The sequence below is a fragment of the Pseudorasbora parva genome, chromosome 15 (genome assembly GCF_024679245.1).
Source record: "Pseudorasbora parva isolate DD20220531a chromosome 15, ASM2467924v1, whole genome shotgun sequence".
Classification (NCBI taxonomy): Eukaryota; Metazoa; Chordata; class Actinopteri; order Cypriniformes; family Gobionidae; genus Pseudorasbora; species Pseudorasbora parva.
The window spans coordinates 33,774,059-33,846,147 of record NC_090186.1 but is presented as its reverse complement, the minus strand read 5'-3'; the positions used below and the strand labels follow the sequence as shown (position 1 = coordinate 33,846,147).

General features: G+C 40.2%; 1 protein-coding gene across 1 annotated transcript; it reads left to right on the top strand.

Moving 5' to 3' along the window:
- Window positions 1-22,548: 22,548 nt before the first annotated feature.
- Window positions 22,549-71,094, top strand: ptchd4 (patched domain containing 4). The gene is made up of 3 exons (XM_067417851.1): window positions 22,549-23,434; window positions 26,712-27,192; window positions 64,687-71,094. The coding sequence occupies exons 1-3, from the start codon at window positions 22,829-22,831 to the stop codon at window positions 66,348-66,350; spliced, it is 2,751 nt and encodes a 916-aa protein (XP_067273952.1). The 5' UTR covers window positions 22,549-22,828; the 3' UTR covers window positions 66,351-71,094.
- Window positions 71,095-72,089: the final 995 nt, after the last annotated feature.

The following is a 72,089-nucleotide window of genomic DNA, read 5'->3' as shown; positions in this document are numbered from 1 at the left end:
TCAAAGCATTTGCACAGGGAGTCAATGGGGCTGTAGTCATTAGGAGTGGGAGTGGTGCAAGGAGTGGTGCAGGAGTGGTGCAAGAATTGACCCTTGTGGGACTCCGCATGTCATGGATGTCCACTCAGACTGATGGTCTCCTATACTCACATAATAACCTCTCCCTTCTAAGTATGATCTGAACCATTTGAGGACCATCCCAGAAAGCCCAACCCAGTTCCCTTATCGAGGGAACTTCCCACTGCGTCGAAACGCTTTGGGGATGCTCCCTAAGCATCAGCGAATCTGAAGCCTGAATAAACACTAGTCCAATCCGATTGGTCGTGCGTGATGACGTCATTGTGACGGCGTACCCGGAAGTATAAAAGGGGAGCCGGCGCATAATGGCGGAAGTTATTGCTCTTCAGCATAGCGCTCTCTGTTTGGTCTGTCTATTTACTGTTGTCTGTCCAGTTGCGAGTGTGTGTGTGAGTGATATTTATAGTAAAAGTATGGAAGGAAAGAGTGGATTTAGACAGTGTGTGCATCCGTGTCCCCGCTTCATCTCGGGATCGGATACACACCTGTTATGTGTGCAGTGTCTGGGTGTGCAGCACGCTCGGGCGGCTCTCGAGGGAGCCGCCTGTGAGCACTGTGAGCGGCTGACACTCAGGCTGCTCCGCTCTAGGCTGGCCGTGTTCGATGAGACCGGCCAGCCTCGTGAGCCCCATGGTTCTGGACCCGCGGTCGCTGAGGCGTCACGGCGTCGCAGATCATGGGGCTCACAGCGGGATCTGTCCGAGGGCTTTGGGACTGCTGCGGCACTTTCCCAATCCTCCTCGGACAGTTCCGATGATCTTCCTCCCCGTGTGGAAGCCCGCTTTGCGGCTTCTTCCCCCGGGGCGGAGGGTCCGATGCTCGTTCTCTCCGGTTCCGAGGAGCCGGAGGGCGCGGGCATCGGGGCGGGGGATGAGGTTTTTCCATCGCCTCATCCGCCCGCCCAGGAGGAATTGGTCGAGGTGTTGACCCGGGCTGTGGCTAAACTCAATATTGAGTGGCCACAGGAGGAACAGGAAGTTCGGCCACCCAGTAGGCTGGATGACCGGTTCCTCGCACACCGGGTCCAAACACCGCGCCGGGGTTTGCCTTTTTTCCCCGATCTGCACACCGAGGTGTGTAGATCGTGGAGGAAGCCCTATTCCTCGCGTGTCTCTAATCCCCCACTGTTGGACTATTCCAACGTCCTGGGGGCACGCGAGGCGGGCTATGGGGCGATGCCGCGGGTGGAGGATGCTCTCGCGAGCTATCTTTCGCCCGAATCGGCATCGTCCCTTAAAACCCCGGTGCTGCCCACCAAGCCCTGTAGGGACACCTCAGGGCTGGTGGGCAAGGCTTATATGGCGGCTGGGCGGGCTGGTAGTGCGCTGCACACTTTGTCGATCTTGCAGGCCTACCAGGCTGACCTTCTAAAAGAGCTGGATGAGGGCGAGGGTCCCTCTCCGGAGGATGTACTGGAACTTAGGAAGGTCGCAGATTTGTCTCTCCGTGTTACCAAGGAGACGGCCCGTGCCATCGGCCGCTCCATGGCAGCTATGGTGACAACGGAGAGACATCTCTGGCTGAATCTGTCGGGGATAAAGGAGAAGGACAGATCCTTCCTCCTGGACTCCCCGATCTCGCCTTCTGGTCTGTTTGGGGACGCGGTTAACTCCGTCGTCTCCAGACACCAGGAGGCGAAGAGACAGTCAGCGGCCTTCCAGCAGGACCTCCCTCGCCGCTCTAAGCCCAGGAAGGCTGGCCCTAGCGGGCAGCCTCAGCCGCCTACCAGCTCCTCCTCGCATCGTCAGATGCAAAAGGAGAGCGTCGCCTCTAGAGCCCCTCCTCCGGGAGCTTGGCAACAGAGGCGGCGCGCTCACCAGCAGCCTTCCGCTCCGAAGGGCGATCTGAGGAACGTCCTTCAGGCGCGAAAGGCTGCCGCAAAGAAGTCCTAGCCTCGGCAGGACTTCTCAGGGCGGTCCCTCCCGCGAGGGGGCAACCGAGGTTGCTTCCTTCGCGGCGCCCTGGGGAAATCGATGTGGTAATCCCGCCGTCTATGACGCTTCGGGCCACATCGATTTCCCGCGAACGCACGCTGCTCCAGCCGCCTCTGGAAAGACCTGCGGCTGGGCAGCTGGCGCGTCCGCACACAGAGACTCGTTCCCAACCACTTCCTGCCGGGCAACCGCTTCAGGGGGTCGGGGGCGAGGCTCGTGTAACACCCGACGCCAGCCTCGAGAGGCTGGTTCCCTTAGTAGATTATCTCGGCGCATGGAAATGCCTTCCGAGTGTATCCACATGGGTCCTGCGCATTGTAGAAAATGGGTACAGACTGCAGTTCGGTCGGCCTCCCCCTGGGTTCAGGGGGGTGACCTGGACTACAGTGGTACCAGAGCGGGGTCGGGTAATGGAACTAGAAGTAAAAACCTTACTGGCAAAGGGGGCCATAGAACATGTTCCTCCGCCAGACAGGGAGTCCGGCTTCTACAGCCGGTACTTTATAGTTCCCAAAAAGGATGGAGGGTTGCGTCCGATTATAGATCTAAGGGATTTGAACCGGTCTCTAAGGAGGTTCAGATTCAAAATGCTCACTATCCCCATGATCGTGAGTCAGATCCAGTCCCAGGACTGGTTCGTCACGATAGATCTGAAGGACGCATACTTTCATATCTCCATCCTTCCATGTCACAGGAAGTTCCTGAGGTTCGCTTTCGGGGGCGAAGCGTACCAATATCGGGTACTTCCCTTCGGCCTAGCCCTCTCCCCACGCACATTCACAAAGTGCATGGATGCAGCCCTGGCTCCTATGAGGCTTCAGGGCATCCGTGTACTGAATTATATCGACGACTGGCTCATACTGGCCCAGTCGTACGAGATGGCGGTTCGGCATCGAGATGTCGTTCTAGCCCACATAAAGTGCTTGGGGCTGAGACTCAACACGAACAAGAGTGTGTTGACGCCGTCCCAGAGGACTACGTTCCTAGGGGTGGTATGGGATTCGACGACGATGCGGGCACAATTGTCTCCCGCGCGCGTCGAGACCATACTGGCGATGGTCTCAGGAATAAGGCTAGGCCACACCATCACTGTGAAGCACTTTCAGAGAGTGCTGGGGCACATGGCAGCAGCGTCCAACGTGATACCGTTCGGCCTGCTACACATGAGACCCCTCCAGTGGTGGTTGAAAACCAAGGGGTTTTCCCCCAGAGGGAATCCTTTTCGTATGATCAGGGTAACGCGCAGATGCCTTCGTTCCCTAGTCATATGGAAGAAACCTTGGTTTCTGTCCCAGGGACCAGTGTTGGGAGCGTCCTGTTGCCGGAAATCCGTTTCAACAGACGCCTCCCTCACTGGTTGGGGCGCGGTCATGGACGGCCGCTTTGCGAGGGGCCCATGGGAGGGCCGTCATTCCTCCTGGCACATAAATTGCCTGGAGATGATGGCGGTCTACAAAGCTCTCAGGAGCTTTCTCCCGGACCTCCGCGGCCAACATGTCCTGGTGCGGACAGACAATACGGCTGTCGTAGCGTACCTCAATCGCCAGGGAGGGGTAAGATCGCGCCCTCTGTGCAGATTGGCGCATCTAATCCTCCTGTGGTCCCAGGGGAAACTGTTGTCCATCAGGGCAATGTATGTCCCGGGGGTTCAAAATCAGGGAGCAGACATCCTGTCGAGGCAGGGGCTGAGGCCCGGGGAGTGGCGGCTCCACCCCGAAGTGGTGGAGGCCATATGCGAGAGGTTCGGCCCAGTGGAAGTGGATCTGTTTGCGTCTCGAGAGACGTCCCACTGTCCACTGTGGTTCTCCCTCACGCATCCAGCCCCGTTGGGGTTGGATGCCATGGTGCAGACGTGGCCGAGGCTGCGTCTGTACGCATTTCCCCCGATTGCTCTGCTCCCGGGAGTCCTGGAGAGGGTCCGTCGGCAGGGGGTCAGTCTACTTCTGGTAGCACCCCGTTGGCCGACGCGAGTTTGGTTCTCGGATATCATAGCCCTGCTGGCAGGTCATCCATGGCAGATTCCTCTGAGGAGGGATCTCCTGTCTCAGGCGGCGGGGACGATATTCCACCCCCGGCCGGAGATTTGGAACCTTTGGGTCTGGCCCCTGAGGGGGCCAGGTACCTAGAGGCTGGCCTGTCGGCAGAGGTGGTAGAGACCTTACTCAGCTCCAGGGCTCCGTCCACAAGGAGACTGTACAGCCTCAAGTGGAATGTATTTTCCACTTGGTGCAGGAGGCGTGAGGAGGACCCAGTTAACTGCCCAGTGGCTTCAGTGCTGGAGTTCCTCCAAGATCGCTTCTCTGCGGGCCTAACCCCGTCCACACTCAAGGTGTACGTGGCTGCCATTGCGGCTTTCCACACTCCTCTGGGTGATGGGCCTTTGGGTAGGCACCAGCTGGTTGTACAGTTCCTCCGTGGGGCTCGGAGGATGAGGCCTGTGGCTCAGTCCAGAGTTCCAACCTGGGACCTGGCAGTGGTTCTCGAGGGGTTGGCTGAGGCCCCCTTCGAGCCACTGGAGTCAGCAGAACCTAAGAATCTGACCCTTAAGGTGGCCTTTCTACTCGCCATTACCTCTCTAAGGAGAGTGGGGGATCTCCAGGCCTTGGCAGTAACGCCGACTTGCCTGGAGTTTGCCCCGGGTGGAGTAAAGGCCATCTTACACCCTAGGGCGGGCTATGTGCCCAAGGTCCCATCGAGGGTGGTCAGGTCCTTGGTTCTGCAGGCATTTCATCCTCCGCCTCACGTGACGGCGGAAGAGGGGAGGCTTCACCTACTCTGCCCGGTCAGGGCACTCAGGGTGTATCTGGCGAAGTCCGCACAGTGGAGGAGATCTCAACAATTGTTGGTGTGTTTTGGCTCACCCAAGAAGGGGTTGCCTGCGTCTACCCAGACAATCAGTAACTGGATTGTCCAGGCAATAACCATGGCTTACCAGGTGCGCAGTTTGCCTTCACCTGTAGCCGTGAGGGCACATTCCACCAGAGGCATGGCCTCTTCGGTGGCCCTCCTTTCTGGGGTCCCCTTGCAGGATATCTGCGAGGCGGCGGGGTGGGCTACTCCACACACTTTTATCAGGTTTTATAGCCTGGATCTCCCTGCGACGCCTGGCGCGAGGGTGCTCCAACCCTAGTTGTGCCCGGGTTCCGGCTTCACACTAGGACAGGCGCTACCCTCGGTGTGGCCTAGTGGGTACTCGTTCCCCAAAGCGTTTCGACGCAGTGGGAAGTTCCCTCGATAAGGGAACGGCTCGGGTTATGTATATAACCCTTGTTCCCTGAGAGGGAACGAGCACTGCGTCGTACCGCCACACCTCGGCACGCCTGGAGCGCATGCTTCAGAGCAAAGAACTGCCGCCATTATGCGCCGGCTCCCCTTTTATACTTCCGGGTACGCCGTCACAATGACGTCATCACGCACGACCAATCGGATTGGACTAGTGTTTATTCAGGCTTCAGATTCGCTGATGCTTAGGGAGCATCCCCAAAGCGTTTCGACGCAGTGCTCGTTCCCTCTCAGGGAACAAGGGTTATATACATAACCCGAGCCGTTTTCCAGCCTGTCTAGAAGTATGATGTGGTCAACAGTATCGAATGCAGCACTGAGGTCGAGTAGAACCAGAATTTTCAGTTTTTCCTGTATCAGTATTTAAGCAAATATCATTTATAAACTTTATGAGCGCTGTCTCTGTGCTGTGATGCGGTCAGAAACCAGATTGAAAATTGTCAAAGAATCCGTTTGAGTTTAAGAATTTGTTCAGTTGATTGAAAACAACTTTTTCAATGATCTTGCCAATGAAGGGGAGATTTGAGATTGATCTGTAGTTGCTCAATATGGAGTTATCCAGATTTCTCTTTTTCAGAAGAGGCTTAACTTTTGCAGTTTTAAGGGCGGTTGGAAAAGTCCCATAGAGAAGTGAGGAGTTCACCACTTCTAGGAGAGAGAAGGCGATTCAACTAGTTATTTCACTTAATAACATTTCATATGGATATTTTTCTTTTGGTTCAGAAGGCCTTTATTAACCCCCTGGATCCATGTGGAGTACGTTTTTGATGGATGGATGGATATTTTTTTTTGAGCTTTCAACTCGTGGGCCCCATTCATTGCCATTATAAAGCTTGGAAGCGTCAGGATATGTGTTAATATAACTTGTGTTCATCAGAAAGAAGAAAGTATTATACACCTAGGATGGCTTCAGGGTGAGTAAAACCTGGGGTAATTTTCATTTTAAAGTGAACTAATTCTTTAGTATCCTCAATATTCAATTGAGCATATACTTTTTGAAGCATTTAAAGTTTTTGGATGTTTCCTCAGTGCTGTTGTTCATCAGAAAGAAGAAATTATTATACACCTAGGATGGCTTGAGGGTGAGTAAAACCTGGGGTAATTTTCATTTTAAAGTGAACTAATTCTTTAGTATGCTCAATATTCATTTGAGCATATACTTTTTGAAGCATTTAAAGTTTTCGGATGTTTCCTCAGTGCTGGTGTATGACAGGAAAATGGCAGCTACAAACAAATGTAGTCATCTTTGTTCTCCTCCTAATTAGATTTGGTCTGCTTGTTTCTAATTCTTTAATTGAGCAGTGAAATGTTAGTCTTCTCTTTTTAAGTCTGCCTCATGGATTTGTCTTGACCTAAGAGCCCCTATCCCCAGCACAGAGGAAGACAATTGGATTTATGACCCCAAAAAAGACTAAAATAATTGGTGCTAACTGCTAATCCTACATTTTTTATTGTTACTACAGTTTTTGTTGGGCATATTAAGCAGAGTTTTATCTTATTCCAGTCTGGTGTTAATCCTCAGACAGACATTGTGTGATATAAAAGCAGAGAGCAATCAAACTAACAATGAAACATTTACCATTTTTAATAATTTCTGACCATTTTTGGTTAAACTGTATATGGCTATTTTGATACAATGTGCCTGTATATTCCAAATATTTTAGGTTGTGTGTGAAATGTACAGAGAAGTTTATGAAGTAAGAAAAAGCATAGAGCTGTGAGCATTGTGCTGGTTTTAACTAGTCTCCCACTCTGTTTAGGCGAGTTTGTTGGATGATTTTAAATTTTAGACCAAGTCACCTTTATTTATATAAATACATATTTATATAATATATTTTACATTATATTTATACAATACATATTGTTTCAAAGCAGCTTTACAGGTATAAACAGGAAAATAATGATTGAATGATGCAAACAGTTTCTGCTGTTCAATTCTGCTGGAAAGCAGCACTAAAAAGACATATCCAGCAAGCAATTTTGCATTTAAAAGACGTTTAACCTGTCCAAACACAGCCCTGCTGTCTAGGCTAAAACGAGGCAAAATTTGGGCTATCAGTGACAATTTAACAATAGCTCAAGAATAGACTAGTCATCTAGAACATGAACATGAAACAATCACCTTGTAAACACTGTTGACCTTGCTTACATGATGGAATATCATACATCTCACAAGTTATTTTGGCAAAAACAACGTAACCAAATTCAAGGATATTTTGGCTAGAAGTGGGTTACTCTAGCCGGACTATATCGGGTCTATAGTAAATGGCTATTGCTTGCTCATTGTTCAGCTGAGATCAGTTCAGTGTTGATTCAGTTTCATTCATAACTGTGTAAAGATCATAAAATATGAAATTAGTTTAATTCAATATAGCAGCTCTGTAGAAAACAGTGTTTTCATCATCCAGTCCAGTTCATTAGTTCAGTTCTCATCCAATAGTGTCACTAACAGTCAGATCAATAATATTGCTGAATATAACGTGTCTCCAAGGAACCCAGTGGCAAGGAACCCAAACTCTTTTGGTGACAGAAAGAAGGGAAAAAAACTTGGGGAAACCAGGCTCAGTCGGAAATGAATCAATAAAAAACTGGAAAATGACTTTCTTCTGATCTGACAGAGCTGATGGTGAACAGAAACAGAGCTGATGGTGAACAGAAACAGAGCTGATGGTGAACAGAAACAGAGCTGATGGTGAAGAGAAACAGAGCTGATGGTGAACAGAAAAAAGAGCTGATGGTGAACAGAAAACAGAGCTGATGGTGAACAGAAAACAGAGCTGATGGTGAACAGAAAGAGAGCTGATGGTGAACAGAAAAAAGAGCTGATGGTGAACAGAAAACAGAGCTGATGGTGAACAGAAAACAGAGCTGATGGTGAACAGAAAACAGAGCTGATGGTGAACAGAAAGAGAGCTGATGGTGAACAGAAAGAGAGCTGATGGTGAACAGAAACAGAACTGATGGTGAACAGAAACAGAGCTGATGGTGAACAGAAACAGAGCTGATGGTGAACAGAAACAGAGCTGATGGTGAACAGAAAACAGAGCTGATGGTGAACAGAAAACAGAGCTGATGGTGAACAGAAAACAGAGCTGATGGTGAATAGAAAACAGAGCTGATAGTGAACAGAAAACAGAGCTGATCGTGAACAGAAAACAGAGCTGATGGTGAACAGAAAACAGAGCTGATGGTGAACAGAAAACAGAGCTGATGGTGAACAGAAAACAGAGCTGATGGTGAACAGAAAACAGAGCTGATGTGAACAGAAAACAGAGCTGATCGTGAATAGAAAACAGAGCTGATGGTGAACAGAAAACAGAGCTGATGGTGAACAGAAAACAGAGCTGATCGTGAACAGAAAACAGAGCTGATAGTGAACAGAATACAGAGCTGATGGTGAACAGAAAACAGAGCTGATGGTGAACAGAAAACAGAGCTGATGGTGAACAGAAAACAGAGCTGATGGTGAACAGAAAACAGAGCTGATGGTGAACAGAAAACAGAGCTGATGGTGAACAGAAAACAGAGCTGATGGTGAATAGAAAACAGAGCTGATGGTGAACAGAAAACAGAGCTGATCGTGAACAGAAAACAGAGCTGATGGTGAACAGAAAACAGAGCTGATGGTGAATAGAAATCAGAGTTGATGGTGAATAGAAAACAGAGCTGATAGTGAACAGAATACAGAGCTGATGGTGAACAGAAAACAGAGCTGATGGTGAACAGAAAACAGAGCTGATGGTGAACAGAAAACAGAGCTGATGGTGAACAGAAAACAGAGCTGATGGTGAACAGAAAACAGAGCTGATGGTGAACAGAAAACAGAGCTGATGTGAACAGAAAACAGGGCTGATGGTGAATAGAAAACAGAGCTGATGGTGAACAGAAAACAGAGCTGATGGTGAACAGAAAACAGAGCTGATTGTGAACAGAAAACAGAGCTGATAGTGAACAGAAAACAGAGCTGATAGTGAACAGAATACAGAGCTGATGGTGAACAGAAAACAGAGCTGATGGTGAATGGAAAACAGAGCTGATGGTGAAGTCTCTGTAAGCTCCGCAGCACACTGTGGTCCACTCCATGTTTTACATTTCTCACAGCGGCAGTGTCCTGATGACGTTGTCGAGGCATGACAGCTGAAGACCATGATGGGTCTTCATGATGATTCAGATGATGGGGATCCCCGCAGCACTATGCAGGAGGCAGATAAAGTTTTCCGGGCACTTCTGTGGACACACCGGGGTCGAAGCAGAAGTCCAAGCCGCTCCACGGCCGCAATGCAAGACGGAACAGCGGCGCAGCTGAGAAGCGGAACATCCCAACATCATGCCGGACACTGATGACGCTGGCCCGGTGCAAACTTCAGCCACCATGCAGCTCAAGCCCGAAGGGAGACCACCAGTGAGCAGCAGACACCCAGAAGAAGAGAGCGGCTGCAGCAAGCAACATGTCCTTCAAACCAAAATCAATAACCGCAGCAATTCAAACATAAACATCAGGAAAACGGCGAAACGATGAACAACGTCCTCTCAGTGGCTGCCAGCAATCAGCAACAGTCCCAATTGTAGCTCTGACTTTTAGACTAGTCACAAACATAATAAAATAAAATAAAATCTAAATCTAATAGTACAGTAACATGATTTGTGGGTGGAGAAGCGGCGAACGAACAACGCCAGCTTCCTCTCCCCCACGTTGCCAAGCAACTCCAAAATATAAAGCTGCTTTGAAACAATATTGTAAAAACTGCTATATACTGTAAATTAAGGTTACTTGCCTTGACTTTTGTATGAAACAAGCTGTTTATAAAAAATTAGAACAAGCCAGTAGCCTCTTAGTTTAGGAAAATCTATTGGAGGTTTTAGTAAAGTTTTAAGCTGGTCAGGCAGGTATACAATCTTAAACAAGCTAAAACTAGGCAAGTTTAAGTATTTTTTTGCTGAATTTCCAGGCATATAGTTTTATGAAAGCCAACCACATTTAAATATGAGAGTGAATCTTCTAAATTATCATTATAATTAACCAAATGCAGAAGTCACTTCTTAATTTGCTATGGTTGACATATAGCGATAATAACATTGACTTCTTGTTGCTGTAAACAAGACGTTTCTTATTTTACTTTGTTTTTTTGTTTTTGTTTTTTTAACTACTCTAGGAAAACTGTAAGCACTGATTTAAGCACCACTTACAGTTGATTCAACTACTCTCCATTACATTTTCTCTAACACAGCCTATTTTACCACAAGAGTAACACGTTCACATTTTCACACACATTTATCACCACCAGATTTCCCCCTTGAGTTCAAAAGCCAGTCTGTCACACTGATGTGCGAAGATCTTTAGCTCTAAAGTTCTCTGGATTGTTAAAGGCTGGAACACATGCCCTTAAGGCTACGTTTGACCTTCATCTAAAATTATTGTTTCAGCAGTATTACAAAACTGGGCCAGTGCAGATGAGTCACCATTGTACAGGAGAACTCACTTATGGGGATAGGCCAAGAGAGCCAACCTTTAACTGGTGCCGCTCGCTATAACGTTAGTTACTGGGCAATAAAATAAGAAACCTCTGCCAATGAATTTCACTCTCACATGAGGCAGTGCAGAGCGGCGGGAGGCACTGTGGGTGAAGTCCCTTGGCTGAAGGTAATGTATTCCCAGAAAAGCAATGTCAGCATGGTGGCAAATACACTACGACAAGTGAAATGATTAATGAGCTTTGAAGGACTGCTGCAGACATTTAACAAGAGGTAATATTTTTGACGAGGGTGCTTTGGAGTGCATTTACTGAATGGTAACAATTATTAAGACATTGTATTTTCATATTTACACTTGCATGCACTGAAAGTTGTATTGATCTGTGCACAGTGACTTCCATTTAATTACCAAAATTTTATAATATACAGTAAAAATATAATAATAAAGGCTCCAAAAGGGGGATTTCAAAGCAATTTTTGGTCCCCCAAAAATTATTTTCCACTATAATAAATTGTTTGGAAAGGTTCTTCATGCAACCATGTTGATACCAATAAATAACCTTTATTTTTTTAAATGTACTTTAGGATTGGATAGGATAGTGTCCACCTTATTTCTGCAACATGTCCTCCAACCAACCAAAAAAGTAGCCACCATTTGTGCAAGTTCTCCCACTTGAGGAATGAGGCCTATCATTTCCATCATAGGTACACTTCTATAAGAGAGTCTATATAAACTATAAGAGATGGAATGAGAAAAAAAAACATCAGAAAATCAAATTTTTAAATAATTTATTTGGAAATGATGGTGGAAAATTATTTGTCACAAATAATTTTGGAAAAAAGTATTTGGTCAATAAAGAAAGTTAATCTCAATACTTTGTTATACCTTTTGTTGGCAATGACAGAGGTCAATCTTTTTCTGTAAATCTCCACAAGGTTTTTACACACTGTTGTTGGTAGTCTGGCCCATTCCTCCATGCAGATCTCCTCTAGAGCAGTGATGTTTTGGGGCTGTCGCTGGGCAACACAGATTTTCAACTCCCTCCAAAGATTTTCTATGTGGTTGAAATCTGGAGACTGGCTAGGCCACTCCAGGACCTTGAAATGCTGCTTACAAAGCCACTCCTTCGTTGCCCGGGCTGTGTTTGGGATCATTGTCATGCTGAAAGACCCAGCCAGGTTTTATCTTCAATGCCCTTGCTGATGGAAGGAGATTTTTACTCAAAATCTCATGATACATGGCCCCATTCATTATTTCCTTTACACGGATCAGTCGTCCTCGTCCCTTTGCAGAAAAACAGCCCTGAGGCATGATGTTTTCACCCCCATGCTTCACAGTAGCTATGGTGCAACTCAGCATTCTTTCTCCTCCAAACACGACAAGTTGAGTTTTTACCAAAAAGTTCTATTTTGGTTTCATCTGACCATATGACATTCTCCCAATCCTCTTCTGGATCATCCAAATGCTCTCTAACAAACTTCAGACTGGCCCAGACATGTACTGGCATAAGCAGGGGGACACATTTTACACTGCAGGGTTTGCTCCTGCAGTTGATTTCTTTTAGCTATTGCAGATTCAGTCTTCCCGGCCTGGTGCAGGTCTACAATTTTGTTTCTGGTGTCCTTTGACAGCACTTTGGTCTTGGCCATAGTGGACTTTGGAGTCTGACTGTTTAATGCTGGGTGTAAAACTTTGTATTTATTTTTTGCTAAATGTAAATATGACAAATGGTGGTAAAAATCCACACATTGTATTAAAATGAACACTCATTTTGAAAATAGTTTTACAGTTTACTGCACTTTGTCTTCTAGTTATGTAGCCTACTTGTAATGGCTAATAAATCAGAAATCTCACTCATTCACAGAAAATAGCTTACTTCTGCGTTGTAAGGTGTAAATAAATTTGGGTCACGACCCACTGTAAAATATACTAAATGTCTCATAAAATATGTTCTGTTCTTCCCAATGTCTTTTCACACTACTGGAACTCTAAGAGTCCTGCTTTGTTAAACAGTGTCTGCGAGTTTGTTGCGGTAGTAATCGTGCATATAAAACAGAGCAGCAGTGACAGAGAGGACGTCCATGCTGTCTTTCACTATTACAGCCAGTTACCACCTATCCTCTTCAATGAAGTCTTACTCAGGGAAATTAACATCAGATTTGAACAGCAGGTGGGGCTTCCTGTTTTCCTGAGTGGGAGCCAAAGCAATTCATGACTCAAGGTTGCACGGACTCACTGGGCATGAGGCACATTCTGCAGCAGGACCATATGAGGGCCATTCATAATACTGACAACAATAGCAAAGCACACTGTCACCTCTGAGAAAAGCCCTGTTTCTTTCAGCAATCGGTCACAATTTGATTAATTTATCACAGCGCGACTTGAACAGCGGTGCCAGAAACTGACTTCACTGTCAGCTGCATTATGTTACTGGTTTTATCGAAGTCTTCGTTGTCTAGTGTTCAACAGATATGTTTTTTTAGAGGATATGAAAGAAATAATTAACTAAGGAAATGATCTAGACTCTTTTAGCTACTGATGTTGTAGATATCATGGCGACAAGACTCAGTTGTGACTCATTTTGTTAGGTTATGTTTTATCTCAATATGGAAACTAATAAGTAACTTTGCAACATGTCAACTAACTCTCATCAGAGTATTAGTAGACTGTTATAGGGTTAGAAGAATAAGCTGACGACGTGCAAAGTTACTTTATAGTCAGAATTTCTAAGGGGAGCATCAAACTTGTATTACTTTAATGACATAGTTTAATGACTGATAGTTACATGCAGTTGCAAAGTTAGTAGAATGTCTAAAGTAGACTATCAAAATAGTGTTACTATTTGTTGGAAAATAAAATGGACATTATTGATGGATTGAGCCCTTATATGTGTTATATTTATTCATTTGGGTAACACTTCATTTTACAGTGTCCTTGTTACATATGTTACATACTTACCATGGTAATTACAATAAATTATGCATAGTTACATGCAACTAACCCTCAACTAAACCCTAATCCTACCCTAACCCTATATTATGTACATGCTGTTAATGAATATTACTCAGTACTTAAATATATCATTACACTTTAACAGCGACACAATAAAATAGTGTCACCTTTATGTGTAATACTTAAGAGGGAAAAGTAATGACCTTTACTGTGCTGTTTACAATTTAAATCCTACAGCATCATCATTTTATATGAAATCTACTTAAGGTGCAGTATGTAAGATTTTTTGCTGTAAAATTTTCAAAAAACACTAGGCCAGTGTTATATATTTTGTTCAGTTGATTTCTAACAATATCCCAAATGTTTCCAACTATTTGTAAATTGTGAGAAAATTGTTAGGAGCCGGGACATCTGAGTGAGTCGCCTGTCAAATGCGTCATATCTGCGTTACCCTCAGTTTCCGGTTTTGTTTGCCAGAAGCGCTTTACTCTTAGCAGTGTGAACAAGTGTCACATCAGCTGCAGAGTGAATGCACAGAGTAACGTCATAACATCATTTTTAACACACTTAAATTGGTCTATGATAAACAGAGCTGCGTTACCTCATACTCATAACTGGAAAAGCGGCAATGGCCCCAGCGACTGTGTCCCGTCATAATAAAAGTCACGCTAAAAGAGCCGTGTGTTTGCGTAACATTTGCTCCAGCAGCCTTGCTCAGTTCCTTCAACACTCGGTCCCGCTCTGCTTTACACTACCGTAACGTTAATTAACATATGATTTCTGCCCGAGTCCTGTCTCGATTCTTTTCCATCGGCTGTGAGATGAAGACCACATGTCCCAAGATTCTGCGCTCGAACATGGCATCATCAAGCTATGCCTTTGTTTTGAATAGGCGCCCTCTAGCGGACAGAAAAGTTACATAGGGCAACTTTAAGTGAGGATTTATTGTGGTAAAAAAGGTTTTTTTTCTCTCTTTTTTTCATGTGGACGTTAATATTTAAATCGGATTCTAAAAATTGCAACTCTATTAATGGTAAAAAATCCAAAGATCATCATGTACTATTTAGTTTGCACTCATGAAGCTGACAATAAGCATTTTTCAAGGTTTTTAAGAGGTTCTTTCTCTGCACTCTTCAGTATATTTTTTGGGGGGAAAATATTATAAATATTATATATATATATATATATATATATATATATATATATATATATATATATATATATATATATATATATATATATATATATATATATATATATATATATACATATATTATAAGTTTTGTTTTCTTTCCATTAAAACTAAACATATGCCTTAAATTGTCATAAGCAGGTATAAGCAAGGCCCTCGGGGCTTCTTTAAAACTACATTAAACCAGTTAGCTATTTATAATGCATGGGATTACTTACTCCCGTGAAATGGCTGTATTGACAGCAGCCGATAACATGAGGGCTAATGGCATGGGAAGAGGCTGTTTTAATTAAGATGGGTCATGTCTTTTCTCTTGGAGGATAACGTGAGCGCTGTCAACCCATATGTTAGTGGCTGCTCTCATCAATGGTCAAAGATGTGCAGAGAGGATGTTTGGATGGGAAAGTAAGCCATGAGCCAAGCACAGAGGAATATTAATGAGATTATTTCCCAGTCTATTTTGCTGGTCACAATTTTTGTATCATGTCGGTAATTAAAGATCATTTCAAACCAAAAAAGACTATATTTCTGTCTATACTGCATCTCAATTACATCTTACACCTAAACTTTAAGCTTTAGTGTATCTTTACAGCATCTTTGGGATGCGCTGGACCAACAAGTTTGATCCATGTTGGCTCCACCTCACAACCTGCAGGACTCGAAGGATCTGCTGCTAGCGTCTTTTTGCCAGATACCATAGGACACCTTCAGGGGTCTTGTAGAGTCCATACCTCGGCGGGTCAGCCCTGTTTTGGCAGCATGCGGAGGACCAACAGAATATTGGGCAGCTGGTTTATGTTTTGGCTCATCAGTTTTTAAAATATATCATATCCATATCTTATGATATCAGGAGTAAGTTTACATATGAGCAACACCCAAAGGCTCAATGTCTTTAATAGGGGAAATTATAGTTTACAGAATGTTTCTGTGTTCATGTAGCATTCCTATTTATTTATTTTATATTATTTGATAAGCGCTTTGCTATATTAGGACTATACATTTGAGATGATTATAATGTGATTTTGTGGTATTTTAATAGAAAAAAAGCTATGGCTAGTTTAACACTATGGAGCAGTAGAGAGAGCATTAATATTTATAATATAATATTTTATTTATACATATTAAATATTTAGAATTATTTTTGTTATAATAAAATATGTTTTCAATCATATTTTAAAACATACATGATTGTGCTGATTAAGTGTAAACGTGTAAAGAAAGCCCACTGTTGAAGATAAATTATCTTTAAATGATCTACGTTAATAACATAGAATGGATTATTATACAGGTCTCTCTTTGAAAGATGTGGCCTCAGGCTATGATGCTGAACTCAAGTGGTGTGTTAATCACAATATATCACCTGGTTTTCACTTTTTTGCACTTTCACTTCTGACTTAAAGTAACATCACACCATTGGTATTTATAACGCAACACTCTGCCTTATTAGAAATACATGTGCTTTACATTTTAAACAGGGCTTAGTGTCTTCTTATATTACTGGCAATTTAGACTATAATTCATCATACATGAAATATTTTTTTTTTCATGTCATTTTCTCTGGCTTCTGTTTTTTAGTGATGGCCACTTTAGAATTAATTGGCCTACATCTTTTTTTAATGCTGGCTTTTGAATTAAATGTAATTAAATTCTGTGTCAGTTTTGTACAGGGTGCATTTTGTGGAAATGTCACAATGGTCTCTCTCTCCACAGCTGTGCTTTAAGATGTGTTTGAGCGTTTGGCCTGCCACAAGCCCACCACCTGGAAACAGCGGCTGGCAGGAAGCACGCTTTAAGCTTTGACTGCAGGCCCTTATCCACTGAGACTGCAAAAATTTGGGATTCTTCTCAACTGCATGACACTTTGTCCTTCCACGTCCTTTTCCAACTTCAGTGCATCTATCATGTTTTCCAGTGTTGCCACATCTGCTAATTCTAAGCACCTTTGGCCTTGTTTTCTCATAACCTAGGCATCCACAGGTTTTTGATTATTTATTTGGGCTTATTTTTTGAATACAGTCATGCATTTGGGGCTTGCTAGTTGACTGGCTCCTATAGCACAATAAAATATGGCCGACCAGGTTTTTTTTTTTTTTTTTTTTTTTTTTTAGTTTTAGCCAGACGAATGTTATCATTTTCACATCCGGCACCATGCTGTTTAAAGTCCCAGTGAACCGGAAGTAGCAAGTGAGTTTTCTTCAGTGCTCTGATGTTTTTCCAAGTAAAAGGGAATATTTGAATCCTCAAATAAAGATTCAAACGGTTGGGAATCAGCGTATTGATTCATGATTCGGATCGCCAATGTCACGTGATTTCAGCAGTTTGACATGCAATCCGAATCATGAATCAATACGCTGATTCACAACCGTTTGGATCTTTATTTGAGGATTGAAAACCAAACCAGAAGAGAAGACAATGCTGAATAAAGTCGTGGTTTTTGTTATTTTTGGACAAAAATTGCATTTTCGATGCTTCAAGAGATTCTAATTAACTAACTGATATCACATGTTGTTTTTATTCCCTTTCTGGACATGGACAGTACTGTGCATAAACTTAGATACGCTTTCGGACTGAATATAAAATATCTTAGACTGTGTTCTGAAGATGAATGGAGGTCTTACGGGTATGTAACAACATTAGGGTAAGTCATTAATGACATCAGTTTCTTTTTTGGGTGAACCAGCATTTTCAAACCTAAGCCATCAAACTGACATCATCTGAGAAGGAACGCCATCTCCAGAACCGAAGTTACTTTTCAGATTTTGATTAGAGATTACCAGATTTTTCTGTGTATTAACTTGCATGGATTAGCTGTTTACCCTAAGACCTTTAATATGTGCTAACAAAGTAAATAGGGTCCATTTTGATTTCATGAGGACTTTAAATAGAAAATGTGCTCATGCTCAACTGTTCGCCCATGGGCATGCTGGTCTGAAAACAAGGTGCATTGCTATTTTGAGACAACTACAAACAACTGCGCAATTGACCAAGAAAAACCTGGTCAATAGCACAGTATTTTTTGTGTCATTTAAAGGTAGCGTTAGTAATATGCACCTATAGGCGGGTGCACAACATGCATACACTGCTTATTACACACCCAGGGACGCGCAACAGCACACAAACATGTTTAAGGCGTTCCATCTTTCTGCTCGCAAATTCTGCCATTCGCTATTTACATGAAACTGAAGTTACATCCAAAACACACCCATGACTCATTAAAGGGTTAGTTCACCCAAAAATGAAAATTATATCATTAAGGGGGGGGGGGGGGGGGAATGCTGTTTCATGCATACTGAGCTTTTTACACTGTTAAAGACTTGGATTCCCATCCTAAACATAGACAAAGGAGTATTTGATGGAGTATTTCTGTGTCAAAAATACTCCTTCCGGTTTCTCACAAGTTTCGGAGAGTTTTTTTCGAGTATGGGTCGGTTTGACGTTAATAGATCGGAAGGTCCTTGTATGGGCCGTACGGGCTCTTCTCCCGGTAGGGTGCGCGCGCGTGACTAGAGGGAGAGAGGAAATGCACGCCCATAAACACTCTCAACTGCAGATCCAGTCGTCCGTGAACACTAATGTCGGTTATAGTCCGCGCTCCACTTTATTCCTATGGGTGACGTCGAGCGACTTCAACGCTTCAGCACAGCATTCCGGGAATGGCAGCGCTGCATTTGAACCAATTTGAACGCAGAAATGACGGGAAGCTTCACAACATCGCTTCAGTCGCGTCTCAAAGTGGATTTCCACGCCACTGCTGTCACAGGACTTCACCAAATCATACCAAAGAAGTGTGTTTTTGACGGAGCGGTCCCAGCGATAAAGGTTCGGTCCTGCTTTTGAAGCAGTCGGTGAGTAAATCTGCTTCAAATGTCTGTGCTGTTGGCTACCATTGCATGAGTAAACATCAGTAAACGACACGATCGCGTGCTTCGTCATTCAAATGCGCTAAAGGTTACTCCATTGCTGTTCTCTGTATAACATTACACTAGTCTGACGTGCAAAACCGTTTTGCTTGCTACTGCTAAGGTCTAACATTAGTCGCATACAATAGTCCATAAACCGAATCATGTCCTCATAAACTGCGAGTAAACACACACAAATGTTGACAGGCCACTAAATACAGAACACACCACAGAGACGGACGTCCTGATGTTGCTGTTTCTCCTGTTCAATTTATTTCTGCCTCAGATTTGATTCTGGATCATTATCTGTATTAACTGAGATAGCCATGAGTTTCTCCACACTTGAGGACGCCACTGCTTTGTTCGCGATCGTCATTCTTTAGCTCCGCCCACACGATACGCCTCCAGGCGCTCGTTTTTTTCCGGAAAGACTCGGTACAACCTATATTTCTTTTATAAATATAATAAAACTAAAGACTTTTCGGAGATATGAAGGATGCAATACGACTCTATAGGTACTCAAGATTAACATGAGATTGGCTGAAACTGAGTGTTTCACCCCCCCTTTAATGACTCACCCTAATGTCTGATTGATTCATGATTCCGATTGCCAATGTCACGTGATTTCAGCTGTTTGGCAGTTTGACACACGAATCATGAATCAATACCCAGATTCATAACCGTTCGAATCTTTATTTGAGGATTGTATACAAAACCCGGAAGAGAAGGATATGCTGAATAAAGTCAAGTTTTTGTTATTTTTTGGACCAAAATGTATTTTCAATGCTTAAGAGATTCAAGAGAAATCAGTTAAAGGGTTAACTGATGTCACATAAGACTACTTTGATGTTGTTTTTATTACCTTTCTGCATGGACAGTATAGTGTGCATACACTTTCATTGAAGGAACAGAAAAGCTCTCTAATACCTTAAACTGCTTCTGAAGATTAATAGATTGGAATATCGGATAAAAAAATTGTGAACAAACATGAATAAAGTTTCCATCCCATGTGTTCGAGAGAACAAAATCACCACTTCCTGGGAAATCGCCACAAAATATGTGTAATTAAAAGAAAAGTTGCTGCAATTGGGCAAAAGACTGCGGCAGTATTGAGAATCTACATATAATTGTGTCCTGGTGGTTTTAGGCATATCTTTCGCTTACATGCACTCTAAAAAATGCTGGGTTGTTTTAACCCAATGTTGGGTCAAATATGGACTAACCCAGCAATTGGGTTGTTTTAACCCAACGATTGGGTTGTTTTAACCCTGTGGTTGGGTTAAATATTTGCTTAAGACAACCCAATCGCTGGGTTAAAATAACCCAATTGCTGGGTTAGTCCATATTTGACCCAACATTGGGTTGCTTTTTACCCAGAATTTTTTTAGAGTGTGTGATCTAATGTATGCAGTAATTATTTTGAGTTCAAGTGGAAAAAAAGGTGACTGAGCGGATGGCTCTAAATGTAGGTTAAAGTGTAATGCCAAGAAAAGGAGAGCACTCATTTTGGTAATGGTCTGGGGAATGAACTAGGACAAGTCGTAGCCCAAACTATTCTTTGACTGTCTCTATTGTATCCCAATTATGTGGCAACATGCTGCTTTCTGCCATGTCACATTTGCGTAGAGAGGGAGGCGTTTGTCTGAATCATTCAAATCCATGAGTGCATCCAATGCTTTGGCTTGTTAGCTTCTTCATTTAGCCTGCTGGTATGCTGTAACTAGTGTTTTGCAGACTAAACGCATCTTTCTCCAATGATTAAATATGTTTTGTGTATCATCACAATGTGTATTGTTGCTCTCATCTTACAGTTGCAGTCTTATTCTGCTTCCAGATGTGCTCAAATATGGTACAGCTCTTACTATTCACAGCAAGCAACCACATTAAAGTCATTTAGTGTTGATGGCCACGTCTAAGCATTCACTGGTTGTAAACACAACGTAATCCACACAGAAGTAATGAAGAAGCGTTAACCGAACAGGATTACAGGTCACCTCGGCAGTCACACATGATCAGCAGTGCGGAAAATTATTTTATTAGGGGCTTGTTAAAATATTGCACAAACAACAAGTATGCACCAATAATAGCTGCGTAGAGAGTATTCTAAGTTTTGCGTCAGCTATTAAAATGATTAAAATGGGTAGTTGTTTAGAACTATGGATTCACTTAACTTTATGTTACCTGCCATTCAGAGAACATCGGCAAAAATCACAAATAACAATGGGAAATTATTCTATTCCAAGATCACAGTGAATTTATTCTTCACTAGCCTACTTTACTCTTGATTAAATCTATTTTTGACTCCCTGGTAGTATGGCTTTTTACAAAAATGTTACAGACTTTTTCATCATGCTGTCATTGCTATTTATTTGCAGAGTATGAAATCATATAAATGAGTTATGGAGTACCCCAGTTTTTATTACAGGTTGTATTTCAGGTTGGTAAATTTAATTTTAGATCATATTAAGTTAGAGCCTGATGTAAGTTTCCAGAACCACCGTTTCTTAAAAAAAAAAGAAAAAAGAAATGCAAATAAATTATAGACCTACATATAAAAAAAAGAAATACAGTAATATGGGGATCTTTTTTCTAGGAGGCCTATACTATATATAGTGGTCTATTAGATCTAGTTTTGGTTCTTCCCGTGTTCTGCTGTGCTCGCCAAATACAAAAGAGAATTTAACACTTCAGCTCCACAAAGAAGTAAAAACATAAAGCTTTTAACATAGAAGAAAGGTTCTCATTATTTCAAGTAGTCAGTAGTATTCTTACTGAAGACACAGCAGGCTGATATTTCATTCCGAGTTTTTTTTTTTTTTTTTGCAGAGCACTGAAGCTCGGAGATGAAGGCTGCACAATATGCAGACAATCATGACAAAAATAGCTTCTTAATATGCCATTATATTATAAAGAGCTTTATTTAGACGTGTCTTTGTCTTTAGAATCATAAAGGATAGCACAAAATTAAAGGATAGCATTAAATATTATGTAGTGTAAGCCATAATAAAGCGATAAATAATGTCAGGATTTGTCAAAGTAAGCTACATCTGAATAATGGAAAGCGAATGACTGTTGCTATGGTTACCGCCGTAACATCTGTCAGAAGTGTCTATTTATCTATCGCACCTGCACAACTTTTGTGGTTACTGAAATGTGTGAAAGCGCTAATGCTTCTGCTATAAATAGTGAAATATGTTTCTTTTCTTCGCTGTTGTGTCCCCTATATTGAACAAGGAATATTATTGGGCGGGAAATTCATGATTGTTGGATCATCTTTGTGGTTTGCTATTGCTGTGCTTTAATGAGTGAGAAGTGACCCCGCCCTCGCGCCAGTAAACACGTCATCGCAAACGTCGTTGCAAGGGAAACGGGAAGTTATTTGGATTAAAGGTTACATAAATAAGTTATGTACCATAACACATTTAAAAGTGGCACTTTCATTGTGATAGAAGTTAGGCTACATCAGCATAGGCTGCTACTCGAAAGGACTTTAAATACTAGGTCTATCAACATTTTTTATCAGTTTTTTGTTGTTGTTGTTTTTACGGGTCTGCACTTCAACTGCAGTTGGCCTTGTGTGTCGATTGCCGCCCTAGCTTTAAGATGGGAATGCCTCATTCATTAGTAATCGAGTGGCTATTTCAAGAGGTGAGTCCACGATCAGCAAGGGCTTCGAGTCGCGCGTGTTCTTAAAAATGAGCCCCCACCCACCCCGCCAGTATTTCCCCGTCGTGCCTCCTTCCATGCACACAGCAGCACATGGTTACAATCAAGCCCATAAATCAGGCGCCTCCGATCGAATAGTCCGAATTAAGCACACATGCACATCAGACTGGGGCTGGCTGCTGTTGCAGCAGCAGAAGAAACGAGAGAAACAGTCACACATCAAGGGGAGGGATGGAACCAAAAAGCCTCTATAGTGATCAATATCTGACTGTCTTGTTGCAAATCGCTGCAGTGCTTCACAGGTGTAGTGAGTATTCTCATACGGATTGACTGAACTGGAGCCACATGTCACATGTGCTTCATAGGAAGAACCGGGGCATCATCTGCTGCAAGCTGGATCTGGAGGAGGATGCTGCGGCAAGTGATACACAGAGGGCTGAAAGCTTCTTTCTACTGGCTGGGTTTGTTCGTGAGTAGGCATCCGGTGTTCTTCCTCACCGTCCCCGCAGTCCTGACCATTATTTTCGGATCCACGGTGCTGAGCCGGTTTAAGCCCGAAACGGACCTGGAGATCCTGGTCGCCCCGACGCACAGCCTCGCGAAGATCGAGCGGAGTCTCGCCAACAGCCTCTTCCCCATCGACCAGTCCAAGCACAAGCTGTACTCGGACCTGCACACCCCCGGCAGATATGGCAGACTCATTCTACTGGCCAAATCCGGGGGAAATATCCTGGAACTGGCCGAGCAGGTGCTCCAGGTGCACAAGAAGGTCTTGGATATGCGTGTCAATTATAAAGGCTTCAATTACACTTTCGCGCATCTCTGTGTCCTGAGCCACCGGGACAAGAGATGCCTCCTGGATGATATCATCACCATATTCGAAGACATTCGCTTAGCTGTTCTGTCTAACAGCACTTTTTCCAAGGTCCCCGTGAGCTATCCCAATACAACGTTAAAGGTAAGAGACATACATTGTCTGGAGCACAGCGGCTGTGCTTCAAAACCTCGCGAGCCGCCTAACGAGACAGCGTTTTTTCGAGGGCTTTGAGACGCAGCCTTTGTGTGCGATGGAGCGACATTGCAACAATGAAACTGCAAAAAGGAGCTCGACATATTGCGACTGTGCCTTAGAAAACCTTAGGAAACGCTCAGAATTATGAATAGAGCCCGTGCTGCTGTATTCTCATGTGTGCAGCCTCGGAATCAGCTGCATAGTTCTCCAGCACTGCACTCTGAGGCTGGTGATGCAATGTACACTAGAAGACACTTACAGAATCTAGACTTCTATCCACATTTTCCCCCCATTACAGATCTGTTAGAGGACCTAGCTTGCCCTTGTGAACTATATCCAATCAATAAAATCATGGCAACAGATCGCAGCACTATTATTAATTACGTAATTACAACTGTTTAGAAGCGAGTACCAAACAGATGAGCTGCCTTGAAATGAATTATTCAACAAGAAATGGATAATTAAAATATTGACTTAATTGGAATTACAAGAACTACTAGCAATTATTTATCTAGATTACTGTTAAGTTCCTCTGTGAAGGTTTCATAAGATGTATTCACTTAAAAAAGGTGTTTTTCAATTTTCCTCTTTAATTGCATGGTTTTAATGAATCAGCTATGGAACAAAAACACTGCATCAAAATCAACTAACTGATCAAACACATGGTTTTAACAGACAACAAGTTACTGAAGTTTTTTGGGAAACAGTGAAACCATTGAATATTTTAGACCCAAGTGCATGCTGGGAAGATCACTTCTGGAAATGTGTGTTTATATAAGACATGCTTTTAAACTGCATCATTAATCTAATTTAGAAATGATTCAAAACAGAATAAACCTTAGTACATTTTCCCCAGCCATTTGAAATTATGTTTCAATCATAACAACATGATCTTAATTCTGTTAAATAGTTTGTATTTGTCGTTTTCACGATCAATAGTAGCACAGAATCATTTCTTGCACATTGTTAGATTTCAAATGTCCTAAACTGTGGCTAAATATATGAGACCTGTAAGACTAAAACAGTCTTCATCAATATGCTGCACTCCTCACAGACGACAGACTAAATAAAACACAGCAGTACAGCAAGCCAGATATCTTATTTTTTCCCCCAAGCCTACGTCAGTAGGAGTAAGAGCACGATCCGTGTGAATGAGGCGCTCACTGTGGCCTCTACAAGAGCTCATTCATATTGTGCCAGTCTTTTTCAGAACATTTGAGGCTGAATTGCTGCATCCAAGGCTGCACCGCTCGCTCAACATAGGGTGATGCACTGCCTAGCTCATTATCGGATGCTGAAATGTTGAGACTATTGAGCGAAATACAATAACATTCAATCTTGTCTGGATTTTATTCATTCTGCATTCTGTTGGTGCAACCTTACCTTAAATCAGCTTCATGCTGTGGTTTAATATCGGCTTGTGTTTTGCTTGTCTGACATTTAGCTGAAAGACACTAAATACACACTGCTTCCTCAAGAAAAAAAAAAAAAAGAATGATTTATTTATTTTAAATGGAAGACATTTTTAATGCATTGTTGAAGTGTGTAAAATCCATTGAAATACCAGAACAAATCCACACCAACAAAGCCATTCATGAACTGGTTTGCTGATTATGCAAGTCAAACATGATTATAATGTGGAATTTATATTAAGATGCAGTCAGGAATCGGAGTAGGATTCTCCCACTCGAAAACATTCTGACCTGTGGAGCAGGGCTGTGTGATATTGAAGAAAAATGTGACATGCAATATCGTTTTAAATAATGCGATATGCGATACGATATTGCTATTAGTGTGTAAAATCTTTTTTAATTTTTTTTTAAATTAAAAACTGAGAATGATATACCATTTATGTTTCACATTCTTTCTGGGAAAAGAAAGTGATCTGCAATGTTTTAACAAAAATACACTCTAAAAAAATGCTGGGTTGTTTTAATCCAATGCTGGGTCAAATATGGACTAACCCAGCAATTGTGTTGTTTTAACCCTGGTTGGGTTAAATATTTGGTTAAGACAACCAAATTGCTGGGTTAGTCCATATTTGACCCAACATTGGGTTGTTTTTTACCCAGAATTTTTTACAGTGTGTATGCCATAAATCTGACAAAATAATTTTAACATTAATGTAAACAAACAAAAAATGTAATGCCAATATTTAAATACCCAAAGCTCTGCCTGATTTGGTAATATCAACCTAAAACTTAACATCAAGAAGAACATAAACAAAGACTCTGAACTATAGGGGTGGACGATTATTTTTGTTATTTTAATTTATCTTTGTTATTAAAAATAAGATCTAAAAACAATATATACACTGATACATCATAAAGCTTCAAAGGTTATTCAGCCAAGAGCACTGAGTGATTTTCTCTTTTTCTCTTGTTGTTTGACAGACAGCGGCAGGTTTACTGTATTAGCAGCCTGTCACTTTAAGACCTAATGCATTTGGTTTCTTTCCCCAACTGATATCGTTCACTTAAAGCTTAACCGACTGTTTGCATGAATACTCGTCAAGACAGCCATTTTAACATAACTGTGTGTGTATTTTCACAATGTTGAAGTAGCCTATTAAAATCATTCAGATATTACATGCCGTTGGGATATGCATATTGCGATATGTACATTTGCGATATTTCGATATATTTTACAAATGCAGTTTACAAATGTATAGTGTAAAATGTAGACTGATTTGGTAACCCAAAGACATGATTTTATAGGATACATTTAATTATATTATATATAAACATATATAAACATATTCAAAAATCGTTAACCTTGTATAATTAATGATCACAAACCTGATTTGCCATTAAAAATCTTTTCAAATGTAATTTAAACTGGACGAAGGTAGTATACTGTCTAATGTATTAGTTGGTAAATTATTTCAGTTATTAACAGCCTTTACAGAAAAGGCTGATTGACCAAAATCTGTTTATCTAAAATGCGCTTCACAGTCACCTCTTCACGAGACTCTTGTCTGTCTTAAACTGTCAGTATATAGATTAATGTTGGAGTTTTAAACTGTTTTTATTGTTGGTACATGCATGGCTGCTATTGATATTTCTTCCAGCAGCCAATACTACAGATCAACTTTAGTAATCCTCAGATGTTCCAAGCGTACAACATATTCTCGGACGGCAGCTGTTTTTCACTGATTGCAAATTGCATTCAAACTGAATTTTACTCATGAAATAGACTGCTAACTGGTTTGTTTTGGCCCTAGGATGGACGGGTGTCCTTTATCGGCCATCAGCTGGGCGGCGTGGCCTTGTCCACAAATAGCCGGGACCAACAGGTCAAGTTTGCTCGCGCCATCCAAATCACCTACTACCTCCGTAACCTTGGACCAGTGGTGCAGGACATCATTGCTGAAAAGTGGGAGAGTGAATTCTGTAAGCTGGTGTACCAGCTGGCTACAGACAGCCAGGAGCTACAAATCCTGTCGCTTACGTCCTTCAGCTTATGGCGGGACTTCCACAAGACTGGAGTACTGGCCAAGAGCGAGGTACTGGTCAGCTTGGTGCTGGTGCTCCTGGCAGCCACCATCTCCAGCTCCATGCGGGACTGCTTGCGCGGGAAACCCTTCCTGGGCCTGTTGGGTGTCCTCACCATCTGCATCGCCAACGTGACGGCAGCTGGGATTTTTTTCATCTCAGATGGGAAATTTAACTCTACGCTGCTTGGAATTCCCTTTTTTGCCATGGGTAAGTGCGGCTTTGTTCACGGATACTGTGGTGGTGATTGCATGTAGGATTATTATAATTGCTGTGCGACTCCTCAGGAGGTAGTGGGGAGGGGGGTGTAATTGTTTTCCACAGCAGTCATCAGGGTCAGTGCTTGTGCAACAATGGGCTTCATCATTACGGAAGGAGAATCTGTGATATTAGGGATAGAAATGAGAGAGAATTAGAGGCCAACATTTTTGTGCTACAATGGGAAATCTTTGAATGTTTGCCTGAAAATACATAATGACGGTTAAGGATGTCAGGGTAAAATACATGAAAATTGATGTAGCATGAACATGATCTGCAAATCTGATTGATGGTATAGTTAATGCACCACGTATGATAAACCATTGTTTTGGCACTTTAACAAAGAATAATCATTGTGTTGGAACACATTGATGTAGAGGAGCGAAACTCACCTGGTGGTTTATCAACAGAAAACAGAACACAATGAAAAGGGGGAAAAAAGAAAGAAAAATATGCTAAATTGAAATAACAATAAGCAACTAACTATGTAATAGTGTTTAGTTAGGATAGCAAAATAAAACAGAGAAACCACTTAGCGTTTGTTGTTGACGTCACATATCCTGCATACAATTAAATGATTTGGGGTTTACATGTTCATGTATCTGGGTAAAACCATGTCAAATCAGGCTGATGACAAAACCCCTCATTGGCGAAAATGACAAGCAAAGCTATGCAAGGGGAAATCCACCATCCCTGCTGAAATAAACTGCTAGAACCAGCATAGGCTGGTTGGCTGGTCTTTAGCTAGTTTAAGCCTTTCAGCCTGACTAAGCTGGTTTTCAGATGGTCTCCCAGCTTGACCAGCATAGTTCAGCCTGGTGAACAAAAACAGTGTCCAAACCCCCTCTAAGGGTACTTTCACACCTGCCTCATTTAGTTCGGTTGAATTGTACTAGAGTTTGTATTCCCGTTTGGTGCGGTTCGTTTGGTCAGATGTAAAAGCAGCAATCGCACTCGGGGTGCGCACCAAAAGCGGACCAAACAAGCGTACCGAGACCTCCTTGAAGAGGTGGTCTCGGTACGCTTTCAAACTAACTCTGGAGCGGTTTGTTTGTGGTGAGAACGTGATCCGACCTCGAACAGAACCAACTGCAAAAGTACTGATCATTTTTGGACTAAACCAGCTGCCGTAGTGTCACGTAACACTAAAGAAACTAAAGTGAGAACTCAATTGCAGAGAAATGTGAATTTATTAAACATAAATTAAACAACACAAAACAAAACCCACGAGGGGGCAAAACAACTAGTTCCAAAAACATAAACTTAAAACACACCAACACAGGGAAACAGGATACGTAGACATAACAAGGATTCCACAAAGACTGACAAACACAAGGAGCTTATAAAGGGTAGAAATTAAGAGGGAACAGGTGGGATAAATGAAACACTAATCAGATAACAAGGGGGAGGGATCAGACAATGACGGAAGCACAAAGGCCATACTGACAAAACCCACATGTGCACACAAGACAGGACAGGCATGTGACACGTAGTCAGCTGCACTGACATTATGTGCATGAAATTACCTGACAGATTGTTGGCAATATTTTCAGAGGTAAGAATAATGTCAGAGTTAAGAATAATTAATGCACGCCTCCGCTTGAAGTGGAGAGCGATGCATGCTCACCGTTTACAGTGCATTAGAGCGATGTTTTCAAGTCGCATCCGCGCTTCATTATAGAAATGTATTGTTTGCATACTGTGGTAACCACTTAAACTCCATGGACCCTGTACAGTAATTTATATACTTTCACATATGACTATGATGTCACATGTAGTACCATTTGAAAGCTTAGAGTCTCTACTTTCTGGAGATATGCATCACTTTGGCATTTGTTTTAGACAAAGTAATGTATTTACACTAAATTACTCTGGTACCATTTCCGCCTCGACATTTCCTCCCCCGACCCTGCTCCCCCCCCCCCCCCACCACCATATACAGTGATATAAATGCAATATTCCAGTGTCATTAAATTAATTATACCTGCTGGAAACAGCCCAAACTATCTGCAGGGTCCTAGAGCACACAGGGCCTGAGTTACACACTTTCAAAAATGAATTTATATTTAAAAATCAAAAAGCGCCTAATTTTTTGGATGGGTTATAACAGCTTAGACAACGTATACTTACATGTTTATCACTTTTAGCAGTGCTTTATGTAACTTCAAAGGGTTTCCTCTTTCCTGTAAAATGACACCAACATTTTGAACTTATACCACTGTATGTGTGTATGGGAAGCTTTTCAATTTGGGTAGGCCAAATCCAGACGGAAATCCCAAAAAATGGTCCTGGAGTTTACGCGGGTAAATGCACACAATGTAGTAGATTATGGCCAGGGACAAAACCAGCCCGCGCAGTCGTCTCTCCATAGATGTGTAGTTTGCTGGCTTTTCCCATAGACTGTAAAAATATACACGGAAAATACACTTTTCCCACACCTAAATTCTGACCAATCGAAAAGCAGTTTAGGAAATACATGGCCAATGAGTGATGTGCATTTTTAGTTTGTTTCAACTGGTTCGGACCAAAGCAATCAGTGTGGTGTGAAAAGTAACCAAAGAAGCTGAAAAAATGCTACAATGTATAATTGTTTGCCCTTGGTTCGGACCAAATGAACCGAACTAGAGATGTGAAAGCACCCTTAAACCAGCGTGGGAGATCAGCTAAAACCAGCCAATCCGGAGTGCATTTCCCAAAAGCATCATTAGCCAACTATGGTTCAAGTTCAGTCGTTAGCAGCATAGTTCAACCAATCTGTGTTTCCGCAAACAGCATCACAAACTTGTGTGGTTGCAATGACAGCTCTCATCCTGTGGTTAGAAGCATAGTTTCTTGTTTGCATGACACGTGGACTTCAAATCCTTATCTTGAGCAAAATAAGCAAGTTGACATTTAAGCATAAATTGTCATTTATGTCTTTTAGTTTGTCAAGAGATTTAAACTGTCTTTTTTGAAGAGTGTGCATTTCCCACTGTGCTCTAGTATGTAAGAACAAGCTTATGATTGAATCTGTAAATAAAGCAAAATAACTGAGAACCTAAGAAATAGTCCTCAGATGCCATGTCCATAATTTATAGCAAAAAAAAAAATCTAGCATTAATTTGATCTTAAAATAATTAATTAAAATCACTAATTACTCCACCCCCTGCGTGACATCATTAAACAAAGTGGTCAAACGACATTTGCGGCAATATGGTTTCAGGAAACAGTAGTGACTAGCTAGTTGATTTCTTTAACGATGCATCGTACTATGGTAGTTAAGCAGTGAGTTACGTCGGTGTACGGGAAACGCACCCTTGCTTAGGATGGTTTTAGCTGGGGGGGGGGGGGGGGGGTCAGCAGGGTTACAATAAATGTATTGTGTGTACTTGCGGATGACTGGCGCTGGTGTTATTTCTACAGAAAATGTTGATAGTCAGAGTGTAAGTGTGGTTAACAAGTAGTTAATTTTGAATCACTTACATTTAAAGCAATATTGCTCATATTTTTGCTCTGGCAATGGAAATAGTTCCAATGAAATCAACCTTCCGAACAACACACTGCAGTGGTGCTTAGTTCCTGAATGAATCAGTGTTTTGAATGATGAGTGAATGATTCAATGACTCTTTCATCCCTAAAATAGATGGGTGTTTTTCAACGAATCGGCCCAGTGAATGATTCTTTAACTCACATAAATCACATATCACCACCTTCCGGCATAACTGTATAACCTGCGGAGAGATGAACAATAATATAGAAAAATATATAGATTTCAGATTTTTGGATTAAATTTAGTTTATTTTTGTATAATTTTCTTACTGTATTAGATCAACTTGATGACAATGTAAAATCTGGTCTCCTCCATAATACGCATGCTTGACTGAAACTTATTCCAGAATAATAATGTAGTAAATTCAAAAAGTGATATTAGATAGCAAACACCTGTCAATGCACCAATAACTGCAGTGTGATCCTAAAGGTGCATTTTAGTCTGCAGCATTAGATCACTTTCTTTCTATTGTTCATTCATTTTGGGAGAATAATAAGGAACAGTCATTAATTTCCAACAGTGCTGTGTTCTTTCTACTGTGTTATTTTTGTGGACCCCTGGGAACACAATCTAGCAAGCTAAAACAAACTTGGAAATTTAACGAACCCCAAACTCAACACATCTTGCAGGTGTTAAAAACACCCTTAGATTTTACACCTGTCTAGGTTGCATTAGATGCCCTTAGGTGACGACTGTCACAACCCTCAACTGAGTGGAACTAATTAGCCTCGGATTTAAAGCGTGCCGTTTTGTTTTCTCCCGTGGAGGTAGAATCATGATTCTCTCAAAACAAGGATATACACGGTACACAAGCACAATTACAACCTGCGGAGAATAACCTTCTTCTTATTCTCAGTCGGTCGCTGCGATGGGTTTGTTATTGTAGCGGCGCAATAGAATAATCAACCGACAATTACATGTGGCAAAGAAGACGGCAACATTTTCAGTACTGACTGCGCTGTAGGATTTTATGTTCATGGATGTCCTTGTGGAGCTTGTGGATCAAAGGTAATAATGCTCGGTGCTATACTGTATACTGACCTCTTAAGCTTCAGCCAGCCATTTACGGTGTCCCTAATGATCTAGACCCCTCAGATGCTCAGTCTTATTGCAAAGCTAGCCCAGCGTGAAAGATTAATTGCTCCCCGACCACTGGATTTTGAGCTCTTTGCAGAATACCAGAGGACCTGTGATTTACTATGCTTTGCATTTGAGCTTCACAAGGACAATCTGGAGAAATAGATTTTGCCCCGCCGGTGAAGATGAATGGTGACACTCTACACGGCACATCACAATGTGCTGCAGGGTCCCCGGGGTGGCTCTGTTGGGTTGGCGAAGTGACAATGGATTCACGATGGATGACTGTGAAAGGTTTTTTGAAATAGAATTAGCAGAAATACTCACATGAAACTGTGGTCTGTTCCTCACACAAATTTAAAGTATGGCTTCAGAAGCCTTGGAATATAGTGCTTAAGTCATTTGGACTAGTTTTGTGGTGTTTTTTTTTTGTTGGTACTTTTTAGACAGACATGGTCACTATAACCTAAATAAAAATTTGTATAACTCTTGTGCACTGCATTTGATTCGTAATGTACATTACGAATTTAAGAATAATATGGGATTCAAACAGGCAAATGCTTATAAGAGTTTATGACGGGATCGTTATTCGAATGATTATCATGTTTCTAGCATGTTATATGTTTGGCAACAGTTCTTCTAACTCTAATTGATGGAGTGTGTAGCTTTTCGTTTTCTAAACAAACATATAGGAAGACACATCATGGCCATATTCCAGGATGACAACGCCAAGATTAATCAGGCTGAAACTGAAAGAATGGTTGTGAGTGAGCATGAATAATTATTTTCACACATTAATTGGCACTTCTGGCACTTCCAGACCTTAAAGTCATTGAATGTCTTTGGGGTGTGCTGGAGTTGACTTTACAGAGTTAATTTATTAAATTTTTTTCCACAAATAACTGTAACCAAAGTATATACATTATAGATTTAGCAGATTCCTTGCTACATATTGGTTGCTTGTCATGTTTTAATTCATTATATACTATAGGTGTACACTGTAAAAAAAAAATAGTTCAGGCCCAAGTTGAACATTTTCTAGCGACCGATCATATCTAAATTTTTCAGTAGGCCAAATTGAATCTCTGTCAATTAAATTGCATCAATTCACAGAAATTCAGTTTGGCCAACTGAAAAATTTAGATGTGTTGCTAAATTTCTTTCAATTGGGGCCTGATTTTTTTTTTTTTAACTTTTTTTACAGTTTAACAATGAATAGATAAGTATTGTAATGTATTACTGTGATTAAAATAGATTGTGAGACCATACAGCGCATTATAAGGTGCATTACAAGGCACAATTAATTACTTTAAATACTTTTATATGTAGTACATACAGTGCCCTTCACTAATATTGGCACCCTTGGTAAATATGGGCAAAGGTGGCTGTGAAATGAAATCTGCATTGTTTATCCTTTTGATCTTTCATTAAAAGAAATGACAAAATTCTAACCTTTCATTGAAGTAAAACAATTGAAAGTTTGGGGGGAGAAATCTCATTATGAAATAAATGTTTTTCTCTACTTCACGTTGGCCACAATTATTGGCACCCAATTGTTTTATTGCAACATCCTTTTCCCAAGAAAACAGCTCTGAGTCTTCTTCTATAATGCCTGATGAGTTTGGAGAACACCTGACAAGAGATCAGAGACAATTCTTTCATACAGAATCTCTCCAGATCCTTCAGATTTCCAGCTCCATGATGCTTCTTCTCTGTTCATCCCACTCATTTTCTAGGGTTCAGGTCAGGGAACAGTCATGGCAGAGGCTTCATTTTGTGCTCAGTGACAAATTTTTGTGCAGATTTTAATGTTTGTTTTGGATCATTGCCCTGGTGGAATGATTAAAAGATTTTTATAGCAGAAGCAGGTTGTGATTTTTTTATTTATTGGTATTTGCTGGAATCCATGAGACCAAGACAAGATGTCCAGGACCTCCAGCAAAAAAAAAAGAAAAAAAAAGGCCAACAACATAAAAAATCTAGCAGTATTTTTAACCGTAGGCATGGGGTACTTTTTATCCCTGTTTGTACCAAACTCATCTGGTGGGTTTGATGCCAAAAAGCTATTTTTTAGTTTTGTTTCACCTGACCGTAGAACTAGTCGTGTCTGACAACTGAATATGCTGGAGTTTGTTTTTGGATGAGCGAGGAGGATTTTTCTTGAAACCCTCCCAAAAAAATTGTATAATGTAGGTTTGATCATTTTTTTGGCTTTCTGAACATAAGACTCAACTAATCTCTGCAATTCTCCATCTGTGATCCTTGGAGAGTCTTTGGACACTCAATCTCTCCTCCTCGCCGTGAATTAGGCCGATATAGACACATGTCCTCTTCCAGGCAGATTTGTAACATCTTTAGTTGATTGGAACTTCTTAATTGCCCTGATGGTGGAAATGGGGATTTTAAAAGCTTTAGCTATTTTCTTAAAGTCACTTTCTATTTTGTGACGCTCAACAATCTTTTGCTGCATCAGAACTATATTATTTGGTTTTAGTCATTGTGATAAATGATTGGGGGAATTTGGCCTTTGTGTTTCCTCATATTTATACTTCTGTTTAAGTATATCAAGCTCCTTATCAACCTGGCGTGCTAGAAATGTAAATATGAATAGATATTTTACTCATAAGAACATTTCTAGGGGTCCAATAATTGTGGCCAACTTGCATTCATAATTTCACAATGTGAGTTTCCCCCTACTTTCAATTGTTTTACTTTGAAAGGTTAGAATTTTTTTATTGAAAGATCAAAAGGATATGTATTTTTACAGCCACCTTTGCTGAAATTGATCAAGGCTGCCAATATTATTTGAGAGCACTGTAGAATTATCAAAATCTTTGATGGGACAAAATGGTTGCAACGACACTAGGATGAGTAAATATGGGGCGCTCTTTGTAAAGCGGCTCACTCTGAAAATAACAAAAATTCAAAAATTCATAACTGTTTTTAAAACATTGTTTGACGCTAAATGTGACAAAATGTTGCTGTTATTTTCAGAGTGAGCCACTTTACAAACGGCACCCCATAAATAAATAATGCAGAATCTTTATTTTAAGGCGAACTGTCCCTTTAAAAGGACTTGGCAGAAGATGGATGCTCTGCAGAAAACAATGTGTGACACTGTTGTCTGAGACAATGAATTGAGTGTGTGCTATACCTTCACTTTAGGTTTAGAGGTTATTTTTATTCAGACGCATATACAGCAAGGGCCTATTTATAGACTTGCTTCCTGCCACACATCTTAGCGGCAGAGCAGCGGATGCTTTGTTCTGCTAAGACAAATGACAGGATAGGAAATCAATGTCAAATACTCAATTACCTTCTGATCTCAGTGTACGTACAGTAAAACGGCTTGCTGTTGTCACTGATTGCGTACTGCATGATGAGCCTTGATCGTGAAAATCTTAAAAATTATAAAACTAGTTCTTGTACGCTACAGTTATTTGAGATATTTAAAAATGAAAGGAATAGGATTTTTTTACACAAAAAATTACATTTCTGTCATTATTTATTGTTGTTTTTTCATATGTCACAAAGGATCATTTTTACGGAATCGCCAAGCAACTAAAAAAAGGGTTGTTTTGTATCAGAAATAGGAATGTTTTGTATCAGAAAGAAAAAAATCCACAAATCATGCACAGTGATTAAAGTAGTTTTAATATTTCAATCTGTGGTCCCATACTATGGAATGTCAAAGATGCAAATATTAAAAATACATAAATAAATGTACAAAGAAATGTAAAAAAGCAACAAAAAAGAATAAATAAATAAATATATAAATATATATATACAGAGAAAAGCGAAAAAAAGAAAGAACAATTATTTGTTTCTACATTTATTTATTTCTATGTTTATTTATTTCCACATTTATTCCTTTCTACTTTTATTTATTTATATATATTTATTTATTTCTACATTTATTTATTTATGCATTTATTTCTTCCTACATTTATTCAAATGTAGGGTAATGAGGAGGGCGGGGTTTACCTCAGACATAGCAATCGAGCTCAGAGTAGGCGAGAGTGCAGCGTTGAGGCCACAGTGACACCTTGTGGTGTGGCCGAAATACAATAGCTATAGCCTACTGATGTTGATACTGTCTGTGATGAAGGACTTGGATATGTATTTGGCCAAAATCTTATATCACGGGTTAAGTCATATCACCCTAACTGTAGCCTACTGTGTTGTAAAATATCCTGGGCTAACAAACATGAACAGCATCTTCAACAGATCTGATTACAGGGACTCTGAAATGGAAGTGCTTGATCTTCTGAAACTGAACAGATACGAGAAGTTCACGTGGTGAGCTAGTCATGCTGATAGCAAAGTAATGAAAATGCATAAAAGAAAAGAAAGGTGAAGCCAGAAACAGTGCAGTGGTGCAAAGCAAAACCAAATTATTTTATAAGAAAGCTGAGTTTATCAAACAAGTCATGAGCCCCGTTTCCACCAAAATTACCTGGAACAATTTGTACCAGGAACTTTTTTTACAGGAACTTTTCTCCCCCCCCCCCCAGACCTGCTACTGTCTGCTTTTCCACCGCGCTCTAAAGTTCCGTGAAGATTAAGCAAATTAGTCCGGTGATGTAGGACTGCGCACGACAGCTCCTCCAAGTCAGTGACGGACAGTAACCATTTTTGCGCGATACTATATCCACGTTTACAAGCACACTTTTTTTGTCATTCCGATTGAAAGATTTAGTGGACTGTTTACATGAGACATTATCTAAACCGATCTGGGGTTTACATGTGATGACTTTCAATCGCAATCATTTTGTGACATGCAGTTTGTCTGCCGCATCAAAAATGTCAACGCTGTTTTCTCCAGCAGCTGGAATGTGTTAACTGTAGCCATAGCAACTCTTAACGGCCACCGGGACTAATACAGTATTATATAAGCTATTTATTTGTTGTAAATTGTAATAATCATCTCAGAAAAAAAAAAATTCTTCTGTCAGGCGCAGTTAAAGTAAAAACTGCGTGGGGCAATATACGCTGTGTCATTATTCCAACATTATCTTCATAACTTAAGTTTACTTAAGAAATAAAAAGTTCACCCCTCAGAAAAATGAACTTTCCTCTCTTGTCAACATGAGCGCGGCGCGTGCTGTCACATCATGTAAGGACGCACACTTAAAAGTAATCGGTCAGGTCGTTTACATGGTGAAAAATAGACTGTAAAAAAATTAATAACGAGTATGGAAGAGATTCAAGCTGTGCTGCTTTTGCTGGTTTACTAAAGAGGTAATTAACAACAACAGAAAAGAGCAGCATATTCAGAAAGCTTGTAAAGCTAGATTTAAAATGACAATGTATATTATTATCAGCTATTATGGACAATGAACGTGAGATGGCCGAGACAAACGCGCGCCATCAGACAGAGAGCAAGACTGATATTTACTGAACGCAGAACGAACCTAGCAAAAGACTTTTAAAAATGCCAGTTGAAATAAAAGTCTGCGTGAGTTCAACCAATCAGCATGTTCAGCGCCCAAGTCCCGCCCTCGAAAGTTCCTGAACTTTGAAAAAGTACTACCTCGCGAGCAGGGCCGTTTGGAGGGGGAAATATTTACCCGGAACTTCATTTAGACCCTGGTTCCTGCGGTCTAAACACACCGAGTACCACCCCAAAGTTCCTGGTTCCTGGGTAAAGTTCCTGCGGTGGAAACGCGGCGATAGTAGTACAACAGACAAATATGCTAAAGAGTTAATTAAAAATTCTTTCATCATTTACTCACCCTCAAGTTGTTCCAAACCTGTATCAATGTCTTGTTTGTGATGTTTTTGCAAGGTTTTCGATAGTAATGACTCAAGTACGACATACTTCTATAAGAAATACTTGTTATTTGAATCAGTATTCTAAAGTGAAGATTATGATAACCCACTAGTAAATACTAGAGAGTTGTCTTGTTTTTCACTTTTAAAGAAATATATTTCAATTAATCATAAAATAACCCTGATTTGTTAGCCTGGCTCTGCCCTCCTACGTACATACGCTCAATTTTTCATTTTCCTTCAGTACTACGTCTGGGACTGTGGTGTATTCTTAGGTTTTCTCCGAACAAATTTTTACTGGTCCAATCAGTGAACAGAGAAAGTGGCTGAGAATGATGACGCTGATGTTGTGCGCTATAGTTTGAGTTGTAGTTCAGTAATAGTGGCGGAGAAAGATGCGAACAAAACCATTCATTCTGTTGTGTATGAGGCGCCACGTAGGATTTAAATCAAACTTCGCTTATCAATACATACATAACACACGTGCATATACACCTATACATTACTCGCATATACATGTATACTATTGGATCTTCAAAATACATATATGAAATACACGTGCACACTAATATGAAATCCATACCAATACATATAATGTTAATAATGAATGCATACACACTTGTGAATAACTTGCATATACATATACACTTGACGCACGCATAGACCTATAAATACTCGCAAATACATATAAACTTGACGCACGCATAGACCTATAAATACTCGCATATACATATAAACTTCCATGCATATACACCTATAAATACTCGCATATACATATAAACTTCCATGCATATACACCTATAAATACTCGCATATACATATAAACTTCCATGCATATACACCTATAAACACTCACGCATATACATATAAACTCGATGCACGCATACACATCCATAAAACGCGCATACATACAAAATAAAACGTGGATGCATGCTTTAGTTGTGTATATATGCGAGTGATTTCATATGTGGATGTGCGAGTGTTTCATATGTGGTTGTGCGTGAACTTTTCAGTGCAAACGGAAGGCATTTCAGTGTAAAAGGAAGTCATTTCAGTGTAAAAGGAAGTCATTTGTGTGTACACGGAAGTAACCTGCCTATATTTACCGCATTTACAACTTTGCAATCATGGAGAGGGATCGTGCTACAACTGAAGCAATAGAATTTTGCGAAACGTGCTTACTTGGCGGTCCGTGTACCTTCGGATAATTTGTTTTTTCCTTTTTGTCTTCCAAACGGAAAAACTAAGAAAGCATTCCTTTATCATATATTCGACCCTCCCTATGAGAATAAATAAACAAACCTTGAGTCGTTTTTCCCCCTCATATTTTTATTTTTGTTTTAATCACACTCTGTTCTAATCCGCCAAATGAAAAAAAAAAAAAAAAAAAAAAAATGGATAAACAGCTTGAATATTCGATCTCAACATGGGCGGGAACAAAACGCCCCTTTCCGCTGATTGGTCAACCAAAGATCAAGCCGCGCCTTCAGTTCTCCGCGCATTGCGCAACAGAATATATATATATATATATCCTTGTACAGATTATTAACAGAGTTTAGTGCATATTACGCCCCGCGGTCTAGGGGAAGGAAACAAACGTTAACCGGGCATAATAATAAAAAAATGGGTTGTGGTTTTGGAATCCCAGCCCTGAATCACTCCGGTCGATAATCAAACATCCCAGCTAACAGGGAACGTTCTCAGAACGTTGGCTAACGTTCTCTGAAAGTTCTCTCAACGTTATCAAAAAACGTTCTCGCAGTAACGTTATTAGAACGTTGTGCCAACGTTATTTGCTATAGAGAAACGTTCTAAAAACGTTAGCTATAAAACGTTATTCTTACATTGTTAGTGGAACGTTTTAAAAACGTTACTACATTAACAAAAGTATTAGTCATTACAAATTATCATACAGCTTTTTTCTCAAACTTCAGATACATATTTTGTATATCCAGAGACAACTTAATGACACTTAAATGCTATTTTCGTGTATATATTAATTTTTTTACAATCAGAAGAAAAATCTAGTAAACTAATTATGTACTAAATATAAATGTAATATAAATATAAAAGTCAATTATAAAAGTGGTTTTAGCTTTTTTTAAGAAAGAATAAGATGTCAATAAACAAAAGCAAGTACAGTAAAGCAGAAAACAGGAATATTTTATTTGATCATACTCCACACCCTTATAAGAACGTTATTTAACGTTCTTAGAACCTAATGAGAACGTTAATACAACGTTCCACAAACTGGACATTTCAACGTTCCTAGAACGTTCAAAAACGTTTTTAGAACTTAATGGGAACGTTAGGGAAACGTTCTTATAACCTAAAATTGTTAGCTGGGATACCAAACACTAGATAAGTAAATATGAATTTATTAAATGAACATACATAAAAGGGCGAGCATCTCGTCAGGGTGTCCAAAGGCCAACATAACAAACAAAACAAACCTGAAAAGAAAGATACACTAAATAACCTAATTAAAGCAAAAGAAAATACATTTTACTAACCTAACTACCTAACATAAACAGAACCCAAACAAGTTTCAAAATAAATAGCAGGACACCCCTACGCTCTTGTAATAGTTTTTGTTACATGCCCAAAGAATCAAATAACACGACTAGACATTGATCATCGGCCGGAGGAGGGATCCAGGAGCTCTCAACCCGGTCGCGGCCGAACCAACAATGAGCTCCCCGTCGAGTGCGGACGGCATCCTTTTATCATCCACGCTTCAGCCGGGTAACCAATAACGATCCTCCACCCGATCATTGATAGACCTATCAGAGAAAAGCTAGAGAAGAGGAAAGGAGAGAAGGAAAACACGGCACGGCAATACAAGTGCAAGACACAGGTCGTAACACCCTTACACACAAAGAATCTACATACAGTGGATTCACTCAGAACTGAACGACCGCGATAGGGCGTCAGCCAATACATTGTCTTTACCTTTCTTGTAAAATATTTCCAGGTTAAAATCCTGGACAAAGAGAGACCAGCGCATAATTCGTTGGTTTGAATTCTTCATACGGGATAAGAACACTAACGGATTGTGGTCGGTAAATACGACGATCGACAATGAACTAGAGCCAACATATACCTCAAAGTGTTGTAACGCCATTAGCAGAGCTAGTGCTTCCTTCTCGATGGTACTGTAATTTAATTGATGTTTTAAAAATTTCTTTGAAAAATATCCAATAGGATGTTCAACCCCGTTCTCATCATCCTGCAAAAGGACAGCGCCAGCACCTGTAGCACTAGCATCAACGTCCAACTTAAATGAACGTGAATAATTTGGAGCTGTTAACACAGGGGCACTGCACAGAAGTGACTTAACAGACTCGAATGCAGCTTGACATTCAGCAGTCCACTCAAAGGCTTGGGACACACGAAGCATATTCGTTAGAGGCAACACGACATCTGAGAAATTTTTACAAAATCCCCGATAATAACCAGACATTCCCAAAAATCTTCTCAGTTCACGTTTCGTACGGGGCACCGCGAATTCTGCAATGGCTTGCACTTTCAAAGCGACAGGTCGAACTTGTCCCTGCCCCACCTGTTTCCCTAGGTAGGTAACAGTCGCTTTGCCAAACTCACACTTAACCAAATTAAGAGTGAGAGATGCCTTTAACAAACGGTCAAACACTGTACTCAAGCTTGATAAGTGATCCTCCCAAGTATTCGAATAAACAACAATATCGTCTAGATATGCTTTACAGTTCGGAACCCCGCCCAGCACCTTGTTCATTAAACGCTGGAACGTAGCCGGGGCGTTGTGCAACCCGAACGCCATCACCCTGTAATTGAGGAAATCATCTGGCGTAACAAAAGCAGAGATCTCGGCTGCGCGCTCCGTCAAAGGAACTTGCCAGTATCCTTTTAGGAGATCCAATTTGGTGACGAAGCGTGCAGAGCCTACTTTATCAATGCAATCCTCCATAAGCGGGAGGGGAAACGAATCAGGTTTCGTCACGGCATTTACTTTCCTATAATCCGTGCAGAACCTTTGCGTGCCGTCAGATTTCGGAACCAATAAACATGGTGAACTCCAGGCGCTGGAACTCAGAACTGCAAGACCATTCTCAACCAGATATTTAACCTCAGCCTCCATAACTTTACGTTTAACAGGGTTCACTCTATATGCCCTTTGTTTAATAGGCTGATGATCACCCACGTTTATGTCATGTTTCAGCACTTGAGTGCGGGTGGGAATATCCGAAAATAAACCCGTAAAAGAGTGGATCAGCTGTACGATATCAATTCGTTGAGAATCAGTTAAATGCGCCAAATGAGAGGTTACATTTTCCAAAACCTTGGAATTATTTAGTTTACCACCCGAAACTAGGGTACTCTGCAGGCTCAACCCATCTTCATCCAAGTCACTGTCAGAAGTAACCACAATCGAAGCTACAGGAGTGATAATTGAGCTTTTTGACTCAATATCTTCCTCGCGACTCACGTACAACTTCAACATATTAATGTGACACACGCGAGTTTTTCTCTGTCGATCAGGAGTTTGAACTACATAATTTGTCTCACTCAGCTTCTTATCAATGACGTACGGTCCAGAGAATCTAGCCTGCAATGCAGCACCCTGTATGGGCAATAAAACCAAGACTTTGTCCCCTTCGGAAAATGAACGAGAAACAGCACTCTTGTCAAAACGTTTTTTCATTTTTACCTGCGTACTCTCCAGAGCAGTCTGAGCTAATTTGCAAGCATTATGCAAGCGTTCTCGAAAAGAGCTAACATAGTCCAGTAAGTTACACCCCGCGGTCTGTTCCGCCAGCCAAGTCTCTTTCAACATCTTCAGTGGGCCCCTCACCGTGTGTCCGAAAACCAATTCGGCTGGACTGAACCCAAGAGACTCCTGAACGCTCTCACGGACAGCAAACATAAGGAAAGGCAACCCTTCATCCCATTCTTTCCCTGACTCAACGCAATATTTGCTTAACATGGACTTCAAAGTTTGGTGAAACCTTTCCAAAGCACCCTGAGACTCTGGGTGATAAGGACTAGAAGTCACGTGCTTGATGTTCAGTTGTGACAGAACCTGTTTGAACAATCGGGACATGAAATTGGTTCCCTGATCCGTTTGGATCATTTGAGGAAAACCAAAGGTGGAAAAGAATGCAATTAGCGCTTTCATCACTGCCTTTGCTTTTAATGAGCGTAACGATACCGCTTCCGGATAGCGAGTAGTCGCACACATAAGCGTAAGCAAATAAACATGTCCAGATCTCGTTCGCGGTAACGGTCCAACACAATCCAGAATAACTCGGGAAAAAGGCTCTCCCATAACAGGTATAGGTTTAAGAGGGGCAGGACGAATTATCTGGTTAGGTTTTCCTACGACCTGGCACACGTGACATGAACGACAGTACCGTGCCACATCAGATTTAATACCAGGCCAGAAAAAATAGCGCAGGATTCGGTGGTAAGTTTTAGTTATACCTAAATGGCCTGCAACATTATCATGGGCCACACTCAAAACTTGCTTGCGTAAACACTGAGGGACTACTAATTGAAAAATAGTATCCCAACCTAACCCATCAGACCTCGTTGGAGTCCACTTTCTTTTTAACACGTTGTTATCCCAAAAATAAGCAACAGTTTCATTCTCAATCTCCGTTAATTTAAAAGCTGCCTTCCTACAACGCGATAACGAAGGATGTTTTCTCTGTTCAACAGAGATTAGATCTTTCTCAAGAGACAACGGCAGATCAGGTGACTCTTCAGCACCACTAACCGTGGACAGCAACTCAGGCCCGGACAGCTCCGGACGGGTTAGCAAACCTTCACCGTTGACTTTGTCCTCAACGGCCAAAAAGGTGTCCGCAAGATCAATCGAATCGCCAAACCTACGCGCTTGAGCCCGCGTAACTACGCACGCAGAGAACACAGCCGGGAATTCCGACACTAACTCACCGGTATTAACAGAATCATACACCGGATTTTCAATAACCTCGGGGAATGGAAGTACTTTCCCTCCAGCTAGATCATTACCTATTATTAAGGCAACCCCCTTCACCGGCAGCATATGACGTACAGCCAATTTTACAAAGCCTGTTACTAAACCGGATCGAATGTACACATTATGTAATGGTACCTTCAAAACGCCCAATTCAATCCCTTGAATAAGGACATCAGAGCCACAATAACTATCGTCAGAAAACGGCAGCACACTAGCTAACACAAACGATTGATTGGCACCTGTATCACGCAGCATCATAACAGGGACCAAATCTCCTTCTAATCCACTAAGAGAAATCATTCCCTGACACACGAAAGGGTCATAGGCGGCGTCAATATTCGAACTAAGTTGGCTGTCGATTTTCTGAACGAAACCAACGCTTTTGGCGGATTTCTTTCTATTTTTATTTTTCAATGAAGGGCACATCGCAATCAAATGGCCGAGCTCGTGGCAGTAAAAACATTCACGAGCTTCGGGAATCACTTGCTTAGAGGGTTTCACAACTTTAACATTTTTCTCAGACGATAAAGCCAAATTCGATTCGCGGCGTGCAACAAATGCACTTCTATGAGTCAGAGAAAACTCATCTGCGCAAACGGCCGCCTCGGCGAGGGTCAACACTTTCTTTTCGTTCAAATAAACAACAATTCTATCGGACAACGAATTCTTGAAATCTTCGATCAAAATTAATTCACGAAGTTGCTCAAAACTAGCGATTCCGCTGGAGTGACACCACTTATCAAAAAGCACATTCTTTTCCCGTGCATATTCGACATAAGTTTGAGTGGCATTTTTAACATGGGACCGAAACTTTTGCCTATACGCTTCTGGCACAAGCTCATACGCCCTAAGCACAGCGTTTTTTAATTTATCATAGTCCAAACTGTCACCTACAGATAAAGTGGAACAAACCTCCAGGGCTTTCCCAGTTAATTTGCACTGGATCAAGAGAGGCCACGCATCTCTCGGCCAGCGCAACGCAGCAGCTATACGCTCAAACGCGCCGAAATACGAATCCACCTCGTCATCCCTAAATATAGGAACAAGGGTAAGGTGACGACTAATATCAAAATCGGGAGGATTACCTACAGGTATAGATGGTGCAGAGGACGAACGTTGGTCAACATCAGAGGTCTGTCCAGCAGATGGAATTTCAGCTGCATTAGAACGACGATCAGCCTCTAACTCACATTGCCTGAAACGCAAAAGTTGAGTAGTATGCTCCTGCCGTTTAATTTCAAGATCCAACTGCTTTAACTGAATAGCTAACTTTAAATCATCAGAGTTTACACCACTAAGTGAGCGCAGCATAGGATTACCTGAAGCATCAATATCTATCTCAACCTCACTGTCAGAAGCAGGCTTTAAAATGTCTAGCCGTATTAACGCCGATTGAATTACATCTCGCACTTCACTCTTCCTAGCAGCCTTTGCCACCGGAATATTATAGTGATCAGCGATTAAATACAAATCAGTCTTCCGACATGACCCCAGGACTTCACTTGAAGGAGCCTGTCTAAACGCTTCTATACTAAAGTCCATCTGTATCGACCTACCACTTCCCCACGATCCAAAAAAAAACTGCCACTCAAAACAGAAAAAATAAGTGGTACTCACCAGCAAAGCCGCAAGCTTCCGAATTAGCATCGAAGGATTTCTAAATCAAAGAATTGGACGAGCCCCAATTATTACGCCCCGCGGTCTAGGGGAAGGAAACAAACGTTAACCGGGCATAATAATAAAAAAATGGGTTGTGGTTTTGGAATCCCAGCCCTGAATCACTCCGGTCGATAATCAAACATACCAAACACTAGATAAGTAAATATGAATTTATTAAATGAACATACATAAAAGGGCGAGCATCTCGTCAGGGTGTCCAAAGGCCAACATAACAAACAAAACAAACCTGAAAAGAAAGATACACTAAATAACCTAATTAAAGCAAAAGAAAATACATTTTACTAACCTAACTACCTAACATAAACAGAACCCAAACAAGTTTCAAAATAAATAGCAGGACACCCCTACGCTCTTGTAATAGTTTTTGTTACATGCCCAAAGAATCAAATAACACGACTAGACATTGATCATCGGCCGGAGGAGGGATCCAGGAGCTCTCAACCCGGTCGCGGCCGAACCAACAATGAGCTCCCCGTCGAGTGCGGACGGCATCCTTTTATCATCCACGCTTCAGCCGGGTAACCAATAACGATCCTCCACCCGATCATTGATAGACCTATCAGAGAAAAGCTAGAGAAGAGGAAAGGAGAGAAGGAAAACACGGCACGGCAATACAAGTGCAAGACACAGGTCGTAACATGCAACTACATTTAATCTTGTTCTCATCAAACAGCCAGACTAATAAAAGAGAGAATGTTGCAGTGAAGTAATCAGCAGTCCAATAAAAACAATGCTTTATTTTTTCTGCCAGCTTAATTTCTAAAGCAAACCAGATCATTGTGCGACTCGCAACATAAGGCGCACAGAGTAGCTAGTTAATTCGTGAATGAATCCGAGTCTTTGAACAAATCGGTTGAGTGACTCACCAGCCATACAGCCTTTGTATTATTGAATGAATCAGCGGTTCGAGCGAATCAACTGAACAAAATGACTCATTCATTAACACAGTGACTTGCTGCCACCTACTGGCAATATTTAATATTCGTTTCATCTTGTAAGTCTATTTCATATTTCTGTATTCAAAGCATTTTGTATAAAACATAAAACTAATGTCATTGCATTAGGTTATATATTTGCTCTGCTGTGTGAATGTACAGAACTCTCTCAGCATTAAATTGTGTAAATACATCTATAAGCAACTTCAGATGCTGCATTGCCACCTTTGCAGCGCAGGATATTGGGCTGAAACAATATAGTTTCAAACTCTAACTGTATTGAATAAATTTGAGATTTTAAATTAAAAGATGGCATGCCTATATTTAATAAGATATAGCTATTTTAAGGGTATATTATTATAAGGTAGCCTTGTTTGACTAATTAATATATGACGCTAATTGGTGGCAATAAATATCGAAATATATATTCATCTCTGGCTTTATTTTTCAATGTGTTAATTCATAGTTTCTAAAACATGTAAATGAACGGCAAGAGCGGATTAAACATTTCTGTTTCTGTTCTCTTTTCAGTTAAAAAGATGTAATTTAAGCTTCTTGTGTTAATGATTTTTACAACGAAAGTGATTCAATCAAGAACTTTAATAGCTCGATAAACTTTATCTTAGAGCTGTTGGTAAAGCCAAAAAAACTATGTCTATTAATTTTTATATTATCTGTAAAGCTGCTTTGAAATAATCTGCATTGTAATAAGCGCTAGGCATATAAATGAACATTGCGCGGAGCGGAGTTCTGGAGATAAGAATGACGCGGCTTGATCTTTGGCTGACCAATCAGAGGAAAGGGGCGTTTTGTGCCCGCCCATTTTGAGATCGAACTAAAGCTTGCATCCACATTTTATTTTGTATGTATGCGCGAGTGTTTTATGGATGTGTACGCGCGCATCGAGTTTATATGTATATGCGAGTGTTTAGGTGTGTCTGCGTGCAGTGAGTTTATATGTATATGCGAGTGTTTATAGGTGTATATGCATGGAAGTTTATATGTATATGCGAGTGTTTATAGGTGTATATGCATGAAAGTTTATATGTATATGCGAGTGTTTATAGGTGTATATGCATGAAAGTTTATATGTATATGCGAGTGTTTATAGGTGTATATGCATGGAAGTTAATATGTATATGCGAGTATGTATAGGTGTATATGCATGGAAGTTTATATATATGTGTGAGTGTTTATAGGTGTATATGCATGGAAGTTAATATGTATATGCGAGTATGTATAGGTGTATATGCATGGAAGTTTATATATATGTGTGAGTGTTTATAGGTGTATATGCATGAAAGTTTATATGTATATGCGAGTGTTTATAGGTGTATATGCATGGAAGTTTATATGTATATGCAAGTGTTTATAGGTGTATATGCATGGAAGTTTATATGTATATGCAAGTGTTTATAGGTGTATATGCATGAAAGTGTATATGTATATGCAAGTGTTTATAGGTGTATATGCATGAAAGTGTATATGTATATGCAAGTTATTCACAAGTGTGTATGCATTCATTATTAACATTAGATGTATTGGTATGGATTTCATATTAGTGTGCACGTGTATTTCATATATGTATTTTGAACATCCAATAGTATACATGTATATGCGAGTAATGTATAGGTGTAAATGCACGTGTGTTATGTATGTATTGATAAGCGAAGTTTGATTTAAATCCTACGTGGCGCCTCATAGTTGTGGCACTGCTGACGAATATTTTTACCCAATTTTGGATACAATCTTACAGACACTTCCTTTAAATACTGATTCAAATAATTATAAATTCCTTTAGAAGTATGTTGTAAGTAACACTTGAGTCATTACTAGTGGGTTACCATTACCTTCACTTTAGAATTAGTTATACATTATGGATTATTTATGTTAAAGGGGGGGTGAAACACTCAGTTTCAGTCAGTGTCATGTCAATCTTGAGTACCTATAGAGTAGCATTGCATCCTGCATATCTCCGAAAAGTCTTTATTTTTTTAAATAATTATATAAGAAAGATGCGCTGTTCCGAGTCTTTCTGAAAAAAGCCGCTGTTATTGTGTTGAGTGCGTCGTAAAGCTGTGTCATCCCTAACAGCCGGAAAAAACTTTATTCAAAATAAAAATATGGCTTTTAATCAGATACAGCCATACATCTATGATCCGGAATCAGACCCAGAGGCTGCAGTTGAACAGGAGCAGCAGCAAAAACGACTAGAGCAGGACGTCTCTATGTGGTACAAGTTATACACTAACTATATAATATGCTTAGCGACTTGTGTTATTTACATATTTATACTTGAATTATATCGTCGCATTTTTTGTCTTTGAAGGTTTAAGTTACATGTGGGAAGTGCACTTCTTGCTAGACTACAATCAAACCGTTATTCCATGATTTTAAATTTAACGTCACGTTTTTAGAACACCATGTCAAGCGCGAGTGTTACAACGTGTCTGTGTGTGTGTGTGTGTGTGTGTGTGTGTGTGTGTGTGTGTGTGTGTGTGTTTACGCGTGGTTTGTGTAGACAATTGTAGTAAGCTGACTGGTTTTGCACGGCAGGCTAGTGTTTACATAGAAAGACATGGAATAGTAGCGCATTTGAATGAAGAAGCGCGCTTATTTAGTTTAACATATTTCCCCACTCTTTGTGTATTGTTGTTTGGAGTGCTTTTACAATACACAAACACAAAGTTACACATATAGTGGCCAGCTAAACAAATGTACACGCACTACACATTGCATGCTCCATTGATCAATTAACTATGATCATGTGTGGGCTACTTGATGGGCATAGGCAAAAACACAGACATTTGAAGCAGTCTTACTCACCGCCTGCGGTTCTAACGTTGGGACCTTTATCGTTGGGACTGCTCCATCCTTCAGCATTAGGCGATCGGAAAATCCGGCGTCGAACTGGGCCTTGTTTATGAAACAGTTTGCACCGAAATGCAGTGAACAGACAAAAACCTTTGCTCAACTCAGTTGCTGATCCGGAAAAGCAAATTGCATCCACTGTTGCCTTAACGCTGGGTTTTTTGGCAATCTGTACAGGACTGTCTTGGTCTGGCAACCAAAAACGCACTTTTTTGGTGACATTGTTAATTTCTTGAAGTCACATCACCTGTGTGTGCAGCGCAGCCTACGAGCCAGCGCTTTGATGGGCGTAGCCTGTTGCTTTCGCACTCTCCCTCTCTCTCTCACGCTCTTCCGGTAGAATTGTCCGTACAAGGAAATTCCGACCTATTAACGTCAAGTGGACCCATGATCGAAAAAAACTTGCCGAAACGTATGACTAACCGGAAGTAGTATTTTTGACAAAGAAATACTCCCATCAAACGTCCACCTTAACTTTTGAAACTTTGTCCATGTTTAGGATGGGATTCCAAGTCTTTAACAGTGTAAAAAGATCAGTATGCATAAAACAGCATTTCACCCCCCCTTTAATTATGAACCTATATGTAGTAGTTCTTAGTAGTCCTCTGGGAGTTCTGAAAAAAATTGTAGTTATTAATTAGTTAATAGTGACACATTCAACTGAGTGCTGTTACTTACAAATTGGTTAATTATAGTTTCTTGTTAGGCAACAGTAGTTACTAGTGTTAATATTGCGTTACTCATTTGTTCCTGTGTAAAGTGTTACCGATGTAAGACAACTTTGACATTTAGTCATGCATACACTTAAAAAAGAAAAAGAAAAAAAAGAATGGAAAAGCAACATAAAACATTTGATTTATGCTAGTTGTAGCATATAAGCATGTAATGTAGTCTGGGTTTAAAGGTGCATACGGTATGTATGTCGTGAGCCATATTGTAAGTGTGTATGTGTGTGTGTGCGTGTGTGCGTGTTTGTATGCAGTGGCATAGTCACTCACCAGCATGTCAGTTCTATTGATCGAGCTCATTTAGGGCCACAGACTGTGGAACAGCATGTGCCCTGGGATCTGGACCGTCTCCTTGCAATTCTCTCCACACAAGCATGATTGTGCCTGGTCATGGCTAACACACATACACTGTGCCTGGGAAGCCCAATCCCGTCTCAATCACCATTCCAAAAACAAACACGTACAACCACCAGCATTTACAGCAGACCTTTGCTGTCTCCCGCTGGAACATGTAGATGATGGGGAGTTAGTAGATTGAAAACTGGCCATGTTGAATGCCATTGATTTGCCTCGGTGCTAGAAGGCAAGAGCAAGTCCTAGGGAAGAGATTAAGGCTCTTACCAATGAACTACTTATCACAAATGTCTTCAAGCGTCACATATTACATGCCATTAAGCCTGTGGCTGGATAATTTAACATTGTCAGGAGGAAGAATCAGGATGAGAACGGTTTGTTGGACATCATAAGCCAAGAGAAAAATTTCATTTGCATAGTGTGTTCTGGCATGATGTGCAACTACTGAATCGGTGCGTGAAATAGAAATAGTAACAGACGTCCAGCTATGCTTCTACCTCCCTCCATTTGTCATTAATATTCCAGTCCTTTTATCCTTCAGTTGTATGATTTATATTTCACAGGGTTTTTTTATGATTGAAAATTATGCAAGTTTGGAAATTACGTTTTTGTTTTTTTTTCATTTAGTGGTTTGCTTCAAGTGAAATAATTTGCATTAAAAATGTAAGAGTGGTTTAGATTAAAGCTGTTTGAACTTGACAATATTTTTACAGTCATTTTTCTGCTTCTATACCAATAAAAGGATAAGAGCTGTTTTTAGTGTGGGAGTACAGTTGTTAGAAGAAATAGATCTTCCGGTGAAGGCCTTGAACACACTGACGTATGCTGACAGTGGCATGCTTTACAATGGAATACTGTCAGCTTGTAAGGTAGATACTCCTATAGGCTTTTGTGACTGAAGCCAAGGCGAGTGGCGTTAAAGAGATAGCATGAGCTGTGATTGCTGCTTTCCATTTAAAAGTGATATATTGTTTAAAATTATACTGTATTTTGTAGTTCACTGTGTTTTTGATACCAATGAGGCCTCATTATTTTAAACAAAAGAGATAATAAACAATAAAATTGTGCTCCAAGTGAATTTTTTATATTTATGTAAATTTTGAAATAGTCTGGCCCATAGCACAATAAATCCAGGGCATTTTTTTTTCAGATCATTCCGTGTCTCAGCATAAAAGTAGGCCATAAGAAAGAACTGAAAGTTTTAACTACTCATACAAAATGAATATGAAGCCCAAACTTTTTATTAGTCTGCTTTTATTTGACAGCCTCTTTCCAGTGTGAATACTTTGTACCTTCTCTTAGATATTTTTAGATCTGTTCTTTATGTTCGGCATAAGAGATCTTAGGTTGGTTTCTTCTGTCATATTTATAGGTCTATTGATCATGTCCGATTTAATGAAATGATGAAAAGATTGAAAATAATTAGTTGTCACCTAACAGAGTGCAATTACAGTACTGTTCAAATGCTGCTGTTTTCATAAGTGACAGTAAAATGTAAAATAAATGCTGATCTTTTAAACTTTCTATTCATAAAATAATGTTTTGCAGCATAATTTTGCAGAAAAATTGTATGCAGCATAACTGTTTTCAAAAGCACCAAATCAGCATAATAAAATTATACTGAAGACTGGAGTAATAGCTGCTGAAAATGTTTTGAAAAATCACAACAGAACAGTTATTTTTAAAATGTTTTAGTGTATATTTTTAATCAAATAGATTCAGCATTGGTGGAGACTTTTTTCAAAAACATTTAAAACATCTGACCCTTTTGAATTGTGGAGTGTTTTACTATGATTCTGTTAAAATCCCATCTTGAAAATCTATACATGGAAACGTATCCATCGCCAAGCACCGCTAAATGATGGTTCATAGAGTCAACAGCAGGATTGATGAGGTCCACTCCAGTGAAATTACATGTAACTCAAGCCCTCTGCTGATTTACATGCAGTGCATTTGCACAAGCTTTTTCATTAGCAGCTACAGATGCAGCAGATGTGTGGGGTGCCACAAGAAGAAGCGGCCATTCAATACAACGACAGAAGTGTTACGCCATTCTCTCCATCTTCTGACTGGCTCTGCAAAGCGCCCGGCTTTCTACTTTGGCACTGTTGTGTTGTGTTGAGTTCTGTGCAAATTGCACACCTAATCCTTAGCAGCGGGATTAACGGTGTGCTGTGATGTGTGCCGTGTTAAGATAAGGACATGTTCACTGTCAAAGGAGATGCTAATTTTGGGCACTTTTGTAAGCAGCGTTCTCAGCATGTTTGATTTTTATTTTTGAATGAGCAGTACTTTCTTTATACTGACAATGTCATGCGACAAAATGAAGCCGTTTGAACTGCATAAATGTAATTTCTTCATCAAGTTTGTTTGGTCTTTGTTTCCACTAAAAAAACTTCCTTTAACGCATTTGCAAAGCATTTCCTTTAAATATCTGAGAAAAGTGTTAAAGATCATAAGGCTTGTTTTCCTTGTTTTATGCATAAACTTAAATTCTGTCATTAATATGTCCACCAAAGCGTTTTAGCCCGCTGAAAACGCTAGGCGCTCTGCTGAAAACGCCTCGCTGTGAGCGCTTGAGAGCGTTTTGGCAGGCAGTGTTTTTTTCTTTAGTTGCGACTCTTGTTATGATATGGAAAATCTGCAGAAGTGTTAAAGGTGCACTATGCAACTTTCCGTCCACTGGAGGGCGCCTATTCAAAACAAATGCGTAGTTTGATGACGCAAAGTGTGAGCGCAGCATCTTGGGAGATGTGGTTTTCACATCACAGCCAGTGGAAAATAGGACTCAGGCAGAAATCACGCTCATGCATGCGGTTATTAACGTTACTGTAGTGTAAAGCAGAGCAGGACCGAGTGATATGGACCTGAGCTCAGCTGCTGGAGCGATTGTTAAACAAATACCCGCCTCGCGAATACCGGGACTTTTATTATGACGGGACGGGACACAGTCGCCGGCCGCCTGCACTGATCCGCTCTTCCGGTTATGATTTTGAGGTAATGCAGTTCTGTTTATCATATTAGATACATTTAACTGTGTTTAAAATGATGTTATGACGTTACTCCGTGCGTTCACTTGTTCACACTGCTAAGAGTAAAGCGCTCCTGCCAAATAAAAGCCGAAACCGAGGGTAACGCAGATATGACGCAATTGACAGGCGACTCCCTCAAATGCAATGCTGAAACGTCCCTGTCCTAAGTTAAAATAGCAATTTTCTCACAGTTTACAAATAGTTGGAAACATCTGGAATATTGTAGGTACTCAACTGAACAAAATATGTAACACTGGCCTAGTTGTTTTTGGATATTTTACTGCAAAAATACTACATAGTGCACCTTTAATAATTTCACAGGTAGTTTGTTTCTGTATTGATTCTATATAAAATTGCAGATACAACGTAAAGTATTTGCTCTGGCTCTTGCTTTAAAGCATTTTGTTCCGTTATTATTGCTTGTTGTCATCTGTTCACGTTGTACACGCAGAATATGGCGATTGGTCTGTGTTGTGTTTGTCCCGCCCCCTCCTCCACTGTGATTGGACGGCTGGGTGAAAAGTGACAGTGATGAGCGCTGCCTCTCTCCTTTCTGTCAATAGGGGGGAGGGGGAGATGTGAGGGAGGATGTTTCAGCCGGGACTTTTTACTGCGCCGAGTCGAAGTACTCTCAGAAGTGCTATTCCGCCATACATTATAGTTCTCCCTTTTAATCCGCTTAGAAAAGCGCCACGTTTTATTTTATGTCATCATACTTGATCGTTCAACTATTTGTGTAACTGTATTTAAATAGGAAAAACGTGGAGGTGTTTGGTCGCTTCTAACTTGATCTCTGTTTGGTACCATAGTGAATGAACTGGGCTCAGTGGGCTAAGCTAAATGCTATCAGATCGTCACCGCGTGTCAGAGAGATTAAGTGCACACACTCAGACGAGAAAGGTATGTATCAACTCGTTTCAGTTAAGGGAATAACAGAGTTTAATATGAAAAAGCGTTGAATTATCTCTTTAATACAAAGCATAAATTACTGTAAAATTATATTTGGTACAACGCGTACCTTATGTGACACCATGGTAATACCATGTTGCACGTTTAAATATATAAATAAATGAATGTGCAAAAGATACTGCACTTCTTCCAGCAGAGCTGTTCAGAGGATATATAGTCTATTGTACGTGTCTTGTCACTGCAGCACAGAAATACTGACACAGTATGGAAATCCGTGTAATATTTTCCCCATCTTCTGTCACAACTGGACATGCTTTATTGGAGGTGTACGAAGGGTCCATCCGTAGGGTGTTTTCCTGCAGGTGATGGATGTGTTTGCAGCTGCTCTGGTGCTGAAGTTTTAAAGCAGTAATTTTGTTTAATGACTCACTGCATTGCAGCGAGAGAGGTGATGCAGCTCTTTATATTGAAGCCACGGCCTCAGAGTAGCTTTCCTCCATTCGGTGCCGGCTGGAACTGTCCACAGGAGGCCTGTGACAAACTGCCCTCTTTAGCTATGTGGAATGTTGTACCTGTCCACCAGCACCCAGAGACATGAGCTACAGCCCTTTATTTCCTACCGTACCCCTTGTGAGACGTGCAGAGAACATTTCAGTTCAGTTCCCTATAGGTGTTACTCTGCCTCAAAGTATCACGGGGAAAAGTCCGGGGGAAGGAATTCACTATGAATGAATTGCGCCCACTTTCTGTATTGTTTCTGTGCCCGATTCACTAAAGGAATTATGCAAATCCTGTAACACAAACACACCCACAAAAGTGCAAATCCTTCTTTAGCTATAGGTGTTAAGTGTTAGGTTGTAGGATTCTTTTTCCACAATCCTGTTTACACCACTGGGATCTGAATCTACTTCTGTAACAGACTGTCATTTTTTAAAATAAAAATCTTTTATTTTTATTTGATAAAAGTCTTCCTCTTTCAAAATGATGTTTAATTCAATGTGTTATTTGCCATTTGTTTTTAACTCTTTCCTCGCCTGGATTAAAAAACAAAAGTTGCCAGCCACTGCCAGCGTTTTTGATCATTTTCACAAAAATGTAATGACCCCAGAATATTATGTTGTATGAACATGCAATATATCAAAAGAAAGTACAGACCCTTTGCTTTTAAACAAACAAATAAAAAAAAGATTCTAGCTTTATGCATTCTTTTTTTACTCAACACTATAATATGTTTCTATAAGTTTAATAAAACAGCAACATTTTGAGCAAAAAGCTGAGAAAATCACGTTTTTTTTCAAGGACTACAACTGGATCAGATTCAGAAAGGTGATAAAATCATATAGATGGAGCAGATCGAGTCCATCAACATCCCTAATGCTTGCACAATCCTATAGTTTGTCCTGGGTCAGCATTTAAAGGGGGTTGGAATGCTGTTTCAGGCATACTGAGCTTTTTAGACTTTTAAAGACTTTGATTCACATCCTAAACATGGACAAAGTGAATTTTTTTTTTTTTTTAAACATTTGATGGAGTATTTCTGTGCCAAAAATACTCCTTCCAGTTTTTGATAAGTTTCAAAACGTTTTTTTTTCTTTCTTTCGAGTATGGGTCTATCGGACGTCAGATATGGCAGAATGTCCTTGACGGGGATCTTCTTCCAGAAGGGCGTCACATCGTTTTTCTATTCAGCTTGCTACTGCTAACATTAAATCACATACAATAGTCCATAAACCAAATCATGTCCTCATAAACCATGAGTAAACACCAAGCCTGCAGTATCCCTCTCAGATACTGAAGCTTTCGCGCCTCGATCACCCCCTGGTGACCGGTCTCAGTATAGTCGCCACTCTGTGTTTTCTAATGGTAAATGGACTGCATTTATATAGCGCTTTTAACAGACCTATGGCTATCCAAAGCGCTTTACATATTGCCTCACATTCACCCATTCATACACCGACGACGATGTCAGCCATGTAAGGCGCCATCCAGCTCATCGGGAGCAGCTGGGGTTAGGTGTCTTGCTCATGGACACTTCGACACTTGGTCAGGTGGAACCGGGGATTGAACCACCAACCTTTCAGTTTGTAGACAACCTACATGAACCACTGCCACCCCAATGGGCGTGAGGCAAACTAAACAATAAAATTACACTTCAAATATTTTTTCCCCAAAGTTAATGTCATTGAAGGCAGTTATCATCACGATAATTTCATTTCAATTGTTTATTTTTAAAATAAGTTTAGTTTTAGTTCGTTATTTGATGCTAGAAAAACGGGTGTGTGATGTCATGATTGACAGCTGAGATCGACGTCTTCTCTGAGTGAAGTTGTCACTGAGGCACCAACAGACTTTTTTCTGAATTTTTGGGAGCAGATTGGAGCTTTAGCTTTAATTTCTACATTTCCATAACTGTTTATTTCACACCAACATAATGAATTGTTCTGCATCTGTGAGAGTGTGGGTGGGCTTTTGATATCGCAGCTGTACTTCCTGCTCTACTTCCTGCTCTCTACTGCTCAACTCCGGTCCCGAAATCTTTACTGCGCAGACTCGGTCCCAAGATGTCAGCGCCGTGCAGGCTGCCTGAAAGCTTCAAATCTGGCAAGCGTAAACGGATGATGTCGAGTCGTCCATATTTTTTTACGGTCTATGGTAAACACACACAAATGTTGTAAAACTCACAAGCATGACAAGCCGCTAAGCATATATAAGTTACAGCACATACCATTGAGACGTCTTCTGTAGTCGTCGGTGCTGCTGCGCCTGTTCAATTTCAGCCTCTAGATCTGATTCTGAATCATATATATATGGCTAAATCTGATTGATCTCAGTGGTTTATTTAGGATAATATATTTTTTTTCTCCATGTTTAAGAATGTCAGAGCTTTCAGAGGCTCTCAACGGAATAGCTGCGTGCACTCTGCATTCTTTAGCTCCGCCCACACGATACGCCACCAACCACTCGTTTTTTTTCCCGGGAAAGACTCGATAGAGCCTATCTTTCTTTTATAAATAATAAAACTAAAGACCTTTTGGAGATATGAAGGATGCAATACTACTCTATCGGTACTCAAGATTGACAGGAGATTGACTGAAAATGAGTGTTTCACCCCATTTTAATTCTGTAACATTAAGCAGTTTTGATTTATGTGCTGAACAGCGTTGGAGGTGTTAGTGAGGCCAGCAGGGGGCGCTCACCCTGTGGTCTGTCTGAGTCCTAGCACCCCAGTATAGTGACGGGGACACTATACTGTAACAAGCACCATCCTTCGGATGAGATGTTAAAACAAGGTCCTGACTCTGATCATTAAAAATATCCTATGTTCTTTGGAAAAAGTAGGGGTGTAACCTCGTCATCCTGGCCAAAATTACACATTGGCCACTGCCCAACATGGACTCTAAATCTTCCCCATGTACTGATTGGCTTCATTACTCTGTCTCCTCTCCATCAATCAGCTGGTGTGTGGTGAGCGTTCTGGCGAAATATGGCTGCCGTCGCATCATCCAGGTGGATGCTGCACATTGGTGGTGGTTGAGATTTCACCTCTTCTATATGCAAAGCGCTTTGAGTACCCAGAAAAGCACTATATGTAACAAATTATTATTATTATCATAGGTCTCTCCCTCTGGTCAGGGGAATTCTGGGTCCCGCAGCCCTATTATGCAAGTGCTTGTCTTCTGAAATCATCAAATGTTGTTGAAATGGCTTTATTTGAAATGCCTCACTATATTCCGTCTTACTGCATGTGATTTATCACCAACAGAAGTAGGCCTCCCTCGTGTCATCTCACGGCTTTGAGCTTTCTGTCCTGAATGCACTCTATTTGCTCCTGCACTCCTTAACGTTTGCCGCTGCTGCTGCGGCAAAATGTGTCAATCTTGTTTCAAGATGTTGGTTTGCTACACAAGTACACGCTCCTGTAGTGGCCCCGATTTAATCTACACCCTTGAATTGATGGATTCCTTTTGACAGAGCTTGTTTGAAACAAAATCACTGACATACATTAGATGCTATTTTAGGAGTAAGCTTTTTGCATACTGTCAAAAAGATGGAGAAATAATTAAATCATTCTTCAAAGGTGAAGAAAATAAAACTACAGAATACATTTATAGTGACGAGAATATAATGTAGATAAAAAATAGAATTTATTTGTTAAAGCAAATCCATATTTTAGTGATTTCGAGCCACCTCTGGGGGCTCTGACTTGGTAAGATTAATGTTATGTTTACTTGATAAGGATGTACTAAAATTGTAAAAATGTTTCCTTTGCATTTTTCATATACAGATGACAACATTGTCAAAATGATCCCCGTTTACACGCATCCGTGAAAACAATTAAAAACGCAGTTGTAATGAGGTTCATAGATGGGAAGGAAGGAGACGGGAACCGGCGAACTTTCAAAAACTTTAATTCAAAATAAATAAACAAAACGAAAGTAAAACCGCGGGCAGCCCCTCACGGATGACTGCCCACAGACACACATAATAAAACGTGGGCAGCCCCTCACGGACGACTGCCCACACACACACACATAATAAAACGTGGGGAGCCCCTCATGGACGACTGCCCACACACACATAATAAACCGTAAAGCAAAACTCAACATAAAATCCAGGCCTGGTCCTCTCTCGTCTTCCACTGCCTTTGCTCCTCCTTTTATGCTCCTGTCACATGGCCGCGAGACGAGACTGGTGTGTCATGCAGCTGGCACTCATTAACACTCGTCACTGGTCCGCTCTCGTGGTCCCTTGCCCCCCTGCTTGCCACAGCTGTATTATGCAGCCAGGCCAGTAGTTGGCGATGACACTTTGTAATGAAAAGCTACGTACCTGTAGACTGAACACGTGATACGCAATACATTTCTGTTGATAAATGTATATCCAAACTGTTGCACGCCTATCTAATAAAGTACATACTAAATTAAAGGTGAAGTGTGTACCTTTTAGCGACATCTAGAGGTGAGGTTGTGAATTGCAATCACCCACCACTCACCCCTCCCTTTCAAATCACATAGATAATCTACGGTGGCTGACACAGAACAAAAATGTCATCGTCTGAGAGATCAGAGAATGACTAGCACTCTGTAGCGAAGTTTGTCCGGTTAGGGCCACTTTAGAGAAACATGGCGGCTAAAATTACGATTTTACTATAAAGGGACCCGTGGTGTATGAAGTTTGAAATGGCTCGTTCTAAGGTAATAAAAAACAAAACGGTACATTATGTAAGATCTTTATACACCACTGAACTACACTCATTGCATTTCTATCAATAGTTCCTCATAAATACTACACATTGCACCAGTACGACGTCATTAATAGGCGACACAAGGACGCTGTCCATAACCCTTGTTAAAATAGCTGATTTCTCTGGATTTAAAGGGATAGTTCACCGTAAATGAAAATTAGCAGATGATTTACTTACCCTTTAGTCATCCTAGGTGTATATGACATTCTTCTTGTTGACGAATAAAAGTTAAGTTATATTAAAAACTTCCTGGCTCTTCCAAGCTTTATAATGGCAGGGATTGTTGCTCTGTTTTTGATGTTTATAAAAATGCATCTGTCCGTCAAATAACATGTCCAAGCAGTTTTGGGGGGTAATAAAGGCCTTCTGAAAGCAAATTGTTGCGTTTGTGTAAGAAAATGATCCATATTTAAAAATGTTAATTAAAGTTCCGGCCGATCGCCTTCCATCGACATCTGGCGAGTACCTGGTAGCGTAAACCTGTAAACTGTAAAGGCAATTTCAACACTTTTTCCATAAACTGAATACAGAAGGCGATCGACTGAAACTTTACTTTATAAAGTTTTAAATATGGATATTTTTCTCACACAAACGCTAGCCTGGTTAAAATTCTGGTTATGGTCTGGCAAAGCTTCATATACAAATAATTTCCAAAGGGAACCAATAGACGTTGCTCAAATGCCTCTGGGCGCAATTGGATAGACCTAAAGCCAATTATAGCGATGAAGGAGATTACAATTGCAGAGCGACGGAGAAACATCTGAGACTCTGACAGCAATTTTATGTTTGTGATTTCGAGGAAGATTTTGCAATGGCTTCTGATGACTTTTGCTGTTGTTGTAAAATAAATATGATAATAGCTGGTGTCCACCGCCACTCCATCAACATTTTTGCAAAATTTGGAAAACCTAATAGCATCTCAGACAGACTAAAACATCTCGGATTGACGGTTGAACAGAAAACATCAAGCTCTGATCGCATTTGCCCCCTTTGTAAGGCATTTGTATTGCGATTAAAATGCGAATTGCAATATTTTGAAAATAAAATAATACTGAGGAGTCTTTGGGAAATTGTGTCTCACAAACTTTATTCAAATTCAGTCATTTCAGATGTGTTAGAACATTTTCAGACTTGAGCATAGTTACGCTAGCTATTTATTTATAATTATTTACATGATTACCAGATCTAGTATGAGGAAATAAGCACAGAAAGGCCAGATCCAGAGCTGCTGTGTGGTGTTAGCACATGATCACACTCCCCATCCTCCTCATCAAAGTAGCCGGTGTAATCCAAAACTGGTAACCGAGTGTTGTTCTTTGCTTGGTTTTAACGAAAAGGAAAAGTTTGCGCTTAAAACAGACGCGATAGCTGATTTTGAACGAGTGAACAGCGACATCCATCTTTGTAATGTAGAAAGTCTGCTTCATTCAATGCGCTGTCGTCATTGTATAAAGCCCACCCCAACGTTTCTGATTGGTGCCGCGGTTTCGACGGATTGGAAATAGACGGCCAGACTACTTGCAGGCCAGACTACTTGCAGAGCAAATCTAAATTTGCCAGATGTTGTCTGGGTTTTCCCAGGCTACACAAACACATCAATTCACTTCCAAAGGCATTTATTAACCCCCCAGAGCCGTATGGAGCAGCTATTTGACAGACAGATGAATTTTTTATGGACTTCAAAAACAGAGCAACAATACCTGCCATTATAATGCTTGGATTAGCCAGGACTTTTTCAATATTCTTCTGAAAGAAGAATGTCATAGGATGACTTGAGGGTGTGTAAATAATTTACACACCCACAGGCTAATTTTCATTTTTGGGTGATTAAACATCGTTGGAAACATTTGGGAAAATGTAAGATAATGTAATGTAAACAGGTCAACAAAATGTATAACATTGTTGTAGTTGGTTTGGTGTAGATGAAGGTGGGCTTCTCTGTTTGGGTTGTTAGGCTGCATAAAGTTGCAAAAAAAAAAACACACTCAGAAACACTGATCTAGGCAGACGTGCAGTTGTTTAGTCATGTTTTGTCTCTTTGTCCTGTTTCATCAGCGATTTAAGAACTGAGCACATTTTCTTTCTGCCCTTGACCAGCCGCCTGATGGCACTCCATTTATATTGTAGTGATTCATTGCACGGCCCACACTGAAGAAATCGCCATGTCATTCTGATATGGAGGAATTTTATAATCCATTCAGAATTACCATTCCAGCACTTCTCATTTGTAGTACATAGGGAAAACCCTCTTGCATCATGTTAAATGAATTATACAAATTTTGCATCTGGAAGATGATGACGTCCAAATGCCTAAGGAAAGTGTTTGTGTTGTTACCTAATGTTACCTTAAAATGCCAGTTATTAATAATGAAGAATGTTATGATAAGTGCTTCCCAACCTTTTTTAGTCTTAAAGATCATCAGTGAGCCTCAAGTACCACTTCACTGGCACCAAACCAGATATATTTTAACTCGTATAAAAATTTAGGAAAAATCCCATGAGTGAAACTAATTTGTTTTATTTTTACAAAATGTAAATCAATTTTACTTGCATATTATTTTGCATATATTGAAATAAATATTATTATTATTATTATTATTATGAGCATTTTAAGTTTTGATTCTGTTAGTTCAAAATTAAAAAGTACATAAATTACATAAATGAACATTACAAACAACAATTACTTACTTAACAATTAGTTAGTTGTTGTTGTTGTTTTTAATTAACTATTTCCATTTAGCAAAGATAAAGTGAAACTTTCTTTGCCATAAATTGGCACTCTTACAGTTCTTTGCATTCTGAAATAAATAAATGGCACTCACTTCATGAATTTAATTAATCTTCTTAATTGGAGAATGCAAAACTATTGCTCAAGCAGTGATGGTGTTTTTATGAGATGGTAGGGTCCGCAACTAATCAGAAATTAAATGAATCGTACACTTGTTTTGTCGATATAATTTGGCAAGTAGTGACCCATCATGTGCAGGCCAGGATGTTTCATTTCTACCAAACTTTGTGTTTAGTTGTTTAGGTTTTCATTGCCATTTAGCAGCTGCTTTATATTCAGAGCTGCGTCCCGTTAGTGCAGGGACAGCCCTTTCAGAACAATCTAAAGCTAAGTGTCTAGCTTAAGTAGCCTAACAAGCCAGACCCACATCAAGATGTTTGGTCTGGAAACTCACCATTGACAGGGCTCAATCCGAGGGGCGGGATAAACGGTTGTCTTTCAAACTCCCTCTGCACGTGATAGGATAGCGCTACAACCAACCAGAGCAACGTGAAGCAGAGCTCGTTGATGGATTAAACACTCGCTGTATCAGGTCGGCAAAACTCCGAACACATCATGCCTTTTTAAGAATGACTTCAGTGCAGTTCTTTGTTCTTTTCTCAGAGAAAACCTTAACCTTGACCGCCATTCGACAGCCTCTGTATTTACTAGTAGCACGCAAGTGCAACTCGGCCGTCATTATGTTAAGCTCCGCCCACCGACTCTATACATGATGGGATTGGCCTGACCAGAGTTTGGTTTTTACAGCTCAGAACTGTATTGAGAGTTGCTAGACGATACTCGCGGCAGATTAGATTTGCTGCCGCTAGTGTGCGTCTAGATTTCTAGGCTATAGCTTAAGTGTACGTCATGATAAAAAGCAAGATTGTGATGTCAGTACCACTTCTTTGAGTACATGTTATTGAACATGCAGCCCCCAGGTTACCACCAGCCCAACCTGCTTCACAGGCTAATGGACTTGTTCTGTCCCTTAATAAAACTAAAAGCAAGTTAAGCCAGTCCATCTGACTCATTACATTGGCGTAATCCTTTATGGTTAATTAGGTTTTTATTCATGTCTTTCAGCTCAATGAAAATGTATGATTTTGGAAAAAGAGGTAAGAGAGTGTTTTTTGTGACACATTCTTGACAGCGACAGAGTGCGTAGAGCCCAGCCGTGATGTCCTTGATGCTGAATGAAATATTTAGTGGATGGATGAAAGTCAAATGTATAAATATGTTCAAAGGTGACAGTGTACACACACACTAGATCTGATGTATGAGCTTGGGTGATCCCTTAGGTGGATGGTAGAAGAGTAATTGAATTACTGCTCATCTTACAACTATCATGAAAGGCTTATTATTCCATAATTCACGTTTAGTGGTTGACCATTATGAGTTTTTCAATGGCCGATGGCTATGCCAATATCTAGCCAATGGCTGAAAAAAAAGCTGATACAGCGCCGTCCAAAATGTGTGTGGGCACATTTGAAAAACCAAATTGTAATATAAAATATACATTTTAAATGTAGATACTTTAATAAAAAAAAATAATTAGTGCACAATTACCACCGCACACCTGATAATAGATAGGTGCGTAGGACGAATGATCCAAAAATCTTAGCAAACAAACAAAAGGAAATCCCGCACACTATGAATACTTGCAAAAAAAAAGTTTTTGCGAGTATTGATAGTGTGCGGGATTTCCTTTTGTTTGTTTGTTGATTTTTTTTTTAAATCATAAAATAATACAACTAAAAAGGAATAAAAATTGTGAAGATTCTGCACTGTTTACTCAAGATAGATTGGTGGCAACATTCTACTCAAATTGTTGTGTTGATAATGTCAATTCAGATGATTTTTTATTAATGAAGAAAATACAAAATAGAAGCATTTTCACCAGTAATCTCAGACTTTTGGCCTCCACTGTTTACCATACAATTTAATCATGTAAAATGAAGCATGAGTTTTTGAATCGCTGAAAATAAATGAGCACTCATTTGTAATTGATTTATCTTTCATTTAAATATTGCATTGTGCCCAAACGATTGAATGTGTATGGCCAAAAATCTAATTTGTTCGAGAGATGTGGGAAGAATGTAAATGCTGCATATCCAACTGTTATATTAAAATGTACATATTGTTCATTAAAACGTATATTCTGTACATAAAAATAAATAAATACATTTTTAAACAAAAGGATAAATCAAAACTGAGGTGGGTTTTCTTATCTTTCCCCCTTCTTACCCCTCAAGGCATGGCTGGCCAAATAAAAATGTAGGATTTATATTATTTAAATTATAAACAATGTCTATTGTCTACTGACATGTGGCTCTTATTGGATTTTGTAACTGACACAACAATCACTTCTGATAATCAGACAAGAGGGCACAATTTTCACCCGATGCCGATAATCTGAAAATGGGTAATTAATCATCTTGGTTGCTATATATCAGTCTTTCACTACTCATGTTTTATATTTTTGTAGATTATATTTATGCTGACATTGCTGTAATCAAGTTTCCCATGCATCAAATTATAAATTGCTTCTCTTTTTCTTTTTTTAGGACATGGAACAAAGGGTGTGTTTGAGCTTCTGGCAGGCTGGAGAAGAACCAGAGAGAGTTTGCCCTTCAAGGAAAGGGTGGCAGATGCGTTCGCTGACGTGATGGTGTGCTACACCATGACCAGCTCGCTCTACATTATCACCTTCGGCATGGGTGCCAGTCCGTTCACCAACATCGAATCTGTGAAGGTCTTTTGCCAGAGCATGTGTGTAGCAATCCTGGTGAACTACTTCTATGTGTTCTCATTCTATGGCTCCTGCCTGGTGTTCGCCGGACAGCTGGAGCAAAACCGCTACCACAGCGTCTTCTGCTGCAAGATCCCCTCAGTGGAGTACCTGGACCGCCAGCCCACTTGGTTTAAGACCATGATGAGTGACGGTCACGACCTGTCCACGCACCACGACAGTGTGCCGTACCAGAACCACTTCATTCAGCACTTCCTGAGGGAGCATTACACAGAATGGATTACCAACACCTATGTCAAGCCTTTTGTGGTTATTCTCTACCTGATTTACGCCTCCTTTTCATTCATGGGATGTTTACAAATCAGCGATGGCTCCAACATAATTAATCTGCTAGCCAGTAATTCGCCCAGTGTGTCGTTCGCCCTGACTCAACAGAAATATTTCAGCAACTACAGTCCAGTGATTGGGTTTTACATCTACGAACCCATCGAGTACTGGAACTCAACGGTGCAGGAGCACCTCAAGACATTGGGCCAAGGCTTTAATAAGATTTCATGGGTCGATAATTACTTTCACTATCTGAGGGTCGTGAATGTCAGCGCGTCAACCAAAAGTGATTTCATTCACATCCTCAAGACTTCTTTTCTGAGGAGCCCAGAATACCAACACTTTGTGGACGACATCATTTTCTCTAAAAACGGAGATGAGTATGACATCATCGCATCCAAGATGTACTTGGTGGCCAGGACGACCGAGAAGACCAGGGAGGAGGTTGTGGAGTTGCTGGAGAGACTTCGACCTCTCTCCCTTATAAACAGCATCAAGTTCATCGTTTTCAACCCAACGTTCGTGTTCATGGACCGCTACAGTTCCTCAATCATCTCCCCCATCCTGACGTCGGGTTTTAGCGTGCTCACTATTCTCATCCTCACCTTCTTCCTGGTCATTAACCCACTGGGGAACTTCTGGTTGATCTTGACCGTCACCTCGGTGGAACTGGGCGTCTTGGGTCTCATGACGCTCTGGAATGTAGACATGGACAGCATCTCTATCCTGTGCCTTATTTATACTCTCAACTTTGCCATGGATCACTGTGCCCCCCACCTCTACACGTTCGTACTGGCCACTGAGCACACGCGGACTCAGTGCATCAAGATTTCTTTAGAGGAGCATGGGGCTGCCATTTTGCAGAACGCCTCTTGTTTCGTAATTGGGATAATGCCTCTTCTCTTTGTGCCTTCTAACCTGACCTACACACTGTTCAAGTGCTCCCTTCTCACAGCCGGCTGCACAGTGCTGCACTGTTTCGTCATCCTACCGGTGTTTTTGACATTCTTCCCACCCTCTAAGAAGCGGCACAAGAAAAAGAAACGAGCCAAACGGAAAGAGCGGGAAAGAGAGAGGGAGAGGGAGAGGGAGAGAGAGGAAATCGAGTGCATCGAAGTCAGGGAAAACCCAGATCATGTGACCAGTGTTTGATTGAAAGATGAGTGTGATAAGTGAGCGTAAGTGATAAGAAATCAGCTCCTGTCCACTAGGGGGAGACGTCAGGCAGTACTTCACAGGTCCAGAGGTGGCCGAGTCCGGCACTCTTGCTCCTGGGGTGACCCATGCAACCCAAGTGCTGTCCAGAGTAAAAAATAAATTAAAAAAACAACACAAAATTCTTGTGCACCCTTCATCCAGAACAGTGTATAACATCTGCAGCTGCTAGCTTACGTTAGCCATTAACATGAAAGGTTTGCGCAAAAAGGTTGTCTGTATACATGAACAAATTCTGAAGACCTAAACTGAAGGCCTCCAAAAATGTTAGCATGAATCTAGGCAGGTTGTTTCCCGCTTATTTCAGATATCTAATGATATTCCCAAGGGTATTTGTATGTTTCGTTAGAGCAGATATCACAACCAAGTACGCTTGCTCTTATTTAGCACCAAAACGAATCTTTTTGTTATGCACCTCACGTTCCTCCAGCCTTGTGCTTACATTATTAATCAAGACCAACTCTGTTTAAAATATAGCGATGTAATAGTAGCGAACGGAAGTCAGCTTCCATCAAATTATGCAACACTCCTACAAATAACACTTGGCATGCATTTATCACAAAAGTTCTGTAGCAAATCTAACAGTGTGTTTGCAGTTTCTCTGGTAGCAGTTAGCTAGACGTATTCACTGAGACTCCCCCCGAGAGGTCCCACCTTATGCCTGGAAAATATCCTCAGAGCAAAGCATTAATGGCCAATAGAATTAATTATTAAGGACCGGGAAAGGTGTTTTTCTCCTTTAAATGTTCAGTGAAAATACATTAGTCAAATTTGACATTTAGCTGATATTTAGATTGTAATTTGTTTTACTCTTCTGAGTAAACAAACCGCATCTGAAGGTGTAGAATGTGAGTGTGTGAGAACATGAATCACTAAAATGTTTGCATAATATTAAACTGCATATGCCATTTAAAAAAAAAAAAAAGATTTCCAAATACACCCAAGCAGCTCATTCATAAGAAAAGAGACTTGTAGCATGTCTTAACGCTGCATCTGTACGGTCTGTTTGTTTACTTGCTTGTTTGTTTGTTTCTTACATTAACCACACATCTGGTCATGAACCTGTTCTTTTAGTTAAACTGTGCAATGACGGAGAGATTAGTTTTAGTTGTTTTTCTAAACTGTTATATTGCACATTAGCCAGATTCAGGGGCTGTCATCTAAAAAGATACAGAAAGTGTGAGGTAGATGTTTTTGAGTGTAGCGTGTGTTTCGTCTGTATTTGTGTGTGTTTGCGGAGATAAGCAGTGCAGATGATATACACTGTGTTCACGTTGAAGAAATATCTTGCACAAATCAATATAAAGGTATCAAGGTACGATCTGGTGGAAATGAGTACATCTCAAGTATTGGTTCTCTTGTCTACAGGAATATTAGGCAACGCATCAGGCAATGTTATGTATTAGCAAGTAGTTAACAGTTCCTATGAGGGATTTTTACATGTCACAAATACAGTTTTTGGACATACAGTACCATTCAAACCTTATATGTGACCATGGACCACAAAACCAGTCATAAGTCAAACGGGTATACTTGTGTCAAAAGCCAACAATACTTTGTATGGGTCAAAATTATCGATTTTTATTTTATGCCAAAAATAATCATGATATTAAGTCACAAACATGTTCGATGATGATATTTTATCAATTTCCTACCGTAAAAAAATTATTCATAGTAGAAATATGCATTGCTAAGGACTTTATTTGGACAACTTTAAAGGCGATTTTCTAAATATTTAGATACTTTTCAGATTACGTATAAATCTCAATTTCCAAAAATGGACCCTTATGACTGGTTTTGTTGTCCCGGGTCACATATGGCATTAAGAAGCAACAGAATAGGTAATGTAGGAGATTTAATCATTAAAGGGGTAGTTCACCCAAAAAATGAAAATTCTCTCAAGTCGTTCCAAACCTGTATGACTTTCTTTCTTTTGCCGAACACAAAAGACAATATTTTTGTCCTTACAGTGAAAGTCAATGGGGTCCAAATCAACTAGCTGTTCAGTGTGTTCCACAGATAAAAGGAATTCATAGAGGTTTGGAACGACACAAGGGTGAGTAAATGATGGCAGAAGGTGCATTGTCGGGTGAACTATCCCTTTAATTTGAAAGTTTATGGAGGCAAAAATCACCAGCTGTTTGCTCTTTGCAAAACTCATTTCCTCTACCGCCTGCATCCCGGAAGCCACTTAGTTAATGTTCCAATAATCACAGATTAAAAATATTTGGTATAAATATTTCATCAAACTCTGATTGTCCTAATCAACAGCGTAAAGGTGTAATTAAAGTAATTACGTCCTTATCTCATGCTACAACAAACTGTTCTTGTCCTTGCCATGTTTCCATTGGATCAGATGTAGATTCAAATTGATTCTACTGTAGGTCAGTCATTACAATGTATGCCTCAAGATAGACTGTCTGCCAAAAAATGTGGAATTAAAAAAAAAAAAAAAAACTATGTTAAAAATTCTGCTAGCTTTTGTCCTGCAGTGTTTATTATACACATTTCTAAATCATCACACTGTGCAAAACGCATGTGGTAGCCAGAGCCTTACTGATCCAGTCAAACCGCTGGATTCGTTGTAGAGTCATTCCAAAGGCAGAAGGCCTCTCGTCGGGGAAGGTTTCAAGTTAAATTTAGAGGTTAAGATACATGGACCAAACAAAAGGTCCACTAGAAACTAACGTCACTACAAAGCGCATAATGTAGTGATTTTCATTGACTGTTTAAATGTCACAGGTATTGGGCACTAAAAGATAATGGCCACCATGTTAGATGCAACATTCCAAACCCAGCAGGTTTCATAAATATTAGTCAAGGAAACGTTTATGTACTTAGTGTCTAATGTCAATGGCATACCCATATTTTGTCATTTGTGTTGGAAGAGGGCATGAAAATTAAATATACGAAGACAAGAGATGCATAATGAAAATGATGAAAAATCAAATACTTCCCAAAATGACTGTGTATGCATGTATTGTATGTATGCATGTATTTGGTTAGTGTGCGTCCCCGTCCCCCCCTGCCCCCCCTGCCGTTTTCAAGAGCTGTAGTTGCTGGAGGGGTCTCTTTGTTTTAATGCATACTTGATACCATCTTCAGAAATCTATGTTTTTACAGTTTTTATTTTATTTTGTGGCGTGCTTTAAGCCGGGGGGGAGGGGGGTGGAGGATGAATTGTAAAATAAATGTATAGAATTTTCTAATTTTTTTAAGAAATAAGAGGTGAAACCATTTTTTTAAATAAAGGTCATGTTATTATAAAAAGCAATAAAGAACAAAAAAAAGGAATACAAATAAAATAAATTCTATACTCAGTAGGCCAGTAATAACATATGGAAAGTTATTTGCATCCTCACAAGTTTGTTCCTGTCACACTCCGATATGTTTGATCTTTCGTTGTTAATTATAGCATATATGAAAATGTCAATGTTATTTTGCGGGAGACAACATCTCTCCTGACTGTGTGGCTTCCCGGCATAATCCATTTCTTTCTAGGTGGTCAAAACTGAATCTTAAAATCTTAATTATAATGCAAGATACATAGTCATAGGTATAGAGAGTTTGTAGGAACTTTGCTAAATATATTGATAAAGCTATTACAACGCCAAATAACTATGTTGACAATTCAGGACACTTAATTAAGTTCCAATTATGTAACCCAACTGCGTGTACTGTATATTACGTCTACTAAACCGCTGGTCATATCTCTAGAGTTAAGGCTGTATAAATGAAAATCTGCATATTGTTCTTTTTGTTGTGATGCATGTTCTTGGATCAGGCCATAAATCACTAAGTTGACATTCTTATTATCTGCTTTATTTAACTTCAAAGTGGCCCACAAATCAAAGTCAACGCAAAGTCACCACCGTTTTCAGTGAAACCACAGACTTCGGGCATACAGCTACAGATTCTGAGGGCCATAAATCGAATATGCACTTTTGGGCTCAAGTCACTTTGACAAAATTTATTTTAGATTTCATGAGCTAAGACATCATTGCTTAACTTAACGTATAAATTATTTATTTACAAATGCAATGTCAGAGGTCAAACAACAAACACAAAACAGATACTCTTTCTAATACTGTATTGATACCTATACAGCTTTACTCCTTAAAACATTCAGGTCAGCTTCTGATTATTTAATCTGAAGAATTATTAGGTTAAAAAATATATATTTAAAAACATGCATATTCCTACACACAGGTGACCATACTGAGCATACACAGAACACTGCATATCAGTATTATTTTGATTATAAATGCTTGTCCTAATTAGTCACTTTTTTTATCATGGGGTTTGCTATTTAGAATACAGATTGCTTTCTGTTGTGTCATTTTAACTGTATTTTACATCGCCATGGACAAACAAATCACTGCAAATCACAGTGGGACCTTTTGATACAGAACAAACATCTTTCAGATGATATTGTGAATTCAAGGTGATGATAAAACACTGGATATTGGTCCGTTTTTTTTAGCACACACACAGCATGTAGTCTTTTACGTGATCGGGTCTCTCGTACTACAGAGCAATGACGTGACAAAGCGCAAAACTGTATTCTGTTGTTGTTTCTCCTCTGATGGATGCTTTTTAGTCTGCCAGGGTCCATATTTAACACTTTTTTGATCATGTTTCCATTCTGTCCTTGATTTTGGGAAAGGGTCTATATATATATATATATATATATATACACACATATATTCATATATATATATATATATATATATATATATATATATATATATATATATATATATATATATATATATATATATATATATATATATATTCTTCACATTAAGTCATCAAATGAAAACATGAGGGGAAAAAAAGAATGATTTGTGAAGAATATATTTGTGACCAGTCATGTTTTACTGCGGGACTGTAAAATGACTCTGATTACAACAAATTAACAATATAATGATGATAATTCACATTAACATAATGTGAATTATGGATTCATGACAAACATTTATGGCTGGTACATTTTCTCTATGCATTTGCAAGTGTATACAGAAGTTAACTTTGGATCCTGGCCATAGCAATGACATTTACCCATCTCTGGTTTGTTTTTATTCAGGCTATACAAAAACCCCAATTAAAATCACCTGACGACTACATTAGTTTATCAGTTTTACCATGCTGAATGTGCAGGTGTCCTGGTATAACAAGCTCTTCACAGTTAAGAACTTTTGCGTAATTTCACTAAATGAGCCCAAAACAATAATGCCTTGTGTTTTATAAGATAACAATGAGAAGGTTTCTGTGGATTTCTTTCTCTAAGTTCATAGTTCTTCACTGCTGTGTCTGTATTAACACTACAGTATTGTTTTTACAGTAAAACCCATAATAATAATAATTATTAAGGGCAAGTTGTAAAAGATATTAAACACAAAAAAGGCTATTTAGAAGTGACTTATTGTCAGTAATCTGATTTGGCGTTTACTGTTAGGAAATGATACTTGACAATGCAGAGTAGCTGCGTTTAAGATAATATTCTGTTCTTTATGTTTAGTAATTTATTTATTTTGTGCTTAAGCTAATAAGCACTCATTGAAGACTGTGTGATTGTTAGGCAAGTTCACATCGGCTTTGCTGAAACAAAATTAGACACGAATTAGACTGCCATGGAATGAATGTCACATCAAAGCTTTTAAAATGTTAGCATTT

Excerpts from the sequence above, each read along its gene's own strand:
- ptchd4 (XM_067417851.1), top strand. The coding sequence starts at position 22,829 with ATGTGCTTCATAGGAAGAACCGGGGCATCATCTGCTGCAAGCTGGATC. Across the intron at positions 23,435-26,711 it reads ATCCCAATACAACGTTAAAG|GATGGACGGGTGTCCTTTAT; the intron begins GTAAGAGACATA and ends TTTTGGCCCTAG. Across the intron at positions 27,193-64,686 it reads AATTCCCTTTTTTGCCATGG|GACATGGAACAAAGGGTGTG; the intron begins GTAAGTGCGGCT and ends TTCTTTTTTTAG.